Source organism: Macrobrachium rosenbergii, chromosome 43, assembly GCF_040412425.1.
Source record: "Macrobrachium rosenbergii isolate ZJJX-2024 chromosome 43, ASM4041242v1, whole genome shotgun sequence".
Classification (NCBI taxonomy): Eukaryota; Metazoa; Arthropoda; class Malacostraca; order Decapoda; family Palaemonidae; genus Macrobrachium; species Macrobrachium rosenbergii.
The window spans coordinates 8,998,801-9,070,889 of NC_089783.1; the positions used below are offsets into that span (position 1 = coordinate 8,998,801).

Consider the following 72,089-nt stretch of genomic DNA (forward strand, 5'->3'; position numbering starts at 1 on the left):
AGTATGAGTATCTGGAGCTCAGTATTCAGCTGATAATATCCAAATCTGTAGGTCTAAGGTAACAATATTTTCACACGAGTTATCTTGATTAAAATGGTTGTGTTCTTCAACCGAAACAAAACAAGTGATAATTACTTTATGGGAAGAATGCCTTCAGGAAGAGAAGATCCTTTCTGAGGTAGGGAAACTGAAAGGGAAGTAAATCTTTAAGATACGTGGTAGTCAACGCATCGGACAACGACAGAGGACATGCTGACATATCAATATAAGCCATTTAATATGCATTTCATGGCTCGAAGCACAGACTCTGTTCAGACGCACAGATCTTGAAATTACTTATGGTATGACCTTTGCGTCCGAATTGCTAATGCCCTAGAATCTCACTCAGAAGACCGGGGTCAGGTCCCGTTGTGAGTCACAAATTCATTCCTGTGAAATACGTTCCCATGTGTTTGTTTCATTACACACACACACACACACACACACACACACACACACACACACACACACACACAAGCCATTCCAACTTGCTGCCTCTCTCAAGCCAGGATAAATGGGAAGAGTTGCTGCCTGGTCTAGCCAACCGAGTTTGTAAACAGCAGCAAAAACTAAATAATGATTCTCGAGTCAATGATGAAATGCAATAGGGCTAGGGCATACCCCGTAAGCGACTCGCTGCAGTATCCCCTGACAGCAGTGAGAAATATGCAAAGGGTACCGCCTGCGACTAAAGAAGTAAGTGAGGAGAAAGGATTGGAAAAAAAAGGTAAGATGAGAATTGGAAATTGGAATGTTGGCAGCCTCACAGGAAAGGGAAGAGAGTTGTTTGATGTCATGCAGAGAAGGAAAATTATGATTCTATGTATACAAGAGACCAAATGGAAGGGGAAAAGTGCAAGAAAGCTTGGAGAAGGATATAAAGTTTACTACACAGGGGAAGATACAAGGAGAAATGGGATGGGAATTATTCTCCATCCAGATCTGCGGGAAAACGTCACAGAGGTCCAGCGTATCAGTGACAGGCACATGGGCTTAAAGTTTGTGAAAGATAAGAGAGTATATGGCATATCATCTCAGCATACGCCCCTCATCAAGGGTGTAGTGAAGAGGAGAAGGAGGAATTCAGAGGGAAATTAGAAGAATATATAGAATGAGTTCCAAGAAGTGAACTCCTGGGACATGAATGCACATGTAGGTGAGAGTTCTGATGGAGGAAGAGGTTTTGGAAGAAGAAGCCGCCAGGAAGGTGATAGATTGTTGGAATTAGCAGAAACTATGAATCTGGTGGTCATGAATACACAGTTTGAGAAAAGGAGAAGTCATCTGGTAACATACAAAAGTGGACAAAATGAGACACAAATTGAGTATGTTTTGGTTAGGAAGGCAGACAAGAAAATCATTAACTTACAACCCCTATATGATTATAAAAATTTTCATAATCCCAAGGGGGATTATATATTGAAATCTCCTTGTAGTAGTAGTAATGAATAAATTAAGAAAAAAGAAGGCAAAAAAAAAAAAAAAAATTACCTCTCGGAACAGGAGCGAAAACTCCAATTCAGGCCCGACAGCAAATCGTAAGTCGAGGAAAACCGAAGAGATAGTAAGAAGAATAGAAGAGTTGCTTTTTGTTACTTTAAAAATTTATATCAAAACTCAGTTTCATTCATTTCTTTGTATATTATTAAATATTTATTCGCTAAATAACCTGATTATCAAGAAAATAACGATGAATATGAGTGGAAGTTTTTCTGCCTTCCTTTTGATGAATTACACGACACGACCATCGAGAAATCATATTTTCATTGATAAATTCCCAAAATTAATCTAAAATAACTTATAGTAATATGAAAAATAACTTTTATTATATAAGTTTTATCATTAAAACTAATAGCCAAAACTCTACAAACCGGTTTATGGAAACCGGCAACGTAATAACTTCTTTCATTCATAAATTTGATTCCTTTTAAATGAATAATTAATTAAAAAGTATCTAAGTTTGAGATGAAGTCAAATTTATATTTACCTTATGAATACTTTATTTAATTCAGCCCTTTATTTAATGATCGATAAAACGATTCGTCATGTTTTACTTTAAAATCTGCGTCAGGTTTCAAAGTTCATCTGTCTGTTTGTTTTACCAGACATTCGAAGGAAAATTCCTTTTATATTTCTCGGTTTTAATAAAAATACTTCATTAATAATAGTTTTTTATATAAATCAATATAATTTATTATTATTTTTCTTATATTTCATTGAATACTTTAATAGAAATGTTTCTATATGCGAATTAATCAAAGTTTAGACAATAGTTTTATGCTGCACGAAGCCAAAAGTTCAATAGATGCCTAGCAATATTTTTAAAATGAATTTATTTTGGCAATTTTAGTAACATCAAAGAGTAATATTTAGAACCAGAGAAAACTAAAAATGTTTATTAATCTATACCTTATATTAAATCGTTGAAATTCGTTGTTATTTACGTAAAATCGAAGGTTAAATGTTTATGTAAACAAACGAAGTTCTCAGTTAGTATTTAGTTCGTTTTTTTTTTTCTTTTATTTCAGTTACTTCAGCTGTCAATAGGTGTCTATAGCGTCGCAGGCCCCGTAAATTTCTTAAAACAGACAAGCCTAAAGTTAATTGCGAAGAATATCTCTTTCAAACATATGTTGAATGTGATATTGAACATAAATATTAAATATAATATTAAATGCATTTAAAATATTTGTGAAAATAATTCAAATACAAGCCCAAAGGGAATTACGAAGAATACAAATCTTGAATCTAACACCACAGATATGATATAGAATATGAACTTTAAATATAATAATAAATAAGTATAACATTTTTATAAAAATAATTCAATTATATGCCGTAAATTATATTACGAATTCATGTATTTTTTTTAGGTTTTTATTTTAGGCTCGTTATCTCTCATTGGGACTATAAACAGTAAACACACGAAACCTTTTTCCTCATAATAAACGAGTTATTTCGGCACCCTTGTCGTTTTATTTCGTTATATAACGATCGTAAGTGTCGCCCGTTACGTTGTTATTTCATTTAGATTTATTTTAAATTGTCATGTAAACTTAACTTGTGTGAAACAGTGCCCTAAACACTCGTTATTTCACCTTTCCCTTAGACTTATTTGAAGTTGACCTGACTCATCATTATCCTGAGACGTAACTGTTGTGGGAAACAATAAATATCAATCTGGGTAGTCAACAGGCCTTTCCCATGTTCAGTATTACTTCTGGGGGCCAGGGAGGGTGACCTGCCCCCCATGGCCAGGTTAGGGAACCAGGTAATTCTAAGCCGGCTGTCCGCGGTGAGGATGTTATTTTACTTGCTTTACAAGAATTTAAAGTCATATTTTGTCGGCCGGCTGTAAATATACCAATATCAATCTAACGGGTAGTCAGCACCATTTAATCCATGTTTAGTGTTTACTGGTTACAATTTTGGGCTATGGAGGTGGGGGCTTGCCATGAATGCCGGCAAAGACCCCCCATGGCCTTCAAAGGTCAATGACAGCTTAACAGCCGCTTTAAATTCCTCTAAAGTAAAATAACATAGGAAAACGTCAATTCCCATAGTGTAGGTTTGGACAGGCAAGGTTACCCAGCACCCCAAGTGAGGTTAAGAAGGTAAGGTCTGGTTAGGTCAGGACATGGCATTCTAGGGAAGGTTAGGTTTGTTGTAGTTGGCAGAACCTGTGTCTGTCTTTCTCAACTGGCCCTTAGGCTAAACACTTTAGAAAAGGGTGTATAGAAATTATTATTATTATTATTATTATTATTATTATTATTATTATTATTATTATTATTATTATTATTATTCAGATGAACCCTATTTATATGGAACAATCCCACAGGGCCCATTGACTTGAAATTCAAGCTTCCAAAGAATGCAGTACAGGTGAGATAATTTTAAAATTGACCAAGTGATGAAAAATTTGCCGTCTTTCGTTCATGTTTTTGCATTAATCCCCTAGGGCCTGGTGCTCAACAGGGTAGAAGCTCCTTGGGACACTTGTTTAGTATCAGCTCCTCGGAGATGAATATAAAAATATAGGCAAAATATGGCGAATTTCTCATTATCTCTGTCAATTTTTCAACTTATCTCACCTGTGCTGCATTCTATACACTTTTTATATATTGTTTAGCATAAAAATTCTATTAATAAACTATATTTTCTTGTGGCTGTCACCTTTATATCTACCAAGGTTAAGGTTTTATTTAGCGTATGAACCGATGCTTTTCAAAAAAGGTTTTGGATTTAAGTTTTGCCTGACTATACCAACTGTGATGTTAAATCTTGTGTTGAAACTATTACTGGTCATGTATTAAACATAGAATCTCAAGGGTTGTATTAGTATTCTGAAACTGCACAGCTGGCTGGTACTCATATATCAGGAAAAGAGTGGGGTTATATTTTCAGCAATGAAAATTATTTTGTAAAGCTTGAAGATACAGGTACATATTACATGAATGATTAAGGGTTTTTAATTGCTCTAAGTTTGTATCAGAAACTGTATTCATAAAAGTTAAAGTATTTTTATCCTTTGGAGTTTTTAACAACTGTCTTGAGGGTGATATGATATCTGTATTGTCTTGTGTTAGGTAAGGTTGCGATACCTACAGTGCAGTACCCTCCTAGTGCAGTCAGTGCACCTCACGCAGTGCACTGTAGGCATTACTTTTGAGTTCTTTGCAGCGTCCCTCCGGCCCCTAGCTGCGACCCCTTTCATTCCTTTTGCAGTACCTCCACTCATATTCTCTGTCTTCCATCTTACTTTCCACCATCTCTTAACAATTGCTTCATATTGCAACTGCTAGGTTTTCCTCCGGTTACACCTGTCAAACCTTTTTACTTTCAATTTTCCATTCAGGCTTGAATGATCTCATAGGTCTCAGCTCTTGGCCTTAGGCCTAAGTTTTATATTCCATTTTATATTCCATCTTCCAGTGCAGTAAAACACATCATGAAATACATGTACTGTGACTGGCACTTGGTATCAAATTTCCTGTAAAGATAAGAACTGGGTCTTTCTGCTTCAGCATTCCATTATTGCTAAACAGTGATGACCAGTTGCGTGTTGTCTTCGTGACGCTAGATGTTTTGCTAGGAACATTTCTAGTGCAATTTAAGTGACAAAAGTCGCTAAACCTGTCGACAAAATCTAGAGCTGTTTAAAATGTGGAGAAAATATTTTTCCATAGGATCACACAACAAGAGGTGAGAGTTGGTTGCAATTAAGACGAGGTGACTTAGGAACGCCTGCGGATGATTTACATGGGTGGATGCCAGCTCATCATAATAGGAACCCAGGAGACAATTAAGTCAGTCATTTCAAGCTGATAAATTCCTGACTGGCTGAGTTTTAAATCAGTGGACTCCAGGTGTACAAAAAGTTGATTAAGCAGTATATTTTATTAAAGTAATGTGATTATGTGAGGTAATCCCTTCACCAGGTTGTGAAATCGAGACTGTTATAAAGTAATGGTTTGTAACTATGAAATTTGAAAGTGATTTAAATAATTTGAGTAGGCTTCAATTGTGTACTGTAAATTTCCATACCTACATTATACTAAGTCTTTGGAAGTATATAAATGCATTGTGCCCTCATCAATCTTTACTTCTATATTTCAGGTTATCTGCTTAAGTTACACAACTTGCAACTTGCTTGTGACAGCGGCACTGAAGATATTTTACGAGTCACTAGAGGCGACAGATAAGTTCACTGATAGGCTGCTAGTCCCAACAATGACGTCTGTTGTCAAAATGAAGAAGAATCGTCATCTCGTTGAAAACCCAGTGCAGAATAAGTGAACTTTTTTCATTGATTTCTATTGTATGAAGAACCATCTTGACTAATACACCGCTTTCTAGGAGCAGTTTTGGAAGTACAAGTCATTTATTTATGATTTCTCAGCTTGATATTCACTGAAAAGATTGTATGATTGTAAAACCAATTTGTTTATTATGTTCTAGTGCCTTAAGTGTGAATGCTAATACCATATTTGAGATACAAAACAATTACTTTTACCAGTAAGATTAATGCCTGCTTTCTATAGAAGAAATTAATTGTTTTATATAAGTGATTACCAAGTAATTACATGGCCTATAGTTTCTTGCACGGCAGCTTAAATTAAAAAATTAGTGGGTAACGCCTCGAAGTATAGTGCAGGAACTACAAGCAGACAACGTCAGCTTTGTTCTTAATTCTGGTCGGAGACAGGATTATGATGTATTATCCCTGATTTTCGAGTAACCTTCGCTTCAAAGCTTTCAGGATCAGTGCATTTTATTGTTTGTTTTAAGATCTGATTCAAATTATCACATTTGCTAATGTAGCAAATTCTCGCAATCATATTGTTTAACTACCTCAGCGTAGTTTACCACGCTACCACCTTACCGGGTCAATGTAATGAAACGTAAACATTTTAAGTGGCTAGCAATGTAACCAGCATTTATGGTAATGAAATGGTTATTTGCAAGTCTCAATTGATGTCGACAGGATTTGAGCATGCCCGTATGATGTTACCCAGTGTACTTTTGAACAATGTTGGTAAAGGTCAACTTCTTCCTATGCCGGGTAGCATAAAAACTTAAATATGTTCGCACCGCTTTCATCGGACAGTTTAATAAAAACACAAATATTGTGTTCTCTGACGAACCAATTTTTTTTGGTATTGAAACGCATACCGACAAGTCTCAAATAATGTTTTGATAGTAATTGAGATATGTCTGTATGATGGCACTGGGTAATTTTTAACTCGTGGCTAAGACCTCAAACCCCCTTCGAGAGATGACAGATTTTGAATCCTTTTTCCATACTGTCTCTAATAACTTTGTTGACAACGATCTGGACGAATTGGCCTTTTCCCGTCAGAGCTCTACGCTGTTATTCAAAGGACCTCGTCATCTGAGACCAGGGTCCTGAAGACTTTCCTAGACCGGCCGAACAAGGAAGAAATGTCCAGGAATACGATCTCCTCTTTGGCGCGCCATGGAACTATCAGACAAGCTTATACCGTAGTTCGACTTCTCATGCACCAGTCCTAATAAGGCGCATATAGGAGCACATAAATGTTAGAGGTCTAGGCTTTTGTCATATTCAAAGAGAATTTCTGTCTGTTCAAAGGATTTTGGAAGGCTGGCACTTTTGGCTTTGGTTGTGTTGTTTTTAATCGACTCAGCTAACGCCAGAGAATTTATCTCACATTAAGACCGAAGGTTTGTTAGTTATAAAAAATGCAAATTTATTTAAAATTTGTCCTTTATTTGTGTTTTATTTAATTTCCTCTTTGCTCTGGCAGATCTAATGTAAGTTTTGTTATTATATCAATTTTCCTTCAGTTTCTGAGCAGATATCTCTGTCATTCATATGTTTTCATTGATTTAGAGGGTTTGGGTGTTACAGAGGCCTAGTTTATTTGTATTTATTTGATTTCTTTCGTGATAGATCTATAGTAAGTTTTGGTATTATTGTTATAAGTATTATCAAAAATACATCCCAGAATGCCACGAACTTGCTAACTAATTCTCAAAGACACCAGTGACCATAAAGTGTCAGAGTGTCTTTTTAACTCACTAGAAGCAACAGCATTCATCAAAGAGCTTGAGAAATTTATCTGCAGTCTTGTAGTGTAGGTTATATAAGACTTGTAGGCACACCAAACAGACATCCCAGCCTGAACTCTCCTAGGCTCACCTGAAGAATTCTTCTTATTATTAGCAGTTATGACTTGGACCATTGACTGACGGTCTCTTTGTTTGTCACTCTTTGTGTTGTACTTTAACAGAGATCTGTCGTTCACAACTGATCCTGAATCCCCCTTTTTCCTGCTGTGAGCAAATCATATTTGCAGCAATGTTCCCTTTTCACTGTAGAACTTCTCAGTTCCAGAGGGCCTTATTTCACGCCGTTGGACTGTGAAGCAGTCACCGAGAATGTTGTGCACTGGAAGTTTTGAAGTTCAAGCAAAGATGCAATGCATTGCTGCCTTAGTAGCATCCTTTTGCATTTGAATACATTTACCTATCTACAGTATTAATGTATCTTATTTATTTTTCTTAGCCAGTAAGATCTTGTCTTTCTTTATATCCCTCTGGTTCTCCTTCTTACTTCTTTCTAATGAATGCCATAATATATACTTTGGAAGCTTGAATTTCAAGTTAGTGGCCCCTGTGGTGGGCTTGTTCCATATGAATAGGTTTCATCTTCTTAATAATGGTAATAATAATAATTAAACAAGAGGTGGAATCTGGAACAAGGCAGTGTTTTGAAAATTAGATGGCCAGGTGGTAGAATTTTATGTAGGGTACTGTAGGCAAAAACTTAAGAATTATGAAGTTGAACATGAAAAGGGTGACTCAAGACATAGTGAAGATATTAAATTTATAATATATTGCTTTTGTAGGTTTCAACTCTAACAACTTGTTGTGTAAAAGTTGAGGGTTAGGTTAGTAAATGTTTCTGAAAGGCTTTTCTCCTCGTCTGAATTATTTGTAAATGTTTTCAGTGCCATTACTAAAATCTTGATTTTTTTGCAGATTTTGGAATTTGTACAAAGTCCAGAGCTTACACTGAAGAATTATCATTTGAACTCTGGCCCAAGGAACAAGAGCTCATTCTGGCATAAGGCCAGCATCATTTAAAATCTGAGACACATCGAATTTGCTCTAACGTCACCCGCCCACCTACCTTCCTATCACGTCTTCAGTTGAGGAGAAGAATTTAATAGAATTATTACATACATTTCTTGTTGCTGCTTTCCAGCAAAGTATAATGACTGGTATCTTGTGTTGTGGGCTGTATGTGTACGAATTTATACATGAGTGATGTGTATGGGAGCCTTTAGTTTTTTTTTTTTTTTTTTTTTTAGTTTTTAAAATGATTTTTCAGAGGTACCTTATTCCTATGTGATAGTTTTGGCTTAATAGGTACTGTGGAACGCGGAGTGTGTTTATTTTAATGTTGTGCAATGAATGTCGATTAATCATGAGAGTATTGCCTGATCGCTGATAGTACTCAGTATTGATTGATAGGTTGTTCACTACCATTATTCGCTTTTTCCTTCCTCTCTGTATCCGAGTCTTGGAAACCTCAACTATTGTAGCTTAGACTGGATATTATCTATATTTCTGATAAGTATCAGAGTTTGTTAAGTAACAAATTCTGTGATTTAGCATGCAATTGAAGATTGGTCTAGATTTCTGATAAGTAGCAGAGTTTGTTAAGTAACAAATAATTCTATATTTTAGCATGCAATTGAATATGGTCTAGATTTCTGATAAGCAACAACAGTACTCTACATAGTCTTCACCCAAACTAACCTCTAGTATACACTTAAAAGTCAGTTTTAAGAGATTATTATATGGTAGCATATACAAAAACAATCATACTTTATAGCTGATAACTAATGTACAGAAGGGTGTCAAGTTGAGATAATAATTTTTATATTTAATAATTTCTGTAATGTCATATCTAGATAGGTTTCAAAAATGCTCCTTTGTACAGTGAGATGATGTTTTCCCTTCTTGGTAACCCTGTAAGAAACAGTTTATAGGTTCATAGCCCATAGGTTCATAACCCTGTTTAGGAACTTTTTGTCTAAGAATTATGAGCAGAAGTCTGTGACTGAAAGTGTACGCTTTCTTTTAGATGAATAGTAATTATCATAAATTAGAAATTGGTATTATCAAGTAATTGAACGGAAGTAGAGTGTTCAAAAGTAATTGCATAATTCTTTATACAATGAAGATTATGAACATGATGTATACATGTATGAAACACTGTGGAATATTTGGATGGAAGAAACAGTGTGATTGTATATGAACTGTTTGAAAAAATTGATGTAGTTTCTAAAGGATTTTATGATTGTTACACTATATGATTAAGTTTTCAAAAGAATTTGTAAGTGTTATGCTTGTAATGAAATAATTTGTCAAGTAATTGTGATAATTTTGAACTGGATTGTATAGTAGTGTCACATAATGGTGAAATCATATGTTAAATATCGCATTAATTTTAAGTTGCACAGATGCCAGCGAGCTTATTCGTACAACAGAATGCAAAAAAATAATAATTTTTGCGTGATTTATGTGCCTAGAGTTGCAGGTGTTTCCGTAGACTGTAAACCATATGCTTTTGTGAAACCACCACATGGTGCACTGTAGGCATCACTGTAGGCTGTTTGAGGTATCCCTTTAGGCCCCCAGAAGGCTGCACTCACTTCTTTTAGTCCAACCACACTAACTCCAAATCTCTTCAATTTCTAAGTGCTGATTACGGAAAGTGCACCAGTGCTTGGCCTTGCAGCCAAAACTTCCAGAAGTAATTCACTTTCAGTTCACCCCAAGATTTTGGCTGCATTAACATAGGTCAGGTTCGTTAAACGATGACTGATATCCATGTAACATAGATTATTATACTTAATATACCATTAGCAAAGGTCATTATTCTATATGTGTTTTTATGTAAATCAATCATTCTCTGCATAAGTTAGACATTGGCTGATAAGCAACAGTAGTCATCAGTCATTATTATTATTATTATTATTATTATTATTATTATTATCATTATTATTATTATTACTGTAGCAGACTTTATTTTAACTTTCAAAAAGAAGTTATCTGGTTTATATGAGGCTCAGGTTAACTGTGAAGGAAACATGCATAATTATTGTTAATCTTTTTGTTTTGAAATATCTTGAATCTTAAATCATATTCTAGTGTTTTGACATATATCTTGGAGAGTAAAATGATTCAGGAGATTGAAAATAGCAATGTCACATGTATTCAAATTAATATGAAGGAGTAGGCCTGTCATTTGAACAATCACACAAGAATTAGCAAAAACAGTCAAAAACACATTGCATTTAAGCTTGTCTTGTGATATATGATATTAAGACACTGTAAAACCATGGTTCTTTAGTTATTAATGAGTTTATTCATCTTTTTTTTCCACATTCTGGATTTTCAGAAAACAACCAAACAGATCTCATTTATTGATAGACTACCATTCCTGTGTGTTTTTCAAATTTTAGAGTTCGTTTGACTTTCAGCATGAATCAGATTTAGATTTTGTAACCACAATTTAGATTCCATTCTCAGTGAGAAAGCTTTGTTATAATTCATATTAAATATTAATTATACTATATTTCCTGATAGCAGTTCATTGTAAAACATTCAAAATGTATCAGTGTCACACCTTACATTGAATTTCAAACTTGCTTAAGCTCATAGCATTTTCTATAATGTAATCAATGTTTATTTTCCATTTAATATTACAGTGTTAATGTGTTTAATGTTACAATGTTAGCCAATTTAATATTTCAATGTTAGCTGGTTTAATGTTGCAATTTTAGAAGTTAGATAAAGGGGTAAGATTGTCATTAGGTCTATTGAATACAGAGGTTCTTGCATTACTTGTTCTTAAGATTTGTTCAAGACAATAGATTATTTGCCCTGTAAAGCTCACTGGCATTCTGTAAACTTACTGTCGATTTTATGTTATATTTATTTTGTAAATTAAATTTTAACGGGCAGAACACATTCTAATTGTTTAAAGGATTATTTTTTGTTATGCATCAGTGGTACCACTTTTTAAATTTATTTTTTGAAGGCTTTTGATTAAATTTCTAAAATCATGAAGGAGGATCTTCTAAGCTAAGAAGACACATCTATAGAAGAATGTCACGTTATTATAGGAATATTTTAACCAGACTTTGACTAAAAAATGTGTAGACTTTTGAAAGTGCTTCTGATTAATTGATTCTAGAATTATATTAAATATGAGTAATAGAGGAGTTGAGAAGTTGGTAGCTAAGTAAATTGTATTTTGTATCATCATTAATCAGTTTTCAATAAGGCTATTTGGTTAGTTGTTAGCATTTCATGTTCGTAGGTAGATTTTGTGGTTTAAACAGCTCTCTCTGAGAGCCTTTTCAAACTCCTTTGAAATAAAAATAGTTAACACAAATATTACCAATATGTGTTCTGCCTGTTAGTGCCATAGAGAAGTTTAGTATAATAGCATATTGCAACAATGGCCAAATCTTTGAATTAATTCAGAAAAAGTACATTTAAGGGATGTGTTCATGTGTAGGTGGGTATGGGTTGGCTGTTTCAGTAACTAAGGTTTTTCTTTTTAATATGAATCAAGAAAAGTTTTCTTTCTGTTGTAGTTCAAAAGCTTAATAGGCCTTCATAAAATTTTAGGTCAAGCTAACCAAGTAGATAGCTTTGCTTTTAAACTTAATTGTCTGTTTCTTACACTTAAATATACAGTAATGTGGCTTGGTCGTGACTTATAATACCAGTTAAAAGTTTTTAGACATTAACTCATTAGTTTCAGCTTATGAATTCAGTTTACAAAGCCTCTGGCCTGCAATTCTTTTTTAAGTTCTTAGGTTTTATTTTGCATAGTAGAGCAACATTTCATGTTGAGAAAACTTTAGGTTTATCAGCAACTTATTTTCTGAAATGATAGATAGTTTGGAAAGTCTTTAGTGTCAATGAATTTGGCCATTACTGCACTATGGTACATCTCTGAGGTGATTTATATACGTATATGGTTGTACATTTGAAAAAGGTTTCCTGTATGTAATTTGGTTATTGTTAAAGAGAACTTTTTATAAGTCTTAAGTTAGCTTTGCTCTGTCACCAGAAATTCTTTTGACATAAGACTGGACTTCCATATTTAATTTTTGAGCAAGAATTCTTTTGTAGTTACAAATGATCAAGGAAGGTTTAGCATAGGACTTTGCATTGATACAGTAATACAGTGAGTTAAGGTGTGTAACTGGTAGATACTTCTAGATATTTTATACATTTACTTGATTTTTATAGAAATTTATCATATAAAATACAGAATACAGTACAGACACTGTATTGATAAATTAGTAAGGATTACTTAAGGTATTTTTTTAGTTATATATTATTACTTGATTTTTATGTAGAAATTTAGTAACTAGAAAATACAAAATACAATACAAACTGTATTAATAAATTAGGGGTAGGGATTAAAGGTTGTTTAGTATTTTACATATTTTTTACTTGTGTCAAAATGAATTCTAGTATAAAATATACAAAATAAAAAAACCGTATTTACAGTTTAGGTAAACATTATGAAGGCATGGTCTGAAGAATATTATTTACATTCCAATTTCAGAGTAATTATTTTTTAAATATCTCAGGTAGACAAATTTCTTAGGTTCAGTAGGTCCAGTAAAGGTAATTGGAACTACTTTAAATCAAGGTATATAGAAACATTTAATTCTTAATTTAAATCCTGAGTTTGATCAAAGATAAGCAACTTTTAGTTGAGGGCCGAATACTATATCAAAGCACACATATCAGTTTTTAAAAAAAATTTGAAAGCAAAGGAGATGTGTTATCATTTGAAGACCCACGCCATATTGTCAGAAGGATGAATACATAGAAAATAATTGAAGATAATTCAAAAGAATCTTGCTACAGGGTTGAATGTGGTCCCATGCTTATGCCAAAAGGAAATTCACATTGTAAAGCTGACATTGCTGTTAATAATTTATTAATGATTGCAATGTTGAAGTTCCCTTCCAGACGTAGTTTAGTTGAACTGGAAAAGTTTTAGTAATTAAGGCCTGTGTGCCAACACCCAAAAGGGGCTGGTCTTGTAAGACTTGGCGCTGGTAATAATTGAGTCTCTGTCCATTGCCCTGTTCCCAGAGGCCTAGGTGTATAGGAGCCAAAAGCCCAGAGTGATAATTGTGGTTTAGTGTCAGTTTTTCTGAATGGAAATGTTAATTGTACTTCTGGGATACTCTTTTGGTTGCTGGAAATACTGTCACCTGGAACAGTCTTCTAGTTGGTTGATATTGACTGAATAGGGTCTGTAAAAGCAGTTTCATAAGACTGTAGAGATGGCTGCAACTTAAGACTGTGTTTTTTACATTTTTGTGTCCTGCTTGTAAAGTGTGTTGTTACTTAGATTGGTCTGTAATTCTCAAAGGTGTTTTGTCAAGGAACCAAAGATAATTTGACACAGGAGAACTTGATGTAAAACTTGAGTCACAGTTGTAACTTGGCAAGTTGTTAAAATTTTAAAGTTTTTCTTAGCTAATTTTGAGCAAAGCTGCCTTTTTGTATGATGACTGGTGAGGAACAAATGGATTAAGATTTTTTAAGACTCTTTCAGTAATCTAAGACTATTTTTAGCAATGATATTTCTCAGTCTCTTTGAAGAACTTTTGTCGCTAAATTGGTTCCATACTTGCATTCTGACAGTCATGTAGTAGTCCTGTACATGAAAAGTATTGTTTAAAAACATGAGTAAAGAACTTAAGTAACTCTACCATGTAAAGTAAAAGACTTCCTTTTTATATCAGATGTTTTACAGAGGTTTAATTAGTTTTTGCTGTGTAATCTGATTTCTATAGTGAATGCATAAACAAGATGGTGAGTCTCATTTTTATGAAGATGGAATATTCAGATAAGTTAAATAATCAGCCAAAGATCTTCCACACAGCTTTGAGAATAAAAGAATTTGGATAAACTTGGTACATTCTGCTGCTAAGATGCATAACTCACTAAAGTATGAATTTATTCCAAATATACCTTGTCTGGTAATCATACCTGTATTTATAACTAAATGAATTGATTACAAGGAAATATTTCTGTATTTTTTGTATTATATCTTTATTCATTTGATCTGAAGTTGAAAAATTTTAATGTGTGCTCAATTAGACTTGAAGAATTTCATAGTACTGTATTGAATTGTGATGAGACTGGAGTAATTAACTTTTAAAATATTTACACCATTGCATCTGTAGGAACATTGAAAAGCAAAAGAGTGTGAATGTTAATATCATTAATTTTAAGGGCTTTTTCAGTTTATAATTGTACCATTGTCCCATTAAGGAAAGGAAGAGTTTTGGAACACTTTCTTATACTCAGGCTACCAAAAACTTTCTAGAAGGGGACCCAGTATCACCTTATACATGTCCAAGTTTTTTGCACGTCTTGTTTCTTGTTGTGCAACTGTCCGAAGAAGAGTGAACAAGCAACTGGTTGCATCATTTCACCAAGAAGTGGTGCAGCAACCTTTTCATTTTATTAAAATTGTCTGTGCATGTATTGTCACTTCCTGCTAATCCGTGTCAAAAGGTTTGAGCAAAAATGGCCATTATCTGAAATAGATTTTACAGCCTGTGGTTCCTGTACCAAAACTAGTTAAAATTCACTGTCTTGAATAGAGGAAAATATTTATATATAGATATTATTGTCATGAATCTGTATAAACGTCACAAAAAGCTTTATATATATATATCGTTGTCACTGGTGTGTATTGATGTTTCTGAAGATGGGAGTTGAAATTTGTAAGTCAGTGATGTGCACAGGTGGACTTTTCAAAACCTGAGTTGTTGTTCTCTACAAAAAAATGTTCACTGGAATGTCGGTCTCTGGGAAGTTCTGATTCTATCCAAGTGTTGTGGTCTCCGATTCCTAAGTCTTATTAATTTGTCTTCAGTATTCCATTTCCTCATATTATTGACGGTTAGCCCTAGTGAGTGACAGTGTTTGTGTTAAGTGAAGCTCTCTTTGTAGTTTGGGCTTTTTAAGGTTGTCCTTTTCATGCAGACTTTGCTACTCCTAGTTTAAGACTGACAGGTGTCCAGACTTTTAAATGAAAGCCTGGTGCTCTTGGAAACTTGTTACTCCCTGTTTAAGCCTGACAGACTGACAGACTCTTAAGTGTTCGGACACTCAAGTTGAAACTGAGTTGTTGCTTGGTTTTGTCAAAAAATAAAGCGTACTTTGGAAGCCTGTAGGCAAGGGTATTCCCTAATCCAAATCATGGAATGACAACTGTTCATGATGTCTTCGTAAGAGAAGTCAGGAAAACTTATTTAGTCTCTTTTGCTGTTGTAGTTTGGACTTTACAAGACTTTGTTTATGAATTCCAACTTTTTTAGACTTTCCTTATGAATTCCAGCTGATTTTAGACATTCCTTATGAATTTCAGCTGGTTTTAAATCACATGAAGTTGGTAATGAGAAGAATTTCATGACAATTATATCCGACATTATCTTGAGGTTCTTAGAGCTACAGATTTTATGAATCAGGAAATGAGAAAATCTTTATTTTTTCTCTAACATAGGCTGAATTGGGATTGATACGATAACAATAAATTTTAAGTCAAATTGTCATCCAGGTTGGACTACCAAATTATAATTAGTACCACAGATGTTCATGTTTTAATTATTATAATTAGAAAGTAATTCAAAATAAACCACTGAGTCATATTACTAGACTTGTAGGCTCAGCTGAAGGATTTGTTCATAAAAAAAGATTTGAAAATAAATATAAAGTTAGAGAGGTTTAGACTGCTAAGTGACTAGGGACCAGAGCCAGAAAAGTCTTTGAAAAAGGTAGTAGGCCTAGATAGATGGAAAGTCATGGAAGAAGATGGGAACTAAATCTATAAAAATCTACAAGGCAGGAGAGATTAAAAGGATTCAGTCTATGTCTTATCTCAGAGAGAAAAAACTAACATAAAGAATGGATAATTGTGGTTATCACAATCACAGAAATCTGTTAGGATTTAAAGACCTGACCACAAGTCTTCATCAAAGAATTTTAAAGAGGATAAGTATCTCATATTCCATCCATTTTACAAAAGGTATTAGTGTTCGGCACTTAACATATACAGTGCTTGAATATTTTTGAGGTGACAGGTTGCTGTAGTCATTTTTTCAGCTTTAGTAACTTTTAGAACCTGGCAGAACATTTGAGAGATTTTTGAAGAACTAGAACTTTTCATTCTATTTCAAGAACTTATCAGAACTTAAGACATTTTTCATCAGAACTTGAGACATTTTTCAAGAACTTATCCGAACTTAAGACATTTTTCAATACTGTATCAGAACATTTGACACTTTTCAAGAAGTTAACAGAACTTGTGAGACATTTTTTGTCACCTAAGAGAACTTGAACTTATCATTTTTTTTTAGAACATTTTTCATCAGAACTTGAAGACATTTTATAAGAACTTATCAGAACTTAACATTTTCATCAGAACTTGAGATTTTTCAAGAACCTATCAGAACCTAAGAGAAACTTTTTTCTTGTCTGAACCTATCAGAACTTGAGACATTTTCCAGGACATTTTTCAAGAACTTTTCCAGGACATTTTTTCAAGAACCTATCAGAACTTGAGACATTTTCTAAGAACTTATCAAACTTAAGACACTTTCCAAGAACTTATCAAAACTTAAGATTCATTTCAAAACCATCAGAACTTTGAGACATTTTTCGAGAACCTATCAGAACTTGAGACATTTTCTAAGACCCTATCAAAACTTTTTAAAGTTGGAACTAAGACATTTCCCAAAGAACAATCAGAACTTAAGACATTTTTGGTTTAAAACTCATCAGAACTTAAGACATTTTCTAAGACCCTATCCAAACTTAAGACATTTTCCAAGAGTCTAACAGAACTTGAGACATTTCTCACTAAGAAGTGAAATGAATTGTCAGATTTTCATCCATTACTAATATCTTACGAAGTATTGGCTCTAATCCAATGCTAAAGGATTAAAAAGCATTTCATAGCCATTGTTTTTAGTTTAAAATCAGTGACTTTTTGAGACCATACAGGAATACTGAGACAATCAATAATTGTGTCATTATCGGTTGAAATCAGGGACATTTTGAGACCATACAGAGTTAATGAGAAGCTTAATCAGTAATTATGCCATTATCAGCTAACTTTACCAGTTCGACAAGGATTATGGTATAACTCAACTGAACTCTCATAATGAATCTTTTTGTGTTGTATTGTTGGTCTTTGTTGGTCTTCAGAATAGGAACTGAGGTCAGGAAACCTTTTTAAAGATTATAGTGAGGAGAATATTTATTAAAATTATCTCCTGATTGCCATTTTTTCCTATAAGTTCTTGATCAGCAATTTTGCTGTCCATTTCTGCTGCTGTCAGTACAGAAACTCTAAAGGTTATAATTATGCTGTATTGGGTAGAATAATATTTACTCAACTTATCTACTGACATTCATTTTTTCCCCTAGAAGTTCTTGAACAGCAATTTTGCTGTTCAGTCAGTTCTGCTGTTAGTAGCTCTTGTGTTGCCTTGTACAATCCAAAACTCATAGACCAATATATTATCTTGTTTCTATCTGAAGGAATAACAACAATTTCACAACAACTCTCAAGAGTGTCTTGGCAGCGCAGAGTGCACTTTGGCCTCCTATGAAGGATGCGAGGATATCTTGCCTCTATGGTGGAATCCTATTTCCATTCACCATTTTGAAGGATTGAGTGTGTCCTCCATTCCTGAATTCACACGAAATTTGTTCCTGTTTGAAGTGGTCTTCTTCAGTCTGTTTTAAAATTGACTTTAATTATGTAAGATTTACAAATTTTATAATCTAATATATATATTTCTTAAATCCATTCTGAATTCTTTCCCTCCATTTTGAAGGATTTATTTGGTACTTTACTTATATTTGCCCTGGATTGACAAAAATCTGAGGGATTTATTTTTGCTGTAGTTTGTAATTCTGTTTCAAATTTCTTTCTCTCTCATCTAAAGGATTTATCTTGTGTTTATGATACTAAATCCTGTCTAGATTTACCTTCCCTGGCATGTGGGATTTAATATTGCATTCTGGGTACCTTTATTTTGTTTTTTATTATGTGTTTATGGTCGTAAAAGATTAACCTGTCTAGATTTTTCTTGTTCTTACCTTTCCTGGCATGAGGGATTTAATGATGGGTATTGTTCTGTCCTGAAGGATTTATTAGATACTTCATAAATATTATGGATTTCATCCTGTCTTGTGTAATCTGGAAGTCCCTACATTGTTAAGTCCAGTTTAAAAGTGGCCAAAGTCTGCCTGAAATAAGTTAATCATCGTCTAACTCCTTTGTAAATCTGTCATAGATTTCATTCTGCATTGTGTAAACAGTCTGGAAGTTTCTTGTTTTGTTAAATCCAGTTTTCAAGTGGCCAAAATCTAGTTACAATAAGCTTCCACTTTTACTTTTTTATGGGCACCATTCCTCCCAAATCTAGTGAGGCATACCCCACTTTGTGTTAATTTTCCCAATTTCTTGGGAACCTCTCAGTAAATCTCTTTATCCTTACTGATTCTGGTAGCATCCATTTTTATTCAGTGGGAGGTCGGAAGTCAGTGGTTCAAGCCATTTCTGCTGTGTTTCTTATGGATGTTGCTCTATCATCAGCTGTAAAATTAGACTTCATAGGTCTAGATGCTGAGTGCAAGTTGTGATTCAGGCATCAGCTGACAAGATAGGTCTATTGTTATAGCTTCTGTTGTAGGGAAATTCAGTTTCCTGTTTGTTTTTTTTAATGATGTAAGTTTTCCCTGTTTAAAGAGGTTGTTTTGTCCCAGTCTCTTTGTAAATAAGAGTGAACTTGCTTGCAATGCAAGTTGATAAGGTGTTACTCTTGTTCATGAGTCGTATACAGTTGCCAAGACTGTGTTGTATTCAGTCATAATTATTGGTTTGTTTTTTGGTCAATTTTCCTTTAGTTTGATTTGTAATCCCCTCTCTCTCTCTCTCTCTCTCTCTCTCTCTCTCTCTCTCTCTCTCTCTCTCTCTCTCTCTCTCTCTCTCTCTCTCTCTCTCTCTCTCCTCGCGTGGTCTGTTTCTTTTTCACAATAAGGAAAGCATTTATTGCAAGAGCTTCAAAGTTCTCCAGAGGAAAGATCATGCTTTGAATAGGCTGTCATAAAATTGTTATATATAGCCTACGTAACAGTTCGTCTCTATAATTTCCATGTTGTTTGTGTATGTTTTATTGGTGTTTGTCGCTCCATTTATTGGATAAATGTCTTATCCTGTAATTTTTGTGGTTGGTTCGTGATTGAACTTGGTTTTTCAGTAGTAAATTTTGGTTTATGAAAGACTGAACTTTGGTTAGTACTATTGGCCACCCTAGTCTTGTCACCAGAATGAGTATTGAATCTGTTCCTTGAACAGTATATTGTTTCTGACTTTTTCCAATCCTTTTCGGTGTCCAACTTCTTGATGGAATAGAAAAAAAGTGTTTTTAGTGAGGTTACCAAAATGTTTTCCATAATTCACAACAATCTGATGCCCATTTTGTTAGTGAGAAAGTTATTCAACAGTGAATTCCAACCAAAACTTTCATGTGTTAGGAATAAGATGGTGATTCATTTGCATAATTAGACAGTGATGTATATGACAGAAATGTCTGTATTTTTATACATTTAGTCAGGAATTGGTACAAGAAATTGGAAGAGTAATTGGCTTATCCTGGCATAGTACTGAAGAGCCAGTAATGAAAGGAGAAGAATTATAGTCGGAGAAAAGTTTTGTACAATCACCTGTCAAATTCAGTCTTGGATCTTCATTATAGTGACTAAAATATCGTCCTATAGTTCTGGGATGGTGTAATTCTCCTATTTCTGTCCTTCAAAAGCATGTTCCTTGGTTGGTTTGTTAATTTAAATTCTGTGGAGCTCATTCATAAGTCTGCAAGCTCAGAGAAAATGGTTCTTATCTGTGGGGGAGAAGATGAAGATTTTAGGCCTGTGTACTGCAAAATGCCTTGTGCAGTAGTAAGGATTTACTTGCATTAATAGAATCCATATTTGCTGATGAATGTGGTCTTAAATTATGTGAGTCGTATCTTTCTTGGAATATACTGGTGTGTCAGAGTAGTTATGTCAAAAATATGTCTTTGAAGGTTTAAAATTATATATTAAGTACAACCAGAGACTAAAAATGGCCATTTGCACAAAGAAAAACGATTAAAAAGGACAAATTTTTAATATTTTTAAGCCTTTTGATTCACAGAACACGCAGGAAACAACTTTACAATGCACAGACGTTTTAGTTCAATGCAAAGGTCAGGTTGGCGTCCCACAAGGAGAGGTATTTGAATGGTACTTCTGGTATCTAAGGTGAACTTAATACCATTCGTATATCCTTCAGAAACCTATACCTTGATAGGCCTACTTCCTGTGCTAATTCGTCAATGTAGGGGAATGTGACAGCAGTCCGATCGGACACCTGTTGGCTGGGGTGAAGCTTTAGGGTGTCGGGGTAGTACCTTGCATTGATGTCATCCCCTTTTCCGAAGTATTTTGCTCAACGTTAGAAGCATGGCGTGAATTTTTAAACTCTTGGACGTGTGTTTGGTCTTAACTGCTTTCTAGAGAGCTTTTGGTAACCTGGTATAACAAAATGTGCTTGAAATAAGGACTCCTGCCTACAATGGTGACTTGGGACGTTTAAATAAACTGAAAAGTGTTTGATTATTAATGATATTTCATTCGCATTCAAAGTACTTTTTTAATTGAAACTTTTATTTCTTTGTGTCATTTTGTAAATTTCCTTTAAATAAATAACCACAGTCAACAAGCTTCTGCTTCAAATGTCGGTCGTAATTAGTCATAACTAGACCTAAAGATATTTCACAGCTAAGATAATGTAAGATAGGCCCATGTTGATTTTAATAACTTGCATCAAATAGGTGAAGATATTCACAAAAAGTATCGTAACCTAGGTATAGTCTTAGTATTGTAATAAGTGGCTTTCAAATGTTCCTGCTGATGTAATGATATTAAATAGGTCGAAGGTTTGTTACTGCATAAATCACAAGAATTCAATACAGTATTACCTCATTCACATGTGTGATTGAGCACACACTTAAAAGTAGTTCATATTCAGGTCAAATTAAAGAGATATATATACTTTAAAAGCACGGAAATGCTTTCCTTATAATCAAAACATTTAATCATAAACACAGGGAAATGTTTGCTGGATACTGAAGGCTGTATTTGAAATATGCCTACGTTCTTTGGTGAATTTTGTATCACTGTAGTTTGAACGTTATTCTGCTTATCCAAATCGTCACTCTCAAAGAAGTGTGAAAGACCTGTGGCTAATTCTAAAGCTTTCTAAATATTCTGTCTTCATAAACTGGACTTGCAGTCTGGGCCTGTGCATAACATTATAGAAGTTGGGTTATATAACAAGACTAGATTGACCTTTGACATTCTGTAAAAACATCTTATAAAGAGGAAACCTTTTGGTTTATGGTATTTTTACTAAAGGACTCTATTTCAGTCTTGTTCTAAACATGCTTTTCATGTAAAGTAGACCTATTTTTAGACGTCATAATGTTAAGTAGGAAGCATTTTGACTGTTCTTCAAAGGGATTACGAAACTAAACAGCCAAAAATGGTCTTAGGTCACTGAAATGAGTTCAAAGTCTTCATTCCATTTGTTACTTGAAGCAGTCTCTTACAAGGCAGATTTGCTCCTAAGTTAGTTAAGTAGAACTTGGAAAGAAAAGTGACCTCTGGTCAAGTTACAAGTGTGACGCAAATTTTCTCGAGTCCTTCAGTGTCCAAGATTATTTCTGGTTCTGTGGTTTGAACACCTTTACGAATTTCAGCTCAAGTAATAATGGCTTTACAAGTAAGGAAACAAAATGTAAGTAACACTGTCTCAAGTAATAAATCTCTACAGCTTCATAAGACTTTTCAATAGACCTATTTCAGTCAAAGTTGAACCAACTGGAAAGTTTCCAGGTGACAGAAAGCTTCCAGTGACTAAACAGTTGTCAAGTACTTAATTTAACTTTCCACTTGAGAGAAAACAAACACTTTAACCCACTTAAATTTTCTGTGGGACTTTTTGGGACTTGTATATAGGTCCTCTGGTTTACAGGGCTGAATAAAAGGGCTCATTTTTGCCAGCATAATGTGTTTTATGAGGCCAGCCCCTATTTTGGGGGGGACACTAATGTATTGGTAAAAAAAATTATAAAATTTTTTATAATATTTTTCCATGTATGTTTTTACCTGTATGAGAAATAAAAGAATGTTTGAAGTTCTGTTTTTTATTGGTTTTTCTCCTGAAATGTACATTTTCATTTCATAAAATTTTTTAACGTGAAAATTCATCAACCTGCATGATTACAGCATATGTAGAAAGGCATTACAGCATACATGTATAATTACAGCATAGAAAATAGTCTACATAACAGTTGCAAGCTGAAAGACATTCATACAGAAAATGTCCTTTACATATTACAAAATATGATGCTGTAAGCTCATTTTCAAACTGCAATTTAGACACCGAAACCAAATTTGAGGATTACAGTATAGCCCAGTTCCAAGACACCTTCTCTCTTCACTGTGAACTAACTTATCCACAAAAAGAAAGAGACAGTCTTGAAACTGAGTATTATACTATAATCCTGAAACTTTAGTTTTACATTACAAATTATGTCTTGGTTACAAAAGTACTTGATTGTGAAAACACCCAATTTTCAAGAACATAAGACTAATGTTTTCTTTAACTGGGCACTTAAAATACCCATGTTTAATACATATCTTTAATTATATAGAAAAATTGCCAAATTACTTTGAAACTGAAAAAATTGACAATTTAAAAAAAAAAAACCTGCACAATCACGTGGAAACTGAGAAATTTGACAGTTTAATACAAAAAAATCAAAATTATATGGAAACTGAAAAATTTGACAGTTCTAAAATAAAAAATTGCAAAATTACCTGGCAACTGAAAAGTTTGGCAATTTTAATAATAAAAACTGCAAAATTACTTGGCAACTGAAAAATTTGACAATTCTAATATAAAAATTGCAAAATTACTTGGCAACTGAAAAAAATTGACAATTTTAATACTTAAAAACTGCAAAATGACTTGGCAACTGAAAAATGTGAGAATGTTAATACAGTACTAAAATACTGCAAAATTACTTGGCAACTGAAAATTTTGACAATTTTAATACTGAAAAACTGCAAAATTCTGGCAACTGAAAAATTTGACAATTTTAATGGAAATAATTGGCAAAAATACTTGGAAAATAAAAAATTTGACAATTTTAATGCAACACTGAAAACTACTAAATTCTAAACTTGTCTAGAGAATAATCAGTTAACCGTATAAACTCAGAAAGTGAAACTTATCTTAAAAATACAACTCTCAAATGTCTTAGCAAAATTGCTCATGTCAAAAAAAAAAAAAAAAAAAAAAAAAAAAACAGCAAAATGACTTGTCTAAACACCATTTTAGTAAATTTTTGGTCAAAAATAAGAACCTTTGTGGTCTCTTCTATGCAAGTTCCTCACAACCTTAGGCTTCACAAATTGTCAACGATTGGAGAAGAAATTACTCTTTTGCACTACAAAATGGTGCAAATTTGAAGAGGTTTTAAAACACTATCTCTACCTGCTTCTTAACAAGGTTTGACAGAGTAAGTTTTCTATGGGGATATTTGTTCCCCAATTCTATTGTCCACTTCTACTAACAAAGCACTTTTCCATGATTTTCTTGAACAGCTCTACTATAGTAACAAACTGAACACTTTACACACGCATACTGAAACCATTTTGAATCTGAATTCCTAAAAATTAAACAACTGTATTATAGCAACAAATGAACTCTTAGATTCTGTGCAGTCGAAAGAACTAGAACTTAAAACCTGTCAACAAAAATGAGCAACATTTTGACAGAAAATGGACAGTTAAATTTATATGACTTGACAAACTTTAATGAAGTTATGTTTTGATGAGGAAAATGGATATTTGTGTGCAATACTTTCACCATTTTGAATATCCAACAGTAATGACCTACTGGACAGAGTTGGTTTAGCAATTTTTTTTTAAACCTTTTCTTTGTACATTTTGGTGCCTGACTCCAGGAATTTCTTTTAGACTGAATTTGCCAGAAACTTCAAGACTTGAGAGAGTGTGTGTTTCAGGCAATTTTTCTAACGCACACTGATCTTATGCTGTGGATTTCTTGTACATCAATATACTTTTCAGCAAGTACTGTCGAGATAGATTCTTCATAAAAATGGTATTTTAAAAGTTATGAGCAATGTCTTCTATACATTTACAAACCAAATAAGGGTATTTGTGTATGTTTTGGCTTTTCCCAGATTTTTCACAAAATAAGGAAGCTATCAAGAGGAGTTTATCACTTATCAAACATTTTTTTTTTATTACAAAAAAACCTGAGCACCAAATGTCAAATCTGGAGGGTTTGAATATGTACATTTTTTTTTTTTTTTTGCAACTATCTGCCACAAGTTCAATTTGAAGTTTTATAGGTTTGTGAGTTTTAAAAAGGCATTGAGACAGGGCACCCAATGGTCTCATCTGGCATAGACCAGGGGAAACATGAAAACAAAAGGTGGAAAAGAATACCAAAAGAATATAACACACCTGTCGCTCATTTTTGCCTGAAAAATTACAGTTCTGGGCACTAAGATTAACCCAAGAGTTTTATTAATTAATGAAGTAAATCTTCCTGATATTTGAAGATTTCACTTCTTCAGTGATGTGGAAATTCAAAAGTTTTGTTCTACGAAGTGAATGAATGAAGTAAAAAAGATGAGTCTTACTCGTCATTGAAGTAAAAGAGATAAGTCTTACTCTTCAATGAAAAAGATAAGTCTTACTTTTCAATGAAGTGAAAAGAGAGTACATCTTACTCTTCAATGATGTAAAAAAAGATAAAGTTTTACTCTTCAATAAAATGAGAGGTAAAATCAAGTCTTGTTCCTACAATGAGTTAAAAATTTGGGGCAAAGCAGAGTGCAAAACACTGACATCTAGTTAGGAAAACAAAATGGACTGGCCAAACAGGAAAAACCTGAAAGCAACACACCTTAAGGCCCAGGGACCTGCCGCAAAGACACAAGTTCTGTCGTCTAAGGTCTGCAATGGGGCAAACAGCAAATGAGGTCCACTAAACAGTACAGTTCCCCTTTTTTGACAGCCTAAGAGTCAAACAAGGGGAAAGTATACAATGACAAACACAAAACCTTATGAAAGAGGGAAAGAAATTGTCAACAAACCAAAACTGGTGGCCTGGGAAGACCTGTATCTTTACAGAACTTTTTTATCAAGTTTCAACAGTGACAACTTGGTAAGTCATCATGTAGAAACGTCGAGGAAAAAATAAGGTTTATACTACCTTACATATATTACATATGCACCTCATGACAAAAGATATAAGAAAAAGACAGAAAATTGGCATTAAATTCTAGACTTTGTACCTTGGTCAACATGTATTTATCCTAAAACAGCAAAGAGACAGACTGTTTATACAATACCATGAGTAAAACCCAAAAGAAGCAAGGTCCAGTGCTATCGTTCAAAAAATGAAAAAACTGGGACAAAATACATGGTGCCATGTCCTATCAGACAGTTCCAGGTCCAGTCTGTCAAAGGTTCCGGTGTATTGCACTTAAAATTGGGACATATATATACTGAGTCATGTCAAACAGTTCTGGGTCCAGCCTGTAAGTTAGTGTTATTTTACGAGAAACTGAGAAAAATATACCAGGTGATGTTAAAACAGTTTCAGGTCCAGTCTGTCAAAAGTTCAAGTGTTATTGCACAAAAAACTGGGACAAATACTATACCATGTCATGTCAAAACAGTTCCAGGTACAGCCTGTCAGAAGTTCAGGTGTTATCATACAAAAAAAAAAAAAAACTGGGACAAATACACAGTACTATGTCATGTCAAAAATTTTTAAGCCTAGTCTGTCAGAAATTCAAGTGTTATTGTACAAAAAACTAAGACAAATATACCATATCACAACAAAACAGTTTCAGGTCTAATCTGTCACAAGTTCAAATGTTATCATACAAACAACTGGGACAAATATACCAGGTAATGTCAAAACAGTTTTAGGTCCAGTCTGTCATACATTCAAAAGTCACTGTACAAAAAACTGGGACAAATATACCATGTCATATCAAAAGTTTCAGGTCCAGTCCATCGTAAGTTCAAATGTCATTGTACAAAAAACTGGGACAAATAATATACTATGTAATGTCAAACAGTTTTAGGTCCAGTCTGTCAGAAGTCCAACTGTTATAGTACAAAAAACTGGGACAAATAATATACCATGTCATGTCAGGAAGTTTTAGGTTCAGTGTGTCAGAAGTTCAAGTGTTATTGTACAAAAAACTGGGACAATTAATATACCCTGTAATGTCAAACAGTTTTAGGTCCAGTCTGTCAGAAGTTCTAGTGCTATTGTACAAAAAATTGGAAAAAATACTATACCAGGTGTTATTGTACAAAAAAACTTGGACAAATATGCCATGTGATGTCAAAACAGTTTCAAGTCCAGCCTGTCAGAAGTTCAACTGTTACCTTACAGAAAGTTGCAAAAACAAAAGTGATATCCTTGGTTACTCACAAGACACTGGCTTCCTTTCTCCTTCAAATATTATTCATTCACAACAGATAAATGAACAAATAATATTAAACGACACTTCTAAGCACCACATTAATATCTAAGCACCACATTAATATTTAATCATTTAATATAAATCTCAAACTATTGAATTTGTTTCTAAATGTTGACTTTATCACTTGGGTGCTTAGCCAAGACACACACACAAACTACCCTTTATTTGGGGTTTTTGAAACCACATAGGTGCTTTATTGAGAAAATAGTGTCAAAATATCAAGTTTTACATAAGCTTCCAAAGATTTTACCAGTTCCTGTTAACTGTTCATGACAGTTAAAAGATGCATATTTTCTACAAATATCTATGATGGGAAAAAACTATACACGGTTTTACACAATATCTGGTGACATTTCTCAAGTTTCAGATTCAAAGGGAGTTCTGTCAAATTTGAAAATAATATTACAAAGATGCAAAACCTACAAGCTATTAAGAAATCTATTCCAAATTACATGATATAATTCGATAGCTGAAACAAACTATGTTTTAAGGCTACATGGAGTATACACACTTTAAAAGAAGCTAGTTTATCAAGCTATAAAACTTACTTAAATGATGTAATACAGATACTTAAGGGGTCTGGTTTTCTGATAAGTCAGTGTTCAAGTAACGAAGACTATATTTAAGCCTGCACTTGAATATTTTCTAGATATCTAAGAGCTAAAAGCAATTCCATGTAATTTGTAATCTAAGTTAACATTCAAATCAAGATATATAAATAAGTGTATCACGTTTAAAAGGTAGCAGAGCAAAAAGCAATCACAGAAGTGTAGCTGGTAAGTAAATGAACTCTGGGAAACTGATCGAAACTAATAAGATTAGCCTACTATATATCCTACATGACACTGGTTACTGCATTCGAGCAAAAATTATCCTTGAACATACAAGACTACCAATATACATATAGCTAATATTGAGCTGCTGAGAATTACAGGTAAACTGTGTACTCTGAAACACAGCTGCATGAAACTTGTCCCAAGTTTCAAGTGAAAGGAGATAAGATTACAGTATAATCCACATGTGCCTAAGTACATCTCTCTCCAACACTTCTGTTAATGGGACCATTATTTCTATTTAATCTCTGCCATTACCAAATGTCACTACTTTTGAATGAACCTTGAAAATAATACATTCTAGCACATTAGAAAAATGTAGTTGCAACTTGCTGCTCAAACTCTACTTTCTTGACAGTTTCTTGTAAATTCCAAGTGTGAGAATGGTGTCTGACTTGTCTGGTTCATGCTCACAGGTTGCAGACAGTTTCCTGAAGAGATGAAGAAGAAATTAATGACATATATTAAACTCAAGAGGTATTTTAACCCGAGAACTGCTACAAGCCTCTTGAGCGGCTGTATGGGGGGGACTGCTGGAAGCCTCTTGACAGCGCCATTTTCTATCTCTTCTCACAAATTCCCTAATGACATTACTTAACTTGTATTATTTCATAAAACTATTTGTCTGGTTGGAGTTTAATGCTTAGAACTTCATTTTACCTATAAATATTTATGTATAATGTAAAAATTTCCCCATAGACCAAATTTAACTTTTTTTTGCAAATAAAAATAGTGAAATGTAGTTCCTTTCAGTCAAAACTTGTTTTATAGTAATATATTATTAGAAACATGCACAACAAAAGAACACATATAACAGCATACTACCGGGTGTTTCGAAATTAGAGGCCCCCCCTCTACAGAACAAATGGAAAGTTATGAAGTTTTCTGCTATAGCCTATTTCCAAGTACATTAAGTTTCTATTAAGCTATTTCTCATTTTACATTTCTTGTATTTTCAGACTGAGTGATGGAGTTAGATACAGCCCTGGCTAACGACTCTGAGGAAATCATATGGATTGACCAAATCTGGGCTATAACCTTCAGAGGCGCCAGGGATGCTGGCGCAACCTTCATTTCACGTTCCTAGATAGCTAAATACATTAAAAGAGATGAATCCTTTGTTAAAAGAAACTGGAACAAAAATCCATATGACTGTCATCGCAAAAAGAGTGAGAATCTTGGAAGGCCTGAAGTCCTTTCTCAGCAGTCAAAAAGACATCATAACTGAGGCAGTGGGTAGACCAAGAAAATCTTTACGTAAATTGGCACTTGAACTAGAAACAAAAAGGGGAAAGAAGAGAAGTTATAGTGCTGTATATTGTGAGTTGAAAAAATCTGGTATCAAGCCATTTCATGTTATCAGCAAGCCCAACATCACTCGGCAACATAGAGAAGACCGTGCATGGTTTTGTGGTTCATTTCTCAAAGATTGGGATGAAGCTGACTTTCTCTATGTTGGATGAATTCTTCATTTACACAGTCAGGAAGCCAAATCATAAAAATGACATCATTTGGGCTGCAAAGTTGGATGATATCAGCGATGACGTGCGCTATCGCCTAGTTGTGAAATTTCCTGAATGTTTGGGAATTTTTCTCTTGTTTCACAGCCATTTGGTTAATGTGGATCATCAAAGAAAAGGATAGTCATGGAATGGCGAATACTTCAGAGAAACTGTGCTTACTGGTGGAGTATTTCCTTTCCTCAAAGATCCTGAAAATGTGTTATCTGTTGAAGAAGTCACATTTTTGCATGATAAGTGTTACGTATCAGCCTCGAAGGCAGTAACAAAAATTATTTAATTTAAAACCCAAAGATGTTGAATGGATTTTATGGGTTCAATTGGGATCCCAGGGCTACGTCAAGAAAGAAGTGAAGGATAATAAGAATGAATAACTATAAAAATAAATTATAATAATAATAATAACAATAATAATTAACTTTGGCTGGTAAGACGATACAGGACCTTAGGTATCCGAATGACGATGGATGGGTCCAGGATCTTCTGTCATATGGTCTTCAGATATCTGGATGACGATGGATAGGTCCAAGATCTTCTATTACTGGGTCTTCGGTAGTTCGATAGCGAGCTGTCAAGATGTTTTTACGTCGTATGGCAATTACGACGGGAAGCCACCTTCAGAATCAGGGGAAACTCAGGAACAACTTCCAGCAAGGGCAGGATCCAGTTCGGGGCCACCACGAGGGATCCACCAAAACCACAGCCTTCAAAGTCCGCACTGCGTCCAAGATACCAATCCAAGTCAAGTTCTTCTCACGGGAGTAAGCAGGTGACTTCTCTCAAATCCAGTCAGGTTCTCCTCACGGGAGTAAGTAGGTGACTTCTCTCAAATCCAGTCAGGTTCTCCTCACGGGACTAAGTAGGTGACTTCTCTCAAATCCAGTCAGGTTCTCCTCACGGGAGTAAGTAGGTGACTTCTACATCCGACTGCAGTTCCAGGCCACTCATCAACTCGGTTGCCCATCAGCCAACCACCAAAGAGGAGAAATAAGTATCAGTCTTAACCAGCCAATTATACGAGAGAAAAACTAAACAAGAATAATAAATATTAATAAATAATTTACGGCCGTCAATGAACAATTAGTCAAAAGGGTTAAACTGCCATGATTATGAAAGTAAAGCAGCTAAGTAACCACTGCAGCAACAAATATACGGATGTCAACAACTGATAAACAACCAACTATCATTGACGAGTGACTAAACTATCGTTGACAAGTGACAACAAATAAACCCTTAAAGGCAGATAATACCAATTCAGGAACACAAACAACATATATAAATATATGTACAAATACGAACTCATGGGTTCGTAACACCCTCCCCCTTAAGAAAAGAAAAGGAAAAACAATTTCTTTTCTTTAAAAATAAAATACCTATTCTAATATAATAATTACTAAAAGTCCCATTGGTAGGCTAGACGGGGTAACCACGATTCAACCGACCAATAAGACTTCCAGAACATCTATTCAAACAACTATCTATCAAGGACTGCAAAAATCTATCCATGCGCCCACGATAAAACATCAGGTATTACATTCTCTTTACCTTTGATGTGTTTAATTTCCAAACTATATTCCTGAAGAATCAAACTCCAACGAGTTAACCTCTGATTTTTATTTTTAAAACGACTTAAAAAAGTTAATGGGTTATGGTCTGTGAAAATTACAATATTGCCTACATTGGAGGACAAATAAATATCAAAATGATTTAAAGCTAAAATTAAAGCTAAAGCCTCTTTCTCTATCGTTGAGTATTTCCGCTGATGAGGATTCAACTTCTTCGAAAAGTAAGCTACAGGATGTAGACTACCATTTTTATCCTGAATTAATACTGCACCTGTACCCACATCAGATGCGTCCACAGCTAATTTAAATGGTTGTGAAAAATCAGGAGACTTCAATACGGGATCACTAACTAGAATAGATTTCAATTTATTGAAAGCATCCTGGCATGAATCATTACAGCTAAAAGCAACGTCCTTCTTTAATAGATTGGTCAGTGGTTGAGCTATATCAGAAAAGTTTGACACAAATCTTCGGTAATACCCAGCTAACCCTAAGAATTGCATAACATTTTTCCTAGTTTTTGGCACTGGAAAACTCGTAACTGCCTCCACATTGCTATGTTCAGGGCATATGTTACCATAGCCTACCTCGTGCCCTAGATAAGTGACTTTAGCATGACCAAAATCAGATTTACTCAGATTAATAACTAAATTAGCCTTTCGAATAGCTTCAAAAAATTCTTTAATCTGTTGCATATGTTCAGTCCACGTATTACTATAGAGAACTACGTCATCGATGTACACAACGCAGTTTCTGATATTTCTAGCGATATGATTCATTAACCGCTGAAATGTGGATGCGGCGTTCTTCATGCCAAATGGCATAACATCACATTCATACAAGCCATTGGGTGTCACAAAGGCAGATATAGCTTTAGCTCTTTCAGTTAGTGGCACCTGCCAATATCCTTTCAATAGATCGAATTTAGAGATGAATTTGGCCATACCTACTCTATCTATACAATCATCAACTCTGGGCAAAGGATAGGTATCAGTTTTTGTAACATTATTGACTTTTCGATAGTCGAAACAGAGTCGAAACTGATTATTTTCTTTAGGCACTAAAACCACTGGAGAGCTCCATGGACTATAACTAGGTCTAATTAAATTATGCTGCAACATATATTCTACTTCTTTTTCTACAATGCCACTCTTATAGGGATTTAATCTGTACGGGTACTGTTTAATAGGTGATGCACCCTCAACTTCTACATCATGTTCTATCAAATGAGTCCTGCCAGGAACATCTTTAAAAATATCTTCATAGGATAAAATTAAATCTACTAACTGTACTCTATGAGCCTCTGACAAATGTGATAATTTAGTCTTCAGAATTTTTAATATTTCTAAATTACTACTAGTCCATCCTATTTCCACAAATTCCTCACCACTCTCTTCCGCTTCCTTCTGAACTAACATACTAGGCTCTACTTTCCTTTCACAATATAATTTAAGCATATTAATATGGCAAACTCACTGTTTCTTTTTCCAATCAGGTGTGTTAACCACATAATTAGAGTCGTTAATTTTCTTCTCAATTTCATAAGGACCCACAAACTTAGCTTGCAATTGATTCTCAACTAAAGGTAATAATATCAAGACTTTGCCTCCCTCTTTAAATGTCCTACACTTGGTTTTCACATCAAACACCTCTTTCATTTTTCTTTGTGACTTAACTATAGTATCCTTAGCTAATTCCCAAGCTGCAAAAAGTCTACTTCTGGAACTTGACACCCATTCTAAAATATTGGAGTTTGGTTCCTCACTTTCCCAACTATCTCTAAGCACCTCTAATGGGTCCCTTACATGGTTTCCAAAAATTAACTCAAAGGGAGAGAAACCTAGAGAGTCATTAGGCATTGATCGAACAGCGAATAATAAGCATGATAGATCTGTTACCCAAGAACTATGATTATCTATATAAATTTCTTAATCATGCTTTTCAAAGTCTGATGGAACCTTTCAATGGCTCCTTGGCTTTCTGGATGGTAGGTTGTAGATACTATATGTTTGATTCCTAACTGCTTCATCTGATCCTTGAAATATTAAGACATGAAATTACTGCCTTGATCTGATTGGATGGTTTTAGGCAGACCATAATGTGATAAGAAATCTACCAGACATTTAACAATTACGGGAGCCTTAATTGATTTCAATGGAATGGCTTCTGGATATCTAGAAACTCTATCCAATATAGTTAAAATGAATTCTTTGCCAGCACTGGCTCTTGGTAGCGGGCCAACCACGTCTATCAAGATGTGCTGGAAAGGTTCACCAATAGAAGGAACAGGATTAGTGGAGCTTTGGGCACTATTTCATTGGGTTTACCAGTCAACTGACATATGTGGCATGATTTACAGAACCTAGCAATGTCTTTCTTCATTTTTGTCCAATAAAAGTTACGCCTGATACGCTCTAAAGTTTTGCCTATACCTACATGTCCTGCAAATATATCTTCATGTCCCCTTCTCATTATATGACTTCTAAATTTCTCAGGCACTACTATCTGGTCAACTCTCCTCCACTCTCCAGAACTACATTTCCTAAACAGTATATCCTCCTTCAAGTAATACAAATCTCCTTCCTTACCTCCTCTCTCTGCTATTTCTCTCAAACGACTAACCTCAGGCTCATCTTTCTGCTCTCTAACTAAAGACTCCCTAGACCATTCATCGGCCTCCATACTAGATACTACTTCTCCACCATTTAATTCTAACTCATTTTTGCCATTCTCCTGGTCCTCAAAAAACTTTCCTATCTCACACTCCTCCTCAACGTTTAACTCCTTCGACTGAGCTCTGGTAACAGCACTAACTGGAAGAACTTCATCTACAAAATCTAAGGGTTTCTCAAACTCACTGTCTACTGGGTTACAAATTAATAAGGGATCAGTTCCCACCTTACCTTTGGCTAAGTCATTACCTAACACTAATCCTATTCCCGCAATAGGTAAATTCTTAACCACTGCCACTTTTACCTCACCCTCTATTATACTACACTTAAGTCTAACAGTAATCAATGGGCAAGACACAACACTATCAGGAAAGCCACCTAATAATACTACTTCATTTTCACAAATCTCAACATCTGGGGGTACCACAGATTCTAACAATAATGTCTGAGCTGCACCAGTATCCCTTAAAATTACTACTTCCTCCTCACTACCTGGCTTACTCATAAAATCTACTGTACCATGGGATACATAAGGACCGAAATCCTTCAATAACTCCCTATCCTTTATCTCTCTCGCTTTTCTAAGCTTAATACCCTTATCTGCCCCAACTAACATCGTTTTCTTACTAGGAGGATTACCTTTTAACTTATAACACCTAGCCATAACGTGACCCTTCATACCACACCCATAACATACTATCTCCCTAGGAGGTAGGTTACTTCTCCTATAAAAATTATAACTATTGGGAGAGGAAAGTTTAAAATGTCTACGAGGAGACGAAGGCTTAAAATGTCTAGGAAGGGACATGTTACTTTTTCCTGCCTCAACTCTTGTCTCCCCTTCATACACTTTCTTATGGGTCAAACTATATTCATCTGAGGTTCTAGCGGCTACTTTTAATGTTTCTACTTGAGTTTCCTCTAAATGAGCTTTTAAGTCTTTTGGTACACAATTTTTAAACTCCTCCAACAAAATTAGCTCCCTCATATCCTGCATATTTCCTACTTTCCTGGAATTACACCAGTCTTCAAATAACCTTTCTTTGCATCTAGCAAACTCTGAATAAGTCTCATCACTTGCTTTCTTTAACTCCCTAAACTTCTGCTTATAGGCCTCAGGCACTAATGCATATGCTTTCAAAATAACATCTTTCACTAATTCATAATTAGAGCTATCCTCAACTGACAAAGCTGAATATGTTGCCTGGGCCTTCCCAACTAACACTACCTGCAACATTATAGTCCAGTTTTCTACCGGCCACTTCATCTGTTTTGCCACCTTTTCAAAGCTGGCAAAAAACTTACTGACTTCTCTCTCACTAAATTTAGGCACTAACTTAATATTGTGGATCAAATCAAAAGACTCATCACTACCTTATTCCTACCTCCAAACTTCAATTGAGCTAGTTTAAGTTCGTGCTCTCTCTGTCTCTCCTCATGTTCCCTCTGTCTCTCCTCATGTTTCCTTTCCTTTTCTCTATCCTCTCTATCTTTCTCCTTAACCTCATTTTCTAATTGCTTCAACTTAATCTGCAACTGTAATTTAGTTATTTCATCCCTATCTTTACCAGTCTCACTGACCTCATCATCATCATCAACATTATCACCCTCCACAAGGCTACTTCAGGCTACCTCTACTACCTCTCTACTTTGAACTGGCTTAGGATCTTCATCCTTCCTATCTGGAACTGGTTTATCCTCATCAATAGAATCTGCCTCTAAACAAAGATATTTCATAACCACCGACTTGATTACTTGCTTCCTATCAGCTCTACTTACATATAGCCCACCCTATTCTGCTATTAATAAAAGTTCATCTTTCTTTAATGATTCAATGTCAACCTCCAACGTTTCCCTATTCATAAATGGTTGTACATCTTCGATACTGGTTAGAACTGCCATTTTTTTTTAAAAAGAAGATAAAAAAAAAATACTAAACCCTAACTCCTAAATTCTATCCTCCACCTCAAACCTGAAGAGCACTGGATAATCCCGCTGAGGATGCCATTTGTTACGTATCAGCCTCGAAGGCAGTAACAAAAATTATTTAATTTAAAACCCAAAGATGTTGAATGGATTTTATGGGTTCAATTGGGATCCCAGGGCTACGTCAAGAAAGAAGTGAAGGATAATAAGAATGAATAACTATAAAAATAAATTATAATAATAATAACAACAATAATAATTAACTTTGGCTGGTAAGACGATACAGGACCTTAGATAGATAAGGTATCCGAATGACGATGGATGGGTCCAGGATCTTCTGTCATATGGTCTTCAGATATCTGGATGACGATGGATAGGTCCAAGATCTTCTATTACTGGGTCTTCGGTAGTTCGATAGCGAGCTCTGTCGTGATGTTTTTAAGTCGTATGGCAATTACGACAGGAAGCCACCTTCAGAATCAGGGGAAACTCAGGAACAACTTCCAGCAAGGGCAGGATCCAGTTCAGGGCCACCACGAGGGATCCACCAAAACCACAGCCTTCAAAGTCCGCACTGCGTCCAAGATACCAATCCAAGTCAAGTTCTTCTCACGGGAGTAAGCAGGTGACTTCTCTCAAATCCAGTCAGGTTCTCCTCACGGGAGTAAGTAGGTGACTTCTCTCAAATCCAGTCAGGTTCTCCTCACGGGAGTAAGTAGGTGACTTCTACATCCGACTGCAGTTCCAGGCCACTCATCAACTCGGTTGCCCATCAGCCAACCACCAAAGAGGAGAAATAAGTATCAGTCTTAACCAGCCAATTATACGAGAGAACAACTAAACGAGAATAATAAATATTAATAAATAATTTACGGCCGTCAATGAACAATTAGTCAAAAGGGTTAAACTGCCATGATTATGAAAGTAAAGCAGCTAAGTAACCACTGCAGCAACAAATATACAGATGTCAACAACTGATAAACATCCAACTATCATTGACGAGTGACTAAACTATTGTTGACAAGTGACAGCAAAAAAACCCTTAAAGGCAGATAATACCAATTCAGGAACACAAACAACATATATAAATATATGTACAAATACGAACTCATGGGTTCGTAACAATAAGGCACCATGTTTCAAGGCTCTTCAGCCACAGGAGCTGCTTCGAAACAGTGGTATCGATTTCTTCTCGTCAAGTGAATTTCCAGGTAGCCCCCCTGATCTTAATGTGTGTGAAAACATTGGTAGTATCTTAAAGGATCGTGTTGAAGCACGCACAGTGAACTTTGATGGTATACCAAGCCTCAACGACCTGCGAAGAGAGGTGACCGAAGTGCTCAGGGAAATGGAGTTCGAGTCTCGGCTTTTTTGCGATTTGCTGAAATCATACCCCTCTAGAATGCAGGCTGTGGTACGGGCAGATGGAGGCCACACAAAATATTAAATACTCAGAGAGAAACTTAAATAAACCTGTTCTAAATTACTTTTGTTTTTGTCCATATCAATTTTAGTTTATGCTGTAGAGGGGGGGAGGTTCTAATTTCGAAACACCCTGTACACACTCATATACACAATATCACGACATAATATAATACTGTTCCGTAAGGGAAATAAAAGGTGCGGCAGCCCCCAAAACCTACGTCAGCACGTGGTTGCCTAGTGCAAATTATGGCAACACTCCCGAATGTTTTAGTTTTTCTTTTAAGTATCTGATGAGTGGTTACTTAAAATAAGGGGTAATAAACATAACAAGCAGTATGAGTGACCATGATCAGTGTTTATTTTGTATTGGCTATGTCTAAAGCTAGATTTTGATAACAATGAAAGAGACTTACGCATTGCTTTCTGTGTTCTTGTTTGTTTGTCACTTTTTGTCGTCATGACTGGACGTCCTAACAACCGTCGGGAAATAGAGACTATGGCCTCTTCTGGCAAGCACTGTGAAGCCACAAAGACAAAAAGGAAAACTGCTCCTCAGAAGAGACAAATATGATAACACAAAGGAAAATCAAAGCACAACAACAGAAGGAAGTTGGAAGAAAGAGGGGTGTGAAGAGAAGCGTTAGTGGAAAATATGTACCTCATGAAAAGAAGCAATACCAAAGTACTGCTTCCTTCATCACACTGGCACCATCAAGGCACACATGTGATGCAATACCAAGTGCATCAACTCCTCCCCCATTCATTGCTCAAAACCGTCATTTACGGAATCTGACACCTAGCAAATTCTTACCTATGTTATCTACCGAAGACAAAACAGATGAAGAGACAGATGATATCAACTGTGGAGGCACTAATAGTGGTGAGATAGGGACCTCAGACAAAAGCGAAGATGGTTTTGAAGCAAGATTATTTCATTCAGATGGAGGGAGCATTGAAGAATGTGAGGAGGAGGATAACGAAAATTAATACGAGAAGGAAATATTCAGTCTTATATTTGGTCAGATGTCAATAACTTTATCCCTGTCATTCATCCCTTTGAGGGTAATTGTGCTGGTGTAACAAGTGAGTGGCCTTGTGATGACACTGCGAGAGAGAAAGTATACATTTTCTTGCGCTTTTCAATGAAGAACTAGTTGACCTTATTGTCTGTGAAACTTACCAGTATTACAGGCGGGTAATGGAAAATTTCGCTTTCACACAAAATTCAAGAGTTTACAAATAGGTGGACACAGATGCCCAAAAAATTTATGTTTACTCTGCATTATTACTACTGATGCCTCTAACGAAAAAAGTCTTACAAAACTACTGGAAACAAGACAAAGAATCTCTGAGTCCTACCCCAATTTTCCCCCAAATTCATGACCTGCGATAGATTCTTGCTGCGGACTCATTTCATGCACTCTGCTGACAACGGGAATCCAAAAACAGGCTGAAACATCATAACGTAACAAGGAGTGTAGTAAGGAAAAATACGCTATCCTCTACCGGGTCCAACAACAAGCCCTTTATACCCAACTCCCTTCCCACCCATGTGTGACAACTGACAGACCCACTACCTGTGGTACTCAAATTCAAATTCAGATTCAAAAAGTTTACTGACATACATCAAATGGAGTGTAGCAGCATGCTGCTATACCCACCAACAAAATTCAGAATAGATTCCAGGCAAAAAATGTAGCAAAAGCAAATACAAAACTACAAAGCAAACTTTAGTATTATGCAAATCAAAAGTTGATATTATACTATAGAAAAATTACAATAAGCAAATGTCATACAAAACAAAAGTTACAAAATTAAACGTTATATTAAAGAAAATTTAAGTTAAACAAAATTTTTGCTGAAACAAAGGCAAATGCCTCACAATTACTTATTCCAAAATAAATTAGGAGATTTCTTAATTCTGAGAATTTATTGACACATCAATTGGGATGCATTAACCTGCTAATGCATCCCTAACAAAAGTATTATTACTACGCTCTTTTATCTATTCCAGTAAACCTTGGAAACTTGGTTACCAATTATTTTTGTGAAATTATCATTCAAAACAAAACAAACTTGCTAAGCAACATTATTAATAGAAACATTTCTAAACTCCTTAAGTTTATCACATTCTAACATATAATGATGCAGAGTATGTGAGTATGCTTTACCACACAATCTACAGGGTATACCGTCACCATCAATATATTGCCAACAATAATTATACCCCAACCTCATTCTCATTACATAAGTATCAATTTTCGAAAGGACCTTGCCGTATGTAACATTAGTATTTTCATTAACAAACAAGTATGCTTCATACTGACGCTGCCCTCTTCCAAAATCTTTATAGCCTTCTCTGTTCCCCAAACCTCTCGTTTTATTCTCATTCCTCTTTTTATTCTATTAAGGCTCATAGAGTTTCTTATGTTAATGTAAGGCTTTCGTGTGGCCTCCCTGGCCAGATTGTCAGCAACTTCATTTAATGAAATACCAATAGCCTATGTGATGGAACCCAAATGAACCTGACAATTATTCCTTTCTCCTGTAACCGACAAACCAACCCTTTACAGAGAGCAACCACCTCACAACTAGTAGGTGTTTTGCTATTTAAGGCTAACAAAGCACTCTGGGAATCAACAAATACAAACATATCTTTCATTTTATTAAGAACCATTTTGAGTCCGTCATGTACAGCATGTAACTCTGCTACCGTAGATGATGTTTCATCTTCAATCCTCTTAGACATCATTCCATCCACACTAACATCCTTTTCATAATATTCACGAACAACCACACCGCAACCAGCTTTATTGCCATTTACAGAGCCATCACGGTACATATGAATGGTATTACACTTAGGTAACATATTCAATTTACTAAGAAAGTACTGTCTTAACGCACATATATTACACTCACTCTTTTTATAGTCCAACTTACTTTTACATATGTTTAACCTACAACACAACCATGGCTTTGGGCACATTACTCTTTCCAACTGAACACAGTATTTAACAACGTCATATTTTAACACTATTCTTATACTTTTCTCAAATAACCATTAGGTTTATTCGAGATTCTATAGTTGCCTGACATCATATCAATTGCCTTTTTTAAAATCTCCTCCCCCCTCATTATACTGCGGACAACTGCTGCACAGACTATTTCTTGAATTCTTTCAGAGATACTCGGAAGATTCAACTCCATTCTCATGATCTCTATGCGCGTACTCTTGGTACAACCTAGTATTAGGCACATTGCTTGATTTTGTATTATTTCTAACTTCTTTCATTCTCTCTCCGGATAGCATATTAGCACTGGGGCTGCATAATCAATAACTGAACGAACTGCGCTTATGTACATCATTGGCAATACACGTATACCGGCACCATTACCTCGGTTAGCCAATACCTGCAAAGGTCTTAACTTTGCCAGGCAAATATTTCTAACATAATTGACCTCATCCATACTTTTGTGAAAACCAATATACATACCGAGATATTTATAAGTTCCTACCATTTCCAGCTTCCTCCCATTAAATGATATTTCCTTTTCAATTGGAGAACGTGTTTGAATTTTACTTTTATTCTCATTAATAACTAATCCGATGTGTAAGCATAAATTATGTAGACCAGCTAAAGCCTGTTTCAAAACAAACTCATTTGCGCACTGAATCATAATGTCAACAGCATATACTACAACTTCTGTACCACTAGGAAAGGAATGCCTAGCAATACGATCCATTAACACATTAAACAGAGTTGGACTTAAACTCTCCCCTGTGGCGTACCCAATTCCATGTCCATTGCTTCAGACTCACTCCCTTGAAACCAGACCTTAGCCCTCCATTCACTTAGGTAACTTTCAATCCACCTTTACAATGATCCCTTAATGCTTTTATTCACAAACTCTTCAAGTATGACATCTTTGTTTGCCCTGTCAAATGCTCCTTTGAGATCAATAAATGCCCTGCACTTTACATGGCTATTACACAGCACTCTGAGAACACACTGTTGTACTCTTTCCCGTGATAAAACCATACAGATTTTGAGAGAATTGATCTATTAAGAATCATCCTTTCCATTAATTTGCATATGCAGGATGTTAATGATATGGGTCGATATTCCGCATTAATCTTAGGTACAGGTACAATCAATGCCAATTTCCATTTAATAGGTAATTTGCCATTTTCAAAACAAAGATTGATTAAATCAAGTAGTGGGCTATCTTCCATCATTGTACGATAATTAACTATTTCATATGTTATCCCATCTTCCCCAGGAGCAGTCGACCCACCTTTTTTTTTTAATTCCAAACAACAATTCATCTTTTGTAAAGGGCAAACTGATCTCATCCACCATATCTATTTGCATTCTTACTAACTGTCGTCTCTTTGAACGACGGTTACGTAAACTAGCCCGAACATTGTTTGGTAAATTACTATAACTAGAGGCAGATGCCCATTTCTTCACGAGTTCATTTGCCATTCCTTTTGGGTCATGATGCGCAATATTTTTCCTTCTGATCCCTCTTACTTTATTTACAGCGTTCCATACCCCACTTAGAGACTTCATAAGAGATACCTCCTCTAAAAAGCGATCCCAGTATTTTTTTCGTATTTCTGCTATTTGTATCATTGCCACTCTACTATTTGCTTCATTAGGATTCATATTCCACATCTTTTGTGCTTTTCTGAAAAGATTGTTCCAACCCTTTATTATTTTGTCATCAGTATATTTTATTTTTTGGAATTCATGATAGGATAGTTCTCCTTGCTCACCTTTACATGCAATATGGAATCTATTACTTTAGGCAAATCATCCAGAAACACATTCTCGTCATTTCCATGTCCATTTACATATTTGTAGTCCTTATACCACTCAGCAACCTTAGCCACAAATGTAACTTTCTCATCATTCTTGACAGTTAATCTTTTCCGTTTTTGAGTGTAAGTTGTTCTTTGTATACCCAGACTCACCTCAATAGCAAAATGATCACTTACTAAGTTACCAACAACTGAAGCAGAAGCTTCATACTCAGTCATATTAAATAGCAAAACATAGTCAATTCTCCCACCTCTACCATGAGTGATGTCTCTATTCCCCAAAGCACAAATGTGATCAAGAGAGTCAACAATAATGTTTATGACAAACCCATTTTTATTTGAACCCCCATTATTTTCGAAATTTTTGTGCCGGGCATTGAGATCGCCCAGTAGTAAACACTTTTCTTCAAAAATACATACAGGCAAACTTTCAATATTCAACATATCACTATGAACATACACAATAATATATATATAACAATCGTTAACATACAATTTCAAGGACACAAACTCTGTACCATTAATCATAAAAGACTCGCACAAAACAGCAGGAATACCATTCTTAATGAAAGTAGTTAACCCTCTGGTGTTATCCTCCAGGCTTGCGGGTAATTCAAAACTTTGATTGATATCCTGGCAACTGAAAGCCAGCACCATTGACCCCTCCCTCCTGTAAGGCAACTACATCAGGTTTGCAAGACAAAGCGTGTGCATGAATATCAATTGCCCTTTTACTTAGAATATTTATATTCCATGATAAACATTTAAGTCTAGACACATTCATTACCACTTATATCTATTTGTTCCCTAAATGATTTTGCTTTCGCAATTACGTTAATCCGAAGCTCATCATTTGGCTCTTCCATATAATTCAAAACTGCATCTAACAGTAAGGCCACATTATGAGCCTGATTTATGTATGAATCCTCTTTTCCTGCTTGACAATCATTCATAGAAATATGTTGCCTCTTACAGTCCACATCAGCAGCATGAACCTCAGCCTCACTGTAACCCACGCAAAGAGTATCTTTAGCAGGTGTACCTCTCACACCCTGGCCATTCTCAGAAAATATACCTTCTCTTTGCTAATCCTTTCGATCTGACCTTGCATTGTTAAAATTAACTTCTTAAGTTCATTTACTTCTAATCGAAGATCCGATATTGCATCATTATGTTCTTTACTCCTGCGTTCCCATACATTAACCACTGGAGCTGCAAGGTTATTTGTATCTAAACAATTCTGAGGTATCTTCGGTGAAGAATTTATCACTTTGGTTACTCCAACTAATGGTTTTCTCTTACATAACCATGAATTTGCATTACGCTCTTCTCCACAGTTGCAACACTTCGGAATAATTTGAACATCCTTAATTTTCTGCAGACTTTCCTTTGAGTCATGAGGCTTGCTACAGAACCTACACCTAAACTCATTTTGGCAATTATATGCTAAATGGCCCCATTTACTACATTTATAGCACATAAGAGGCGGTATTATTTTACTTATGGACATTAATTGCTTTCAACAAAATATAGGTTTTTCTGTTGTACTATGATGTGATTTGAATGATTTTGAGGTTTATTTCCATCGCAAATGAATACTTATCCTTCCACCACCCCTCCCCCTATAGATAACAATCTGGGGGACCCTCCTTGGGAAGCGGGGTTTTGGGTGGGGGAGACAAAGTAGGTAAAAACAGGGCAAAATGGAGGAAAAAAAACCTAAACACTCAAACATATAAAAATGGACCGGTATACAGCTATACACTGAATTCGAAATACATAAAAACACTGGAAATGGGAAAACCCGAGCCAAGAATTTTACATGAGAAAATGGCATACAAATGCACTATATGACCAGTTATTGCACGTCACATTGTAGTTGTGCACTAACCTAACCTTAATTTTCTGACCTAACCTGTCACTGAATATATCTGCAGCTGGATGGGCGGGGCTTCGCCCCACCCCCCCCCTTTTAGGTGGGGGGCCTTGCCCCCCACCCCCCCCTAACCTAACCTAACCTAACGTTTTTCTTGATTTGTATAAGAACTAGGTTACCTTATTAATGTCCATAACTAAAATAATAGCTGATGGATCGGTACCTAATACTACAGAAATAAATATTATACTCATCATTACTCTCAGTCTTACAAGCCTGAACAATGGGGCTCAGTTTTACAAAAATAATGTAGTCGCTGATTTTCAGGGTATTTTTTAAAAAATAAATAGCGAGATATATATTGCTTAAAATACTGTGACCGATTTCCAGGCCGCTTGATCCACTCTTTGAGATCCCTCCAAAGTCTTTCAATATTTTGCGTATGCACCAATGAATTATCAGTGTCTACAAAGTTTTCCGAATGATTCACCGTGTTATGTATATAACCCAAAGATGACAGCTTATTATACGCACGCCACTTGTCGCTATTAATACACGAGCCACTCTTAATATATTTCTGAATTAAAGGAATAAGATTTTCAGCTGAGCGTTCTCGAGGCAAAGGCTCCACTAAAGGCAGTATAAAAAATTTCTTGGATTCCCTCTCAATCCCCCCAAAAACCCAAATATCACTGAGAGGACGGCCCCTGTCAAATTTACGTTTGTCAAAATGAGATTCATCTATTTCTATTATAACACCATCACCACCAATTGGTTCTTGATTATCAAAATAATATTCAGCAACTTCACAACAAAAACTACGCCAATCAACACTAGTTGCTCTACTAATTTTAAGAGAATCTATTACAGTATGATGGTTCCACAATTTATTGACCCAATGATTAATAAATAATAATAGTTTCCAAGCAAAAAGATGAGTACCATCTAAAAAGGTACCTTTATAATCTGAAACTTGATACCCACATCGCCGGCGTTTCTTTGTTTTAGCAATCACCACAGTAGAACTACAATACCAAATATGCTTATCTTCCCTAAAAAATAATGGTTTCCGACACTTAGGACACTGAACACTCAAAGGTAACACAGAATGTTGACGGAAAAAATTATATGTATATTTTGCATGTTCGGGATATGCACCACCATGATATTTGCCTATTACCCAAAAATAATCGAGCTCACAAGAGTCACACAACTGAATTTCACTATCCATACCTTTAAACTGATGGCGGAAAAGAAAATCCTTGGTCTGTTGGAACCGTATTGTTTTCTGATTGGTTAACAATGAAAACGTCATAAATTTACAGCCAGTTACATAAAGTGTGACAATTGACGTCATCATCTCTTTAACGAGGACCAACCAAACCATAGTATTTTGGAGAGAATCAGGTATGTTTGTAGATGCAGTTGTAGATTGGCTAATTGGCGAAACAGTGGCCTGCAGCACCTGTCTTCGAATGGCAAAACGTCAAAAGTATTACGTAATTCCAAAAACGTTTGTTATTGGCTGAAATCAATAAGAGTTAAGCGACAAGAGATGAAACAGGTGATTTGAGTGGTTGTCGATAACAAATAAACAAATGAACAAACTCAGGATACTGATGATTGGTGTAGAAGGCAAATATTAAGACGTCATAAAATTACTTCCAATAACAGAAGTTGAAAGGTGGAGCCAACAACCAAAACAGATTGGTTCTATGCGTACGCATTGAGAAGATAAATTTACCACCTACAAGAATGAGATTTACGAAGCTTCTACCTAGTAGAATGAGATTTACAGAGCTGCCCGTGCCCATGAAAAGAATAACATTGGACTTAAACTTTTTCAGGTGAACTCGCTAACGTTTTTCTTGATTTTTATAAGAACTACGCATTTGCGACAGATATTATACAGAAATACTACAAAACACTTCCTTAACATAGTGAACTAAGTTAAAATACGCTACATTATTAATGTCCATAAATAAAATAATACCCAAGAGGCTCATTATATACCGATACCCTTCTATACCCAATACAAGAAACAAAAATCTTATCAGGAACTTCACCTCTAATTACCGCTATCGCCTGAGGTTTAGGACACACCTCACCCCAATGCTTAACCTCTCTACGCTTAGCCCTTGGTTAATTTTCCTTCCTCCTTAGGTTTTTCCAAAACAATCCCATCAAACCCAGCAGTAGTTAAATACTCTACAGCCTTTTCACCTTTCTTCTTCTTCCCAGCTTGTTCCCATTTTTATATGGGGTCGCCGACAGCCTTTTCACCTTTAACAGTAACAAATTCTCTACATTTTCCTTCCTTGAACAATACTTCAAACTCTGGGTGACTTCTATATAGTTTAAATGTCCACTGCAGTTTGTTATTGTAACTCATCTCAAGTGGACGTGGAAAATACAATCTCTTTCTTTCCGTGTCATTATTAAAGCTCACTCGATCTTCATTATCCTCACCAAAAGTTACATCGTTATTTTCCAATACAAGTTGTCTTTCACTCACCTTTCTTCTCTTGTTGGCCACACCAATAGCTTTGCTTCCCTCACAAATAACTGCTGAAGCTCCTTGTGCTTCAACTCCTTGTGAATTTCCCTTGCTCTTCCTTTTTTTTCTTGACATCCTAAAAGGCTCCATTGTATGATCAGATTCACTACTCGACAATGATAAATCTTCACGCACAACTCCATCATCCACAATTATCTTATTGTCCGAAGGCTTACCAGTCGATTCATTAACCTGCAGCCGGTAGAAACTCGTGGACGGTCTCTCTCTCTCTGATCATCCGTAAAGGACGTAACAGTGAACCCTCAAAGCGAGTCCACCTATGATGAGTGCACTGTCGTGATGGTGCGGAGCTAAGTGTCAGCCAACCTTCTCGCACGGAAGCCACACGAGAAGTACACCTGTGTCCTGTGGTACTAACCGTACTACCGCACTACCTATTCATCGGGCAAAATGTCATGCCACGCAGTAAAATTAACTCTGACGGTTTATAACAAACCAATAAAGAGAGAGAGGGGAAAATATTTTGGTAATAAATGCACGAAGTAATTACAAAGGCTTTAGTCCAGTTACGTATTAGATTCCGAACAGTAGCATTTTCGTCAAGATAGCCACAACACTGGACTGTGGTAAAATGACATTGACGCATTTCTCAGGCTAAGATCTAAGATAGTTATAACCAAGCCCCAAGCTACTAACAGGGTCACAGACTGAACAGTGACTGTCTGTAATTTTTTGTTCAAGATATCTGGATAAAAATCTGTTTAGTAACAGCTACAGTAATTGCTAAAAGTAATTTACATTAGATTACAATGCAAAAAACAATAAATAGTTCTGTAGTTTAATTACTATCATTACTATTATTGCTACTTGGGCATAGCTGTAATATTTATACAAGCATTTCAACATTTTCCCATAATCTGGTAAAATTTCCTACCACCAACACTGTCCTACCAATCTCTATTTGTCTTCAATGCTCAAAGTACTTCCCTAGTACAGTACGCTCAACTCATTCTTATTAAGCGAATTTGTTAAGGTGCTTATCGAAAACCAAACCATTTTACACAATACACTAGAACTGACCCATAATTACAGGCAAATACTAGAAAATTAAACTGGTTTTGTTTTATAGAACTTCAACATTTCATAACGATGTACCAAGATCTTTTCTCTAAGTTATGAATACCAAAAACAGGGACTTCCCTAACTACTTAATTATTGAAAATAAAGTTATTTTACTCTGGGGGTGAGAAAACTCCTATCAGGCGCATCCCCTGGGTGGCGGATGGGGAACCCCTATGAAGTAAACTCTCGTAGGGCTGCTCCGAATGTATCAAATAAGGAGCTGTGGACCAAACGACACAGTCACTGACAGTATATTCAGTGATAAGTTAGGACAGGCCTAGCAAACCGCTAACTGAAGCTTTATCGCTCGAGAAACTCAAGGATCAGTTGTCAGACGTAAAAATAGGAGAGGAAACTGGAATCGTCTTAGGAAAAACGGCAGGGTCAAATTGCATATTACTTGCAGATGCGGTACCTTAAATGTTGGCACTTATAATCATACGGAAGATGGAATACTAGATATGAGGAAAGAGAGAAAACTCGATTTATTAGGAATGGCTGAAACCAGGCATAGAGGTAAAAGCGCTGGTCAAGACTTGGGAGACGGATAAGTACTGATATATTGTGGAGTAGGTGCTGGAATTAGGAAACATGGTGTTCCTATGACTGTAGGCCCCAGACTTGCACCTTGCATACAAAAAGTACAGTTGGTGACTGAAAGACTTCTGAGTTGCACAATTAGGATAAAGAATAAAAATTATAATGTACATCAGATCTATGACCCACAACAAGGCCACACACAAGAAGAGAAAGATAACTTCAAGGAGCTTTTGGATTTACATCTGGAGGAACAAACAGAGGGGATTTTAATGCCAGAGTTGGTTGTGACAGAAGAGGAATAGAAAATGTAATAGGTCCATTCGGAGAAGAAACAAGAAACAATGAAGGTGAAAACCTAATAGATTTCTGCATGAAAATAATTTAAAGATCATGAATGGCTTCTTCAAACACCAGGATTCGCACAGATATACAAAATATCGAAGAAATCAAAGAACGAGACAGTTTGATCAGAGATCAGTCACTGACTATGTGGTCACATCAGATAAAAGGCTCGTACAAAATGTAAGTGTTGCAAGGAGTTTCCCTTGACTCTGATCATAGACTGGTGATGGGAAAAATTAACATTCCTTTTGTAAGTGCTCAGAAAACAGAGAAAAGTTATAAAAACAGAAACCCTAAAAGATCCATATATAAAGATGAGATTTCAAAGCAAGTTTACTGAGAAACTGCAGCAGTTGGAGCAACGAAAATGGGAAGCACTAAAAGAAAGCGCCTTGGAAGTTGGAGAGGAAGAACTTGGCTGTAGGTATGTGGGAGGCAATAGGAAAAGGCGAACAGTTTGGTAGAACGAAGATGTAAAAGGAGTAGTAAAAATGAAAAATAAGAAACATCGGGAATGGATGAAACAAAGAAACCAGCAGACGAGAGAAGAATATGTATTCTTTCGAAATCAAAAAAACGAAATTAAGAGAAGAACACAGGTCAATGAATGGATTGAACTAGGAAGTGAATTGAAGGATGATTTGAAGAATAATAAGAAAAAGATATCTGCGGTTACAAAATCGTACAATGGAGGATAAAAAAAAAACAATATAATATAAAAGACGAATATGGAAACATCACTGGCACTGCTGAAGACCTTAAGGAAAAATGGACCAGCTATTTCAGCAACTTACTGATCATAACATTGGAAGAGAGAAATGAAGAAGAATATATCTTTCAATTTGACAGAGAAAATAGGGAAGGTGTGATTATATATCAAGAGTTTAATAATCCCCTGAGAGAGATGAAAAATGGAAAAAGCCCTGGGTATGATAATATACCAACTGGATTGTTTGAAAAGGGCGGAGACCTGGCAAAACAGATACTATATGACTTAATTCTATCATTCTGCTAGAGAGTAAAGTCACAGAAGATTGGGGAAGACATATTACTGTGCCGCTTTATAAAGGTAAGGGTGATTCTGGTATGCGTGAAAACTATAGAGGTATAACACTCATATGTCAGGCAGAACTCTTATGAGAGAATTTTAGAAAGGAGAGCACATGGTATCACTGAACATCAGTTAGGCGAAGAACAACACAGATACAGAAAGGATAGAAGCACATCAGATCTCATATTCACCCTAAGACTTGTCATCGAAAATTCATGGGAATACAACAGGTAACTGTACATAGCTTTTATTGACCTAGAAAGAGCATTTGACTCAGTACCTAGAAACAAATTATGGAGATGTTTAGCAGAAGTGTATGGACTGAATGGTAGGCTGGGACAATAAAGAGCACATACAAACCACGCGCAAATAATGTAACGACCTTACACAAAAATGATGAATGGGTTAGTGTAACAATGGGTGTCAAAGAGGGAAGTGTACTTTCTCCACTCTTGTTCATTGCTTACAGTGACAAAGTTATACAGGACTTTAAAGAAAGAATTAACATTACAGGAGACATGCTTTTTGCAGATGATAGAGCTTTTTGGACATATGACCAAGAGGAATTAGAAGGAGCATCGGTATGCTTAAATGAGTTTAACAGAAGCGGGAAGCAGGACTAAGAATGAATATAGGAAAAACAAATATTGACGGCCAGCAAACAATCTCAAGCACCAACAAACGTCATGATAAGGAATACAGTGATAAAGGACACCAACTCATTCAAATATCTAGGATGTGTGTTTACAAATAAGGGCGATAAGAAAGAGAGGAAATCACTGAAAGAATAAAGAAACATAACAAAAGCTCTGAAGCTCTTTATCCAATGATGAGAGATGCGTATGTACCGAGAGAAGTAAAGAAAGCTATATTCAAGAGATTGTTAACACCAATAATTACATACGGATCACAGAGCTGGAGAATGACAAGTCACGACAGAAGTAGGGTCCAAGCCTCAGAGATGAAAAGCCTGAGAACAGTATTACACAAAACAAGGAGAGAGAGAATGAGAAATGAGAATGTTAGGAGAATAGTAGGAGTGGCAACTGTGATGAACAAGACTGAGAAGGAGCAGCTGAGATAGCTGGGTCACCTAATGAGAATTGATGAAAATAGAACTGCGAAGAAAAGATGGAACTGGATACCTGAAGGAAGGAGATCGAGAGGTAGACCTCGTAAACGCTGGAAGGATGGACGGGACGAGATCCTGACAAAGCACAACTTGCAAACAATCGAAGAGCTTAGAAGAGATGGAATATTTGAAGACAGAAGAGACTGGAGAAGACGACTGACGCCACTGACAGGCTGAAAGCCTACCTGTGAGTGGAAGTGAAGTGAAGTTATTTTATCAAAATTACGTTAACAAAGGCTTTTGGCACTAATATAATTATAATACAGAAGATAGATCCCTATTCATAAGGAACAAGCCAACAGGGCCCTATGACTTCAAATTCAAGCTTCGAAAGAATATTGTGCTTATTTAAAAGAAGTTACAGAAGATAAGAGGAAATATAAGCTTCAAATTTCACTGTTAATCTCATTAATCTGTCCTAGGCCAGGGTCCAAAACCAACAGCAATCCCTGGGTATATTTATGAGCAAATAAATTAAAAGAAGTCCTGGAGCTACGGAGAAGCAGTACATTCCGCCACCTCAACCGCCTCCCCCACAATGAAATCTCAAGGCACACTGATCTCTCACTTTTGGTTACGTGGTAACAAAGTAGGGATACAATTAGCTACGACCTAGCCTAAAGTATCGTATCCTATACACAGGTTTTTGTTACAAAAAGGGGCACAGATAGCGTCTGTAGGACTTCACGGAAGATATATTTCTATAATTCCTTTCAATCTCTACAATAGCAACTCTTTTACTTTTAAAAAGTTTGGTCTTCAGTGTAAATTTTATTACAAACAGAAGCTTTATAACCCAAATAAATTATTATTATTATTATTATTATTATTATTATTATTCCATCAGGCTTGCTGAGAACATGAAAAGGCACAACCATCTGAAATCAACTTCTTCAAGAGAAGAGCGAGTATCATTAAAATGAAGTACCTGGGACTGGCTGTAACCCAAGAGTTTAAAAAATGTCTCAAAATCTGGATAAAATTAAATCACAGAGAACTTCTGGATTTAAGGATAAAAATGAATCATTTATTACTCTGTTTATAATGTGAACATCAAAAAGTTCTCCTTGCTGTCATTTTTCTGTTCTCCTTGCTGTCATTTTTCTAACAAAATAAATGGCTACTAAGGCAAACTGGCCCAAATCAAAATATATTAACTTTATAAAGACTTCTTTTAGAACATTCTATCAAAGCTTGTTACTAGACTTCAAGAAAAAGAAAATGACTGACTCGCATATATACTATGAGGGGTATATCACATATATTTCGGAGATTAGAAGTGACTGTTTAATGAAAATCAAGAACCACAGTGTTTTTTGCTGCACAGTCAGTAATTTAAGACAGATTCAAATGGCTGCAGAGATGAAATTTTTCTGAATTCCCGAAGTATACTACAGAAAATTCCTGAACATTTTAACAGCAAAGATTAGGGTCTAGCACCAGCAATTTGAGGCACTATACTGTACCTGCACCTTCAAAATCTCTAAGAAATCTAGTGAATTTATAGTTAAATTCAACAGCAATTCTTTGCAAACTAATTTTACAAATATAGTATAGTAATAAAAGTCCTGAGTGAAGACAGTACCATGTAGGGAGTTTCCACTTACTTCGTAGCAGAGATGTTCCCTGGTATATCTTTATGTTTTCGTTCCTTTTCCAGCAGTCATAATTTTGGTGAATGTCTTCTCCCAATAATTTTTTCATTAGTCTTCTGCCTACTTCGCAAGCCACCAGAGTACAGTGCCTCCATTCGGTGATGACTTCCCGTTTTGCTCACAAGGTTGTGTAGTAGAAACCTGCAAAGGTCAATTCTCTATGAACAGAGTATAACTAACATAAATATGAAATGATACAGGATAAACCTTCCATTAGTGAGCTGATCAAGATAGTCCTACATATCACCTGACCTCAAGAAGAGACAGAGTAAAAAAATACCAGTTCAAACTTTATCATAAAATTCATTTACAAAATGGCAGCTAACGTTTTCTTTCTTTAAATCTTCAACCGAAAACCCTTATGGACAGAATCTCAGTTTATAATAAACCCAAGGGGGATTCTAAGGGAAATCAGCCTGCAGAGGAGACACATTATAGAACAGAATAGAATACAGAATTTAGGCCAAAGGCCAAGCACTGTGACCTATGAGATCATTCAGTGCAAAAATGGAAATTGACAGTTAGAAGGTTTGAAAGGTGTAACAGGAGGAAAACCTCGCAGTTGCACTATGAAACAGTTGTTAGGAGAGAGTGGAAAATAAGATGGAAGAGATTATTAACGGAGGTACAGCAAAGGAATGAAAGGGACTGGAGCTAGGGGCCGAAGGGACGCTGCAAAGAACCTAATTGAAGCCTACAGTGCACCGCATTAAGTGCACTGATGGCACTAAACCCTACGGTGAAGAAAGAGACAAGTTACAGGAAAAGGTGGTAAAACAATAAATATGAGAGAAAAGAAAATCAAACCAAACACCTGAATTCAGGAGACATCAACAGAGAGCAGGAATGAATTTTCCCCTTACTTAATCAATTCCCGAGACCTGAAGATTCCACAACTGTACTAGGTAAATTATTCCACATTCTGCTTATAACCATTATAAAACTACTGGCAAACTAGCGAATGTTAATTATACGATAGAAATGGTAGCCTGGATTGTCATTTATGTGCTCGGCTCAAGTCTGCAAATTCAATGAATACCAATTCTTACAACACAGCATTTTATGCAACCAATCTTTAAATAGTGCTGTGAACATATCAGATGATGTCACACTCAATGGAAAGTTTAATCAATTTTGTCCTTAATACAGTTACTGTACTGTATTATCCTAAGCAAAAACTTGTTACTCTGATAGTTAGCTATGTTAGCTTTGAAATAAATTGGATTTCCATTAACCGTGCAAAACAGGTTACTGTATCAATGCCTTCCTAAAGAATAATTAAGACCTATAAAACATGAGTCAACACCAATTTGGATTATCAAATATTCAGCTCTATATTCTTTTGACAGGAAACCATTTGTCTGAAACACTGAAAATTAAATAACAAATGGTTTCAGCTTCATCCATGAAAGCTTGGGGGGTTCTTGCAAAAGATCAAGGTTCATTATCTTGATGAACTGTCTTCAATTTTACTAAGAACTTTCCTAGTGAATAAGAATTAATTATATTGATTTTAACCATTTATATTTTCTGTTATGCTTGATACAAATTATATGTTTACTTAGCTTTAATTAGGTAAAAAAAAAAAAATCTCTCTTGCCATTTAGCAATAATTGGCTGCATAATGTATTGCTGTATAAAATTTGAGCTTCCAGCTACTTTGTCCAGATGTGACGCCCAGAAACCTGAAAAATGACATTTTTATGATAAAATAAAGTTTTATATATACTTACCAAGTAATTACATAGCTATTGGTTCCCTAACCTATGGCGGCTTAAAAATTCAAGATTCGTGTGGCAGCGCTACTATCGTTAGTGTGTAGGTGACAAGGTCCCGCCCACAATCCGGGACTCAAGGAAACAACTTAGCAGAGAGCTCAATTGGTTTCATGCTCTAATGTCCATGATTGCTTATTTATCGAACTACAGTACGTGCCAACTTAGCAGAGGCACATCCGCTGCAGATGCGGTTGTGTGGATGTCTAGGTTTCCACAGCTGAACAGTGGGATCTGACGTATGCATTTGGGTCTGTCACGATCCAAGCGCACAGAGACTGTGTGATCTTTCGAACATTGAACCGATGACACAGGAAGTGTCCAGGTTCCGGTGAGGTGTATGTGTGTGTGTGTGTGTGTGTGTGTGCATGTGTGTGCAATCTCCCACAGTATATTATCTGTGGGATAGACTCTTGCAGAAGGATGCATTAAGAGACTGGGTCTGTTTTGGTTAGTGGTGAAGCATAGGAAAACCACCACTGGAAAATCTGTTATTTGTTGCCATAGAAAGTGAGTACCATAATTCCCATGACTCATGAACACCTATCTCTTTATAGACATTTTTTTTTAAAAGACCTAATAGTGCTGCAGTGATATTCCTCTGTGCATTTTCCTGTTTGGTTCCCCATCATACATTTTTCTGTTTTGAATGTGTTTGTTAATTAACTTCATTTCAGGTTTTAATATATTGATATGTTTCTTTCAACAAGAATTCTGGTTTCGTCCTGTGAGGACGAATAATTTGGAAGTGATTTCATTCTTTTACATACCATATGACATTTATTGTGGTCTAGAATAATTATGACCTTATCACTTTATTTGATGACGAGGGAGTTATTCACTAGTATTGCTTGGTTTAGAATTATTAATATGATTGTTTGCGAAACAGTATTTTCTCTAGTTATGAATTCCATTGATACGGGGTGTGAATCACTTCATTTCATGACCGTAGCCTTTGCTGAATCACTTTCGTTAAATTTGCAAATAAAGCCTAGTTTTGTACATCAGTGTTTAATTCCAGTAGGCCTTTGTTTTAAGATAGATACAGTGAGAGAAGTCGACAAAGGATAAGGAATTTCCTGACGCAAGGGGCCATGGCTACCAGAGACGTCTTGGGAAAAGTAAGATTTTTTATTCTGATCTTAAAACAGATACAGCAATAAAAGATGGCCCTATTTGAGCTGGGGATAGGCCATTTAACACATATGAAAGGGGAGCACGGCAGGCTCTGATCATGTAATTACTTGGTACGTATATATGAAACTTTATTTTATCATAAAAATGTCATATTTATATAAGTAACTTACCAAGTAATTACATAGCTGATTCCACATTGTTAGGGGGTGGGAAAGAGCATGGACATATTCTACTCCAAAGCATAAAGTAATGAATTTGAAATAGAAAGGTTGCAAACATTGAACAAATGTTTGATGTTTCCTTACCTGTTGAGAGAGCTGGTGCAGGTAGGTACTGCCTCTGGTCAGCGCTTCTCTCAACTTGTAGTGGATGTGGCAGTGTAGCCATGGGTCGCCCCTACATTAGTGGGAATGGCAGTGGAGGAAGTGCACCATAATTATGCTGACAAAGTTTTAAAAGATGCCCTTGCCCTGGGCAAAGACCAGAATGCAAAGTAACAACACTATCACCTACACCACAAAATTAAAACCATAGCCGAACCATTACAAATAAAAAAAACGAAACTCAGGGTACTGCAGGTAAAATGTACCCCCCAGGCTTCCCATCAACTCAAAACCATAGGTCAAGGTGAGTGGATAGCAAAGGAACATAGAGTTTCCCTATGTTTCCTCCCCCAGCAGCATGCTAGCCACGGACAAAGGTCCTAAAGTGTTACAATTTTCAAACGCTGTCTCCATGTCCTTGAGGTAGTATGAGGTGAATATGGACTTGCGTCTCCAGAACGTCGACTGTAAAATCGTAGAAAGAGACAAGTTATGTCCAAAAGTGAGGGAAGTTGCGACTGCCCTAATTTTGTGAGCCTTAACCGTACGTAACGGAAAGGCTTCTTTCTGGATCTGAGAGTGGGCTTCTAATATTAACTCTCTCAGAAAAAAGGATATGGCATTTTTGGAGAGTGGGCAAACTGGGTTTCTTACAGAGCACCAGAGGTTGCTTGAAGGTCCTCTAATCTCTGTCATCCTATTAAGGTAGTACCTGAGACACCTCACTGGACAGAGGAGTCTTTCTTCTTCCTCAGGTCCTAAGATATCCACAAGGTCCTTGATGACAAAGGACCTAGGCCAGGGTTTAGAAGGGTCCTCGTTCTTTGCGAGAAAACCAAGAGAAAGAGAGCAGACTGCATCCCCTTGTGCAAAACCTATTCTCTTGTCGATTACCTGTAACTCGCTAATATGTTTGGCAGTAGCAAGAGCCACTAAAAAGAGAGTCTTTTTCATGAGATTCCTCAGGGAAACAGAACAGAGAGGTTCGAAATGAGGACCTGAAAGCCATTCCAGTACAACGTCTAAGTTACAAGAGACGTTGGAAGAACTTTCTTTCTTGGATGTACACAAGGTTTTGAACAAGTTGCTGATATCCTGATTAGAAGACAGATCCATTCCTGTGCTTAACGACTGAGCTGGGCATCGACCTACACCCCTTGATGGTAGAAGTCGATAGTTTCCTGATGGACTTTAGGAATATCAAAAAGTCGGCTATTTGACTCATAAATGTCTCAGAAGAAGAGACATTCTAGCAGCTGCACCAACTTCTGAAGACTGCCCATTTTGATTGGTAGAGCTTTGTAGAACTCGTCTGCATCTCGCAACTGCCTCTGCAGCCTGTCTTGAAAAACATTTTGCTCTGATAAGGCACTTGACAGTCTGAAGCCTGTCACGGCCAGAGCAGACAACCCTTGGTGGAATCTGAGAAAGTAGGGTTGTCTGAGCAGAGACCCTTTTTGTGGAAGGAGTCTAGGGTAATCTACCAGGAGTCAAATCAAGTCTGGGAACCATTCCTTGTTCGGCCAAAATGGAGCTACTAGGGTCATGAAGGTGTTCTGATGCATCAACAGCTTGTTGATTACTTCCCTGATCATTCCGAAGGGAGGGAAGGAGTACACATCTAAGCCTGTCCAGTCCAAAAGCATGGCGTCCGTGCTCCATGCCTGAGGATCTGGGACCGAAGAGCAAAAGAGTGGAAGATGGTGGTTTCTTGATGTTGCGAAAAGATACACTGTGGGCTTGCCCCAGAGTTTCCACAGGTTGTCACAGACTAATGGGTCTAAGGTCCATTCAGTTGGAAGGACCTGTATGAGGCGGCTTAATTCGTCCGCAATCACATTCATTCTCCCTTGAATGAACAGGGTGACAAGTGACTTGGTTCTTCCCCGCCAACAGAAGGAGCATCATGGCAACACCTAACTAAGCCCATGAATGCTATGTCGTATTGCCTCATGAAGGTGAATTAACCGCATGTTATTTTTCAACATGAGCCTGTTACTAATAAGTGCATGGAGTCTTCTAAGAATAAATGTAGTAACTTATTATGATGCTTTTTAATGTTGCTTTTGAGTTGTTAGTAAATAAAGAACCGTCTCGCTTACTGTTAAGGGCATGGAGTATTTTAAGCATAATCGTTGTAACTAACTGTGTTGCTTTCAAGTTGTCATTAAGTAAACAACCGCTTCACGGCCACCTTTAAATGATGTCTAATATTTGCTCATTAAAGTTATTAAATTTACTGTCTGCTAAATTGATTCTGCAATTAGAGTAAATGTCACAAGCGATTCTTATATTGTTGTCTGACTATCGCTTTGCAGATGTGTTATTATTTTAGAACTATAACCCATGGATGTAAGATGAGTAGCTTGTCAGATGAGGTATCGTGCCTGTGCCCATTCCAACCCAAGTAGAGTGTGAATGTCATCTGGATTTGATTTGTGAGGTGTCAAGAGGTAAACCTCGCACACACCACCTCATCCTCCAAGCATGAATGTAATGTAACTTGTTAATGAGAATCCAGCACTTTTTCTTACTCTTTAGTCCGTGAATTTCCAGTATATTTCTTTAAATTTGTCTATTTGTCAAAACATGATAATGTTATCGGTTGTTTGATTAAAGAAAAGTCATCTATAATAAACCAGAGAGTTTAATTTGCCAATATTGAATCATCAACCGTCGTTTAAGTGATTCTTCAAATATCATGTCCAATATTGTAATGAATTTATATCTTTGCATACTCACCCCCCTAAGGAACACAGATCCTTACAATAAGACAGTTTTCCACAAAGTCAGTTTGAGACTGACAGTGCAAATCAGGTTGCAGTTGACAGATGGAGACGTTTCTCGGAATTTTACGTCACGAGCACCATGCAAATAACCTATCGATGTCGAGCATGACTGCAAATATATATATATATATATATATATATATATATATATATATATATATATATACTGTATATATATATATATATATATATATATATATATATATATATATATATATATATATATATATATATATATATATATATATATATATATATATATATATATATATATATATATATATATATATGTACAGTATATATACATATATATATATATATATATATATATATATATATATATATATATATATAGATATATATATATATATATATATATATATATATATATATATATATATATATATATATATATAATATATATATATATATATATATATATATATATATATATATATATATATATATATATATATATAATTTAGCCCGACGAACGTTTAATGTAAACTACGAGCATAGCAAAGCAGGTAATTTTGTCCAGTCATTTAGAATCCCCAGATTTAAAAGTATATCTAGTACCTAATCAAATTATATCTTTAAATCTGTTTTACTTTATTCACAGGGCGCATCTCGATGTCCAACACGATGCGGCTAACTTACGACGAGAAAATTGTCTTTAATTATACTGATATTGAAATTCGATGTCTAATTATTGTGCGGTTTACTTGCCTCATCGGAAACTAGTAATTCGCTAAATTGCTTGGTTAATTCATGCAAGAATGAAATCAATTTAATGAGCCAGCATTCATGATTAAGTGAATATTTTACTATCAATAACTTCAAGAGCCATACATGAGAGGTGTCTGGTTGCTTGCTGGTCGACGGAGAAGGCCTGAGAAGTCCAGACAAAACAGGAAAGGCTAGGTTTTCACAAACGGCTTTAATTATGGACCTCATAATTATACTATTCATCCTTGTTTAGATTATACACTGTAGATGTGTGTTTCAAACGTAATGGCCTATAAGAAATTGTAATCGGAAAATAAACTGATTTTTAGTAAACTACGTTATTTATATATACTAAAGTTATCCAATAACTTTAAATTTATGATTACAAAAAAGATACTGTCATGTATCCAACAATATTTATCCAATTCCCCGATAGCAGATGTTGTAATTTCATTGATGTGTATTTTGCAAAGTAGCATGTGGATATCACTTATTGAATATTCTACTGGAAATCATTTAAAATGTGGCATTTTATGTGATTATGGAAGTACATAATGACATATATATGTATATATGTATATATATATATATATATATATATATATATATATATATATATGTATATATATATATATATATATATATATATATATATATATATATATATATATATATATATATTAGGTTAACTTAAATTTTTCCCTTTATTTTTGGCTTTAAATAAATTTAGATCAGCCTTGTTTCTTTTTAGTTTTAAGTATTAAATATTGTTAAGTTTTCTTGGGTGTTTGTTTTCGCTAACCTTTAGCACTGAGTCACATTTATTACTGATAACAATTCAAATATAATTTAAGAACTTGCATAACAACCTCGAGGGCTGTAACAATCTGGCGACCGTGACAGGATAGTTCTCAGGTGTGCTCAGTGTTTTGGTCTGTGAAACAGCACTTGGTTAATTTAACAATATTTTGTTTTGGTTATTACCTTTCTCCCCTGCTAGTTTCAGTACAATGGAGGATTTTGTGTTTGACCCAGCAGAATTTTTAGGGTCGGCTGACTGTATAAAACATCTGCCAGTTTTAAGTAAAGATTATTTAGTAAGTTTTGCCTGGTGGTTTGGTATTCCACTTAGGGCAGTGGATACAAAAAAAATGTTGTTGGTAGCCATTAAAAGTAATATTGCTCAAGGTCTGGCTGAGGCTGAACATTTGATTAGGGAAAATGAGATTGATGGTGGTAGTGACTCAGAGCATGAGGGTAGTATGTTTGAGGGAGAGATTGATGATGATGATAGAATTAGTGTGAGAGCAGGTTTAACATTATTTGATGATCCTCCGCGGACAGGAACTATTTTTGATGGCCCTGCAAATTTGCCTAAGAAACAAAATTTTTTTACCAACCCTTTTGTAGCTCCCGCAAACCCTGCGCCAGGTGATTCTCTGGCTCCTGTTTGTCCTTTGGTGGAGTCGAAGGAGGACGATGCATTTAATTTGATTTGTAAACATATAGAATTGAGGAAGCTAGAATTTGAGGAGAATGAGAGGGCGAGGCAGCATGAATTAGAGATGGCCAATATTAATTTAGAAATAGCTAGGCTGCAGGGTACCTCTAATCATTTTAGTACACCTCGAGGCAACTTACAGGATAGATTTAATATAGGTGCAGCCTTGAAACTAGTGCCTGTGTTCGATGAGTTGAATGTCCCAGAATTTTTCAAGGCATTTGAAAGTGTCGCCTCCCGGTTGTGTTGGCCACCAGAAATGTGGACAGTATTAATTCAATGTAGGTTGGTGGGCAAGGGAATTCGAGTGTATAATGCTTTGAAAGAAGAAATGGCTCATGACAATCATAAGGTTAAGGCACTAGTCCTCAAGGCATATGATCTGGTCCCTGAGGCCTATCACCTTAAGTTCAGAAACTTTACAAAGCAGTCCTCTCTTACTTATGTCTAATTTGCTAGGATTAAAGAGGAGCAGTTTGATGATTGGTTAAAAAGCCGTCAGGTGGTCTCCTTCTCCTCTTTGAGGGAACTCATGCTTCTCGAAGAATTCAAGAGGGCATGCAGCAAAGAGTTGAAAGTATATTTGGAAGAGGTAAAAGCTGTTAATTTAGGTAAGGCTGCCTAAATTGCCGATGAGTTTGTATTGACCTATCGAACTGGGTCGGGTAATTTTGGGATTAAGGATGGGAATTTTCAATCTGTTAGGACAACTGATTTTCTGAGGAAATCAGGGACTTTTGTGAATACTTGCGGCCAGGGTAATCCACCAGTTAGAAATCATAGGCCTGATAGTAACCAGGGAAAAGTCTCGAGCGGATAAGACACTTGTGTCTTTTCCAAGGATAACAGGTTTGGTTCTGGCCCAGGTAATATGAATAATAGAGGTAGGGGGACCTGCTTCTGGTGTAGTGAGCAGGGACATTATCAGGCACAGTGTAATGCCAGAAGAAGGTATCTCCAAAGGAACAATAATAATCCTGTGTCATTAATATCTAGTCATAAGCCTGTTGTCAGTAATCCCAAGATTGAAAAGAGTCCAATTTCTACTAGTAGTAGTGATACTAGAAGTGGTAGCCTGTCTTCTGGTAGAAAGGAGTCGTGACTCCTTTATGATAAGTATATTTGGCCTGGTAAATTAATGTCTAACTCTAAAACAATTGGTGTTAAATTTTTGAGGGACACAGGGTCGGCCAGGTCTCTGGTTTAGAAAGAAACTTTTAAAGATTTAGTTGAAAATTCAGGGAATTTTGTTGTTCTGGGAGGGTTCCCGAACACGGTTGTTTTGGCTCCGTTAGTGGAGGTCAGGTTGTCTTTCCCTGGTTATGATAAAGTGACAGAGTTGGTGGTTGTTGAGAGTCTCCCTATCCTCGGCATTGACAGCATTTTGGTTAATGATATGCTAAATAGTAAAGGACAGGAGTTGTTCCCAATATTGTCTGCGCACACCTGTCCGGTTGCAGTAACAACCCGTGCAGCAGCCAAGGCTGCAAATTTAATCAGTAATGAAGATGATTTAATCTTAAGTTGTTTAGAAGTAGACGTAGAGAGGCCTGGGTCTTTAGACAGTAGTAGTAGTGTAGTAAGTAATGTTTTGAGACCTGATTGGGACAGGTTGTCATTTATTGAAGCTCAGAAAAAGGAATTTAGTTTTGATTTAGGTGACACCGCAGATTTGACTAAACCCAGGTTTTGTGTAACTAACGGTTTATTATACCGGATTAGTCGCCCCTGTACTGATGACCTGAGCAAAACGTCTCGTATTGAACAAATTGTCGTTCCATCTCAATTTCGGAAGTCTATTTTGAGTCTTTCTCATGATGATTCTTTTTCCGGCCACTTCGGTATAAGGAAAACTTTTCGAAAGTTGGCAAAATGTTTTTGGTGGCTGGGATTAAAATCATCTATGAAACGATTTGTTAACGAATGTGAGGTTTGTCTGTGAGGTTTGTCAGGTGATGGGAAAACCCAACCAAATTATTCCTAAAGCCCCCTTAAATCCAATTCCTGTGATCTGTGAGCCATTTGTAGAATTAGTAATTGATGTGGTTGGGCCTTTGCCTAAAACTAAGTCTGGATTTACCCATCTATTGACAATTATGGATAGAGCATCTCGATTCCCTGAGGCATTCCCAATGCGAAGGATAACTTCTAAGGCAGTGTTTGACAAATTTTTAATTGAATTCTTTTCCAGTTATGGTCTCCCTCGTATTATTCAAACCGATTGCGGTACAAATTTTACGAGTAAGGTATTTAAGGGTAAGTGTGCTGAACTGGCCATTCGGCACAATACCAGCGTACCTTATCATCCGGAGAGTCAGGGGGTGGTGGAAAGGTTCCACCAGACCCTTAAATCTATTTTGAAAAAGTATTGTTATGAACAAGGGGAGGAATGGGATAAAGGGTTTCCCTTTGCTCTCTTTGCTCTGAGAAATCACCCGAACTGGTATTTGGGTACAAAGTACATGGTCCTTTAGAAATTTTTCATGAAATGCTCGAGACTGGTCAACGAGGAGATGCGAACGTGGGAGAGTTTGTGGAGAACTTGAGAAAAAAAATTATCTAGAGCCTGGAAATTTGCCCGAGAAAATTTGGCTTCTCAGGCTGCTATGAAGTTAAATTTTGACAGGAAATCTAAAGCACGGTCGTTTGAGCCCAGAGAATTAGTTTTAGTTTTGAGTACTGACTCGGGCAATTTCCTTGAACCAAGATATAAGGGCCCTTGGAAGGTGTTGAGGAAGTTGTCTGAGGTAAATTATGAAATAGAGGGTCCTGGGACCCAACGAAAGTGTCGGATATTCCATATAAATAGAATAAAACAATATACTTCAAATAGACAAGATCCTCTTGCTATTGTTTATGAGCCTGTGGCTGGGGTTATGGAACCACCTTTAGGGGATTCAGAGGATTTAATTTGTCAGGTGTCATCTGATGGTCTTTTTGGTAATATCCAAAATTTAGAGGTTTTGAAGGAAGGGCTGGAGCATCTGGAGATTGCTCAAAGGAGGGATATGATTAACTTAATTTCTTCTTTTCCAGATTTATTTCCGAATTCTCCAGGCCGAACTAGTTTTCTTCAGCATGACGTAGACGTGGGAAATGCTTCTGTAAAACAGAGTCCTTATCGGTTGAATCCCGTTAAGAGGTATATAGTTGATAAGGAGATTAAATATATGCTGGAGCACAATCTCATCCAACCTTCTGTTAGTCCATGGAGCTCCCCGATAGTCCTTGTTAAGAAGCCTGATGGGAAGTTCCATATGTGTGTGGACTACCATAAGGTTAACACACATACTAAGAATGACTTTTCCTTTGCCTCGGATAGATGACGGTCTCGATCAGACAGGGGCCGCTAAGTTTATTACGAAATTGGACTTCATGAAAGGGTATTGGCAGGTTCCCCTGTCTGATTGAGCACGAGAGATTTCTGCATTTGTCACTCACTGCATGTACCTTCCAACGACTTATGAACCACGTCATTTGTGGTTTGGAAGGTACAGAAATCTATATAGATGACTTGGTAGTTCACAGTAACAACTGGCGGACACATATGTTATGGTTAAGGAAGGTGTTTGAAGCTTTAAGGACCGCCGGTCTTGTTGTGAATCTCGCCAAGTGTGAGTTTGGCAAAGCAAAGGTGTGCTATTTGGGTCACGAGGTGGGTTTGGGTCAGGTGGCACCTAAGCAAGCCAACCTCGAGGCTATCATAAATTTAAAGAGGCCATGCAATGTCAGAGAAGTTCGGCGAGTCCTGGGAATGATTGGCTATTATCGTAGATGCGTGCAAAATTTTTCAGACCTTGCTCGGCCTCTTACCAAATTGCTGGAGAAAGGGCAGAAGTTTGTGTGGTCTCCTCAATGTGAGGAAGCATTTATTAAACTTAAGCTACTGTTAGTATCTAACCCAATATTGACTTCTCCTAATTTCCAGAGACCTTTTATTATTGCAGTGGATGCCAGTGACATAGGTATTGGGGGTGTCCTCTTTCAAAGGAACGAGGCAGGAGAGGTTCACCCCATATCATATTATAGTCGAAAGTTACTGGCTGCTGAGAAAAGGTATTCCACCATAGAAGAGGAGGCCCTCGCTTTGGTCCGTACTCTTTTGCATTGTAAGCCGTACGTAACTAATTTCTCTTTTCCCATAGAAATTTGGACAGATCATAACCAGCTGATTTTTCATAGAGCGTATGAAAGGAGCCAACCAAAGGATTTTACATTGGGTTCTTCAGCTACAGGAATTCACGCTGGTGATTAAGCATGTGAAGGGAACTGAAAATAAAATTCCAGACGCTCTTTCTAGGGTTTAAGATTCACGTCTGGCCTCCCTCGTACCTCGCCCTGATCGCTTCTCCAATGGGTTTGCATAAAAGCTTTGATTTGTAAATGGAAGCTTCAAAAGGTGTGTGAATGGGTATGAATGTATCCTTAGTTTAAGATTTGTGGTATTCTTAGCAAGGTTTCGAAATTCTAGTAACTTTTGATGATTTGTCCTGAACAGGAGACGCTATTATTTTGTATAACCTGTAGTGACCTAAATACAGGCGATTACCACAGGTAGGCTAATATGGCAGGGTCTATTATGTGTAAATCCAATGTTATTGTCTGAATTGGAGACATTCAGTGTCTCTGGTGATAACTATTTTGTGTAATAGTTTGACTTTTGGTTTATTTTGGTTTGGTCTTCTCTGTTGGTTAGGCTGGTAAGTTTTCTTTATGTGTGACAATTTGGTTTTTGGGATTCATGTGTTGTGGTGGTATTAATTAGAAATTTTATTTCAGATTTCAGGACCGATATTTTCATTTGTCCTGTTTATGTATATGTTTGGTGTTGGCTTTAGAGTTGTGTTAATCTTTTTCTTATTACAGGATTTTTGATTGTGTATGATCTAATAAAAAAAATAGTATTCTTTTGGAATAATTTTTTTTTCTTTTGGGGAGGAAGGTATTAGGTTAACGTAAATTTTTCCCTTTATTTTTGGCTTTAAGTAAATTTAGATCAGCCTTGTTTCTTTTTAGTTTTAAGTATTAAATATTGTTAAGTTTTCTTGGGTGTTTGTTTTCCCTTACCTTTAGCACTGAGTCACATTTATCACTGATAACAATTCAAATATAATTCAAGAACTTGCATAACAACCTCGAGGGTTGTAACAATGTATATATATATACACACACACACACACACACACACACACACACACACACACACACACACACATATATATATATATATATATATATATATATATATATATATATATATATATATATATATATATACTCTGTACGTATGGCCCTGACCTCTCATGGGATCTACTCACACTGGTCTGGCTGCAGTGCTGTGGGTCATACTTAAATAAAACACAGGGTAAAATTAACAATGATCTGTGTTATCTAAAAATTACACAAGACCGAGTATCTAAGGAAACTAAAAATTACAGTAACTTAGCAGTAACCGGCTGCAACGACGGAATAGCGCGAGTGGATGGGCCATAACACGTCATTGCCCTCCGAGTGCCAGAGCCAGAATCCCACCCAACGGCGCCCTAGCGTGGACACGCTGGGCATTTCTCTCCCCGCCCCCATACATTTTCCTCTCAGGCAGGACATTGGTTGATTTCTCCTACCAGGGATATCTGACCAATTGTAGGTCAGAAATACCCACGCCAAAAGTTAACGGCTTTTGGAGGATATTTTGGGGGGGTGTGTGTTTCCTCACGCCCTGTCCGTTGGAGCAGCACAATGTCTCCTTGTCTTACTTCGCCATTACAGCTCACACAGTCTAAGAACTCGGGAAATTGCGACGAATTTTCCGGAATGGTTCATTACTCCCTCCCCAAGTCCTTTGCGTCCCTGCAAAGCTAAAGTCTCTGCACTATTCCCTTGCGAGCCTCGTAATGCACTGTTACTGGTTTAAACTAATTAAAATTAACTATCTTAATGGGGCCAGCTGACGCATGTACAAGCCAAATTTACAGGTGAATTGAACACGTCTTACAACAATGCAAAATTTTTGAAAAAAAAAAAAATTTCAAAACAATCGACACTCACTCTTCCCTAGAAACAGTTCAATATCAAATAAAATAAAAGGTTTTAAAAGATCAAGGACTGCTTTACACTCACAACAAGAAATGCGAACACAATAACAAAAAAAAAAATAAACTTTAACACTGCCTTTGGCAATCATGGCAACATAGCTTCAAATTTCTAATCACACTACACCCTGCAAATGTACTAAACTTTCTCAAAAAATTGGAAAAAAAAAAAAAACAATAAACTGGAAATTTAGACAACAACATAATATAAAAGCAGTGAAATTTTTAACAAAACAAGAAAAACATAATTTCATAGCATCAATTTACCCTTAAACGAAAAATCATAAATCTTGCACAAAAAGTCCAGCACCTGTGCGACTGTAACATAAAAGAAATCTTACAGAAAATGCTGCATCTAGGTTGGAATTTTACTGAACACAAAATAAGGGACAACAACAAAAAATGAAAGCATAGACATAATAAAAGATGTTGCGTATTAATCCACATAACCACAATGTAAAAAATTAAACACTGAAATATGACACACAGGAAATGGCATTGACACTCAGACATTTGGAAAAATTAAAACACAAACATGAAATATAAAACATAAATCTCTTGGTATGACTCTGATTCCCTAGTCAAGGACGTGGGACGGATTTTACAGATTTTGATCACTGACACATTTTGTGCACTTTGCAATGGCATTCACTTACGACATGAGGTCGTGAACATGATCTTGCGCTGTCAGCATGGCACCTACATATGCGCATACGTGTTCCACAAGATCTTCTCCCGAATACCCAGTCAGTCCAGGGTTAGGGGTACTGGTTTGTTGGTGTAGGCCGCCAGACTGTCTTAACGTATGGCGCGCATGTGCGACTGGTGTTGTTCGTTTTGTGCTCCCAGAGTGGACAAATTGGATAACCCAGTACTGCGATTAATTTCTTTCACACGTTACAGGCCGAATAGGCAGGTAGTATCCACCATCATACCTGCGTGTAGGATGCGTGTGAACACATCCACGAACACAAATATACTTGTACTGCCCTGTGCAGCAGGAGTGGTCTCACCACATTTATATGCCCATGATCGAATTTAACATGCACCCTTTCATGTACCCTTATAAGGGACTTTTCTATGCCTATATGCCCTAATTATGGACTTACACGAATTATATGGATGGTTCTTTCTATCAAAGAATGGGTTCCTCGTTGGCCGAGTTGGTAGAGTTCTCAGCTAGCACTCTGCTAGGCCCGAGTTCGAGTCTCCGGCCGGCCAATGAAGAATTAGAGGAATTTATTTCTGGTGATAGAAATTCTTTTCTCGGTATAATGTGGTTCAGATTCCACAATAAGCTGTAGGTCCCATTGCTAGGTAACCAATTGGTTCTTAACCACATAAAATAAGTCTAATCCTTCAACCAGCCCTAGGAGAGCTGTTAATCAGCTCAGTGGTCTGGTTAAACTAAGGTATACTTAACTTATCAAAGAATGAGGAAGAACGACTCCACAGGTTGCTTTTTTTTTATGAAGAATTTACCTCACAGCACTTCCAGAATCGGGGATTCGTCACTCAACCCTCTCACATACCCAGTCAGGATCTACTTTGGGACTCTCCCAGCAGGGATCCTTCTTGAATTCAAACAGTTATCGTCTCTCTCTCTCTCTCTCTCAACTCGCGGCGGCTCCAGTCACTCACAGCTGACCTGACTAGCCTCCGTTTTCTGTGTAACTTGCCCGCAGGCGTATTTAAAGTATTCAACCGTTACTGCTACTTATAACGTTGTTGGCAGTGCATTGACATCACCTGTACCACCTACGTTGCGAGATTGCTTTTGTCGTTCCTCGCTCTATTTGGCTCTCATTGTAACACCTATTATAACATTTCTAGACAGAGCATGAGCTCCCTTATTCAATTTTCCCAGAATATGCCCAATCTTTTGACAATATTAAGTTCTTAGCTAAATCCCAAAAAGGTCAACACTTGGGTAACTAACAATAACAATATATCTAACATTACACACTATCAGTGAGGTTAGCAAACAAACACTTGGCCACTGAGGAGGGGCTCTAGAGGCGGGGTTTGCGTCTCCCACCCTCGGGGGTGAAGGAGTTAAGAAACGCTGACACAAAAATGAAAAAAAAAAAATGAAATTAAAAAGTCAACAATTGTCACAAAATATTAAAGCAAAGCAATACCAGTGAACTGGTTACTACCCAATGACTGTAATATGAACAATTTGAAATTAAATTACCGATAAATCATAAAAGGATTCAGTAAACACAAAACTGATTTTGAAAATCGGACAAAACACTAGTTAATATTTTATGCTATTATTTCTGGCAAGAACAAAATTTTACAGCACAGACTTGAATAACCTAAAAAATAAAAAAAAACAAAAGGACACTTTCTCTAATATCACATAACAGACAATAACTAATCAAAAGACCTTTTCATAATTTAATAATTGCAAAAAAAGTTTCAACTACAGTGAACAGAAAAACCTGGGCTTCAATAATGGTTGACCAGATTTCATACCCAGACTGCTGAAATTCCTCATAAAAATTTTCAATAATTTATTCGCACTGGTCTGTACAGTACACTGCCTCCCTCATCCACCTTGGCACCAAGGAACGAACCCACCTGACTCGCCCTCCTCTTGAGGAGAGGTGTTTTGTTTCTCCTCCCTCACTGTCGACAGCCATTATCTGGCGGGTATCAGCTGCTCTTAACACTAAAAATCTTCACAGCTTTCAGCTAGGCCTCCAGACCTCAGTTTAAAGCTCTCGCACACTCCCCCATCCATCCATACCTATGGCGGCACTGTCTTCTCAACTGCTCAAGAGGGAGGGGGAAGGAGGTTTCTCCTTCCTACTCACTCCCACGCTTGAGGGGGGTGTGCTGTCCAGTAGGGGGGAGTCCCCTACTCCATCACTGCTATAGCTGGCACTGGGTTGTGTGGAGGAGGAGGTTGGCCTGAAACTCCATTCGCCTCGCCTCCGCATTCATCTTCCCTTTCCTCAACAGGGAGGGGATGCATTTTGCGGGCCGACTCCGTTAACAAGGCAATTGGCCCTTCTAGGAGGATTTGTCTGGGGCAACACTCCTTTAGCGGAAAAGGAATGCTTCTCACCACGATCCCTTCTCCTACCTCCTTAAGGTGGCCTTTCCTTTGGCGGGAACGGCAAGTGGCCGCCATCTATGTTTTGTTTCTCTGCATCAATGATGATCGGCGAAAGCACTAATAATATTAATGCTAATGATCACTGCGCTCAACAAGGGTCTCTTTCCACTTCACACTTGCCTCAAGTGTCTGGCTGTTTTCAACTAAGGGAGTACTGGTCTTCTCTTTTTTCATATGACATTCCTCTTGTCTGTCTTTCCTGATGACGTAGAGGCATTCGAGACATCTCCCTCACTTTTACACCGCATACTAGTTTTTCTAGTCTGTTGGCCTTTTATACACAACACATCTGTGTGTATATTCGTCCATTACTAGATTTCTCGCTCTCGATATTCGATTAATTTCACCCACGCGACTTTGTTCACTATTTTCCGCCCGTAACTTAGTGCTTTAATTATGGGAGAGCAGGCATAATTATGCTTTGATGTATCACTTCAACGTCCGCCCTTTCTGCGATTGTTTCTTTTGTCTGCTCCATCGTTTTTTCAGATCACTATCACTGCACAGTTATTGGACTGGCACAACTGCAGACCCACAATTTGCTATATTTACTATTAATTAGTGCTTCGCAGCAAACCCCACACACCTGACACCAGAAGATGACCCTGACCTCTCATGGGATCTACTTACACTGGTCCTGCTGCAGTACTGTGGATCATGCTTAAATATGACATGGGGTAAAATTAACAATGATCTGTATTATCTAAAAATTACACAAGGACCAAGTATCTAAGGAAACTAAAAATTACAGTAACTTAGCGGTAACCGGCCGCAACGACGTAATAGCGCGAGATGTTGGGCCTTAACACGTCATATTGCCCTCCGAGTGCCAGAGCCAGAATCCTCTAACGGCAGCCTAGCATGGGCACACTAGGCATTTCTCTCACCCCCTACATTTTCCCCTCAGGTAGGACATTGGTTGATTTCTCCTACCAGGGATATCTGACCAGTCATAGGTCAGAAGTACCCACGCCAAACGTTAACGGCTTTTGGGGATATTGGGGTGTGTGTTTCCTCATGCCCTGTCTGTTGGAACAGCACAATGTCTCCTTGTCATACTTCACCATTACAGCTCACACAGTCTAAGACCTCGGGAAATTGCGACGAACTTTCTGGAATAGTTCACCTATATATATATATATATATATATATATATATATATATATATATATATATATATATATATATATATATATATATATATATATATATATATATATATATATATATATATATAATATGTTGAGGGTTGAATGATTGTAATTCATTTCCATTTCACTTTCCTGCAATGGCTTTACTGCTTGTTGGAAATGTAAATATCTAATCAGGTTTTATACTATACAAAATATCATCTTCTGCATTGTTTTGCGAAATTGAAAACATTTTATGGGGACCATAATTTTTATATATAGTAGATCTATTTTTACATATATCTATCTTCGTATACTCTTCCGACAAGACTTTTATGGTCATTGCATAGTAAAAGAACTGTCAGAAATGAGATTGAGATAGGTAATTTATTTCCTTTCTCAGCGAAGAGTGATAATTTTCTGCAGCTATGAATATAAACCTAAAGGGTGGATATTTAATGTTGGCTTCTGTAATCTTTAACTTTCAAGTACAGTTCTCGCTGTTATCTTATAGATCTAAAAGTATTTGTCCCTTTTAGTCGCATTTTGACCGCTATGGCTAAGTGACTTTAAACGATGCAGCTTATCTCATAAGGCCTGGTTCTATATCATGGCTCCGTGTTTACGGTCCTCTTTGGAGCTGTCCTGTATTTTTTGTTACGTCCTTCTCAAGTATTTGTGTATATCGACTGGTTTCGAGGGTATTTTTTTTTTAGCGGCATATTTTCGCGTTTAGCGTGTTTCCCAAAATAGAGCTTTGTTTGCAAGGTTTGTTATGTGTGCGCGCGTGTGTGTGTGTGTGTGTTTAGGGACTGGGTTCGAGGGGCACATCTTTACTTTTAAGGTTTATTATTAACTGTCGTGGCTTAGTGTGCGTCTTGACAGGACGCTTACGCTAAAAACAGGTTTTTCATGGCAATCTGGAGTTCACTCTTGAATACATCCCTTCCCCAACTCATGAAGTGTATATATCGAGGGGAAGGGTCCGTAATGAAACTCTTGGCAAAGGCGGGGACAACACTATTGAAACGATCGACTGCTTGTACACTGTTCAAATGACTGCGTACCTGTCGTCCATCAGTACACCGAATGTGTTTTTTTTTTTTTACGTTGTTTTATTTTTGTGAAACGGAGGACATATTTTTTAGATCTATTCAAGATAAATATTTTTCC

General features: G+C 36.4%; 1 protein-coding gene and 2 long non-coding RNA genes across 3 annotated transcripts; 2 read left to right on the forward strand and 1 right to left on the reverse strand.

Annotated features, from left to right (window-relative positions):
• The first annotated feature begins 771 nt into the window (after positions 1 to 771).
• LOC136828994 (uncharacterized) lies at positions 772 to 1,137 on the forward strand. Its single transcript, XM_067087389.1, has one exon. The coding sequence runs from the start codon at positions 772 to 774 to the stop codon at positions 1,135 to 1,137; it is 366 nt and encodes a 121-aa protein (XP_066943490.1).
• A 4,525-nt stretch (positions 1,138 to 5,662) lies between these two features.
• On the forward strand, positions 5,663 to 9,246 carry LOC136828558 (uncharacterized). The gene is made up of 2 exons (XR_010850105.1): positions 5,663 to 5,963; positions 8,566 to 9,246. It is a non-coding gene; the product is annotated as an uncharacterized lncRNA (long non-coding RNA).
• A 16,045-nt stretch (positions 9,247 to 25,291) lies between these two features.
• Positions 25,292 to 47,126, reverse strand: LOC136828559 (uncharacterized). Its single transcript, XR_010850106.1, has 2 exons — positions 46,469 to 47,126; positions 25,292 to 28,575 (listed from the first exon to the last, which is right to left on the reverse strand). It is a non-coding gene; the product is annotated as an uncharacterized lncRNA (long non-coding RNA).
• Positions 47,127 to 72,089: the final 24,963 nt, after the last annotated feature.

Excerpts from the sequence above, each read along its gene's own strand:
- LOC136828994 (XM_067087389.1), top strand. The coding sequence starts at position 772 with ATGAGAATTGGAAATTGGAATGTTGGCAGCCTCACAGGAAAGGGAAGA.